Below are 72,089 nucleotides of genomic sequence, written 5' to 3' on the forward strand. Positions count from 1 at the left end.
GACAAATAGATACATACACATTTTCTTTTCCTTAACATTTCTTTACACTGCTTTGTTTTTGCATGCTGTCATATTATGGATTATTTTCAGGCACTTTTCTGGAAAAGGGCCCATTTTCCCTCAGAATGGCTGCCAGAACACCAAGAATTCTCTCTCTTTAACATGGTCCTTTTAACATTTTCCCCAAAGTTTTAAACTGCTTATTCTCTTAGCCTCTTGGTTATAGTTAACTTTTCACTCTTTCTTTTAAATCACTTTTTAGTCCCAAAACGACACCTTTATACCTCCAGTTTCACCATTTTAAGTATTGTTCCAGGGTTTCATGCGCATTACTGGCTTTTCTTACTCCTGACACTATTCCCTTAGGGCTTTCAAAAAACCTGTTTTCAGTTTCTTTTATCTGTTGCTTTGGGCCTGCTTGTCTGGGCCCGATCTGCTTTTTCCAGTGACCCGGTTTGTGAGTGCTATTGCTGGTCACTTCACAATTTTGAAAGAAATTTCAAGGAAAGGGACCAGGAAGGTGGGGCTTTTTGAGGAGCCCTCTCCCCTTGCTGAATTGGTAGTGAACACTAAAGAATCAGTTTTTGAGGCAGACAACAAAGGTAACAGAACAAGGGGCTTTTTGTCCTTTTTACAATGAGATGGGAGTATGAAGGGGTTGGGATCGATCCGGGTTGGAGACGGGGTAAAGGGTTGAGCGGCTCGGCCTGGTGGTGGGAGAGGAAGCTTTTATAAGCTTTTAACTTATATGAAATATAGAGAGAGGGACGAGTTTGATTTTGTCCCACCTATGATTTGCCTCTTGCCACCACTGCATGAAACACTTAACCTCTCCTTTAGCATTTAGTTTAGATGACCGAGTTTGTCCTTTAAGACATTCCACTCAGTCTTGTTCCAGATTTTAAACAGTGGCCACTGAGTTTTGGGATCCCCCTGAGTTAGCTTAGACATTTTTCCAGAAAAATTTACTGGATGTCTGGACCCTTTTTACAGGAGTCTGACCCATCCTAAATACATAACAATAAGCGGCGTTCATTTTAGGGAACTGTCCCAACTTAGACGTCTGGTTACCCATACAGGCGGACTTCACACACCATCACACAAGAAGAAATTTGCCCAATTGCAACACACATAAGGAGCCCACAGGTACTGCCTCAATCCGCCCTTGCTTAACACCAGGGGTTTTACCCAAAGTCGGTGTGCTGCGATTGTGCAGTCCACTCACTCAGACCGCGGGGACAGGAACCCCTTGGTCGGCCGATCCAGACAGAGACGGCACCCCAGACTCAAAACACTCCACAAGAGACAGATAGAACAGAGACAGGACAGTCCTCAGTCCGGACAAAAACACGAAATAATCTGACCAATTCCTGATGTCGGGATCCAGGTCCCTACCAGAACAGAGTGTGAACCAAACAGGTTCGCTCGGCGTAGACTCACTGTGGGTGTTCACCTTTTGCTCTAGTGGAGGACCGCTTGGGCAAATGCCCAGGTGCCGGCTGCCACGGTATCCTAACAAAAACAGTTCAGGAATCACACAGCCCCATAGGACCGGTTGCCATCTCGTGGAACCTTCCAAATTTCAAGTTAGACTTCAGGACTCACGTTGTCAGACCACTCTGTTTATTAGCACAGCGCTCTGCTAATACACCAGATAAGTGACACCATACAAGACACCAAACTTCTTATTTATACAGATAAAAGGGCAGGAGTGTTTGACAAAGGGACAAGAAAGCACCGACAGGAAAAACACCTGCGACACAGCATGCATATTTCACGTCCTTACTGATTGGTATCGATCTAAGGCTAATACTTTTCCAATTGCCCTTAAACGGTGCAATTGTTCTATGCTAATGTCTGTGTTCCTGACACCTGGATTGCAACATTCCAACAATTATACTTAGAGGTGCAGACAACATTTCTTTAATCCATTCTTATTTTTACAATATAATTAATTCTACTTTCACAGCATGCAGACTTATTGTGACAGAGCTACCTCTGTATGACAACTTGAGCTAAATCTGAATTATGGATCTACTAAACAGGATTATAAGTGAACAAGGTTGTGCAAATATAGATTAAATCTGCTCACACAACGTTCATTCTTGTTTTCAAGTTTATAAGTTAGTTGAAACTAACTCTCATGATACACTGTTCATACTCTCATGTTACATTGTTCATACTTAGAATGCATTTTGTTTGTATTTCATTTGACTAAATCTGACTTGTTATGCTTTGATTTATAACACTTAAAATCTTTATAGTTAATAAATTTGTTTTTTTATTCTACCTGAAGCAATGAGTCTGGTTTGAAGCATGTCAGAGACTCCCCTTGGGAGAACAAGCCTGGTACATATCAGTGTCTTTGTTAAATTGACAAACTCATATGAGCTTGCAGCATCCAGTGGGTATAACTGGACACTGCAAGATGGAGATTCCTATGGTTGTGTCTGGGACCGGAGATATTGGCTAGTGTCATTTGGTTGCACAATCCAAGGAGCAGCTTCCATGTCAGAGGCTGTGTGTGAACAGCCCAGGAGCAGGGGTTCTCACAGCAGAGTAGGGTAAGGCTGGTTCCCAGAGTCAAAGATTGGAGTGACCTAGCAGATCACCAGTCCTGATAACACGGGAGGGAAATGTCATAATATAACAGGCATCAAAGAAACTTGATGAAACAATGATAATCAATGGGATACAGTAATACCAAGGTAGAAATATATAGGAATGACAGAGCAGGTTGTGCTGATGGGGAAGGGGAACTATATGTGAAAGAAAGTATAGAATCTAATATAGTTTGATTCATTTATGATGTTTAGTATCTCTGTGGATAGAAATTCCATATCTGAATAATAAGAGGATAGCAGTAGAAATATACTATCAGCCACCTGACCAGGATGGTAATGGTAACTGGAAAATGTGCAGGGAGATTACAAAACAAAACAAACAAAACAAACAAATAACAACAAAAACCCTACAAAAAACCACCCCCTAATAATAATGGGGGAGTTCAACTATCCCTATAGTGACTGGCTACATCACCTTAGGACACCATTAATGACTGCTTCATGGTACATGGGGCAGCTAGTCCTGGAACACACAAAAGGAGAGGCAATTCTTGATTTAGTCCTAAGTGGACCACAGGATCTGGTCCAAGAGCTGAACATAGCTGTACTACTCAGTAATAGCAACCATAATGTAATCAAATTTAACATCCTTGTAGTGGGGGAAATAGCAGAGAAACCCTTTACAGAAGCATTTAAGTTAAAAACAGGAAACTACACAAAAATGAAGAAGCTAGTTAAACCGAAATTAAAAAGAACAGTTCAAAGAGTGAAATGCCTGCAAACTGCATAGAGACTTCTTAAAAACACCACGGTAAAAGCTCAAACTAAATGTATACCCCAAATAAAAAGCAGTAGGAGGACCAGTAAAATGCCTTCTTGGCTAAACAGTAAAATACAAGAGGTGGAGAGGCAAAAAGACATCCTTTGAACATTGGAAGTCAGATCCTCCTGTGCAAAACAGAAAGGAACATAAACTCTGGCAAGTCAAGTACAATTAAGCAGGACAAAAAGACTTTGAAGAACAACTAGAGTGATGCTGTATGATTGAAACATGACCATTTCTATAATTAATATTGCTACTGTTAGACAATTGCAACAAATTGTATACAAAGTATGTCATATAAGGTATCAATGGAAAAGTTATAATCAAATATGATTATTGTGTTTGTATGCAAGTATCATCTTTGTATCTAAATTTATGAATATTGACTATGTATCAGTATTTCAAATGTGTTTGCTCTTCGGGTAACACCCAGAAGGTAACAAGGAGTCCGTGGCACCTTAAAGGCTAACCAATTTATTTGGACATAAGCTTTCATTGGTAAAAAACCTCACTTCTTCAAAGCTTATGCCCAAATAAATCTGTTAGACTTTAAGGTGACACCAGACTCCTTGTTGTTTTTGTGGATGCAGACTAACAGGGCTACTCCCTAATACTTGACCCACAAAGTAGTTTACATCCAGTCTAGCCAGCCATTCTGAATGAACTATTTTAAGTTGATGGCCCTCCAAAGAATACTTAACTCTCACAGTGGGCCATAAAAGAAGATTGTCCCCACCCCATGATTGTCCCCACCCTGTAGACACTTTGGCCAGAAAATGGGTAATGGCTGCTCTTGTGAGTCATCAAAGCATCTAAGGGCATGTGACTTGTTCATATGACCCTGGACTCCATTTTGTGCCTGTACTTTCCCACAAACTCTGCTGGGGGCTTTGTTTGGGACAGTGAAGTTCCCTCCACATGGGGTAAAGTATAAAAGATCCTGGAAGAGTCTCCATTTTGTCTTCATTTCCTGTTTCATTTCACTGGACTGATTTTCTAACAAGGAAGCTCTAAATAAAGACTGATGGCAGCCAAATTGTTTGGGCAATTTCCAGAGAGACTTTTGGAAACTTGCAGTTTATTCTATCACTGCTCCAAATCTGATACAAGAACTTTGCAATGATTGTATGTACTTGATTTCTTTAACCATTTTAACTCTCTACTTATTTTCTCTTAAAAATAAACCTTTAGAGTTTAGATATGAAAGGATTGACAACAACATGATTATTCATAAAATTTGAGTTATATATTGACCTGGCTATGTGGCTGATCTCTTGGGATTAGAGGAGCCTATATATGATGATGCTGGTTTTCAGTAGCCACTAACCATAGAGTCTAGTGTCTGGGTGGTGAAACAAGGACTGTGATGCCTAAAGAGACTGCAGTTTGGACTTCTTGTTAACCAGTGTGTTGAGCAGACTGTTCTGGCTTCTTATACCTAATAATAGAATAACCATCAGTTTAGGGTGAGCCTGCCCTATTTCTCAGCAATTTGTCCTAAATCTGGTATCCTCAGCTGTGACCTTCCAAGGCATGGTGACAACTAGCAAGAGAAAATCTAACAACAATTTTTTGTGTTACTTCAGAAGCAGGAAGCCTGCTAAACAATCAGTGGGGCCACTGAACAAGCAAGGTGCTAATGGAACATTCAAGGAAGATAAGGCCATTGTGAAGAATCTAAATGAATTCTTTGCATAAGTCTTCACTGCAGAGGATGTGAGAGAGATTCATTCTTTTTAGGTGACAAACCTGAGGAACTGTCCCAGACTAAGGTATCACAATATTTGTGGAATAAATTGAAAAACTTAAACAGTAATAAACCACCGGACCAGATCGTATTCACCCAAAAGCTCTGAAGGACCTCAAATGTAAAATTGCAGAACTACTTACTATGTAGTTCCTTTATGTAATCTATCACATAAATCAGCCTCTGTATTAGATGACAGGAGGGTAGTTAATATAATGTTGATGATTAAAAAGATTCCAGAGGCAATCCTGGCAATTACAGGCCAGTAAGCCTAACGTCAGTATGAGATAAATGGAGGACGGAATGATCAGACACATAGGTGAACACAATATGTTGGGAAAGAATCAACACAGCTTTTGTAAAGGGAAATCATGCCACACCAACCTATGTTCTTATGAACTTGTGATTCCAGAGATTCTGTGTATTCCAGATTTTGTCCTGAAATCATAAGCCTTTGAATTCAATGGAAATATTCTCCCTATCCTCCACCACAATTACTTAAATGAAAGAAAAACAATGTCCATGTGGATATAAAGTTATGGACTGTGACAGAGAAAACTGTCTCATTTGCATGAGACTGTGACCATAAACTAGATCATCATTACATTAAAAATTATTCTACTTCTAAAACACTGTGAGATAAATATCTTCAAGTCCTTTTTCATCAGTGAACGAAGAGCCTAAATTACGCTGTCAAATACATTACAAAATGTCATATTATCTCAAATTAGCCAATTTAATTAATCTAACAGCTCACAACTGCATTAATCAGAATTTTAAGCACTTAGTTAGGGAAAGGAAATGTCTCTTTTGGGCAGATCTATATTGATGAACATGATAGCATTGACATGTTCATTATTGTGCCAAAAAGTTTTGAATTCAAAGCCACGCTTCCTCTATTGCCAATGTTTACTATAAAGAATACATGGAAGAGCTCTTTCTCTCTTGCATTCTTGGATGTTATTCTTTGTCCCAAATTGCTCTTAGGCATCATGCCCAATGAGGGTGAATTTCACCCTGCGCATAGGATCAGCAGAAAGTCTATGAACCATGTAAGTTGCTCTTAAGTGATACATAAGTCTGGTGCAGGACCTCTTCATAGGGCTGAGTTTCACATGATATGATGTTTTTCCACCTGTATGGCTCTCTTAGGCCAGAAGCCTCCAGCTCAAGAGACAACCTCTTCTCTCCTTCTCTGCTTTCATATATTAAAAATTAACACTCTGGGGAGGGAGAACGAGGAGGAGATATGTTTCATGATCTAGTTCAGAATCCTGAGGCCACTTTAACTTTCTAGAAAATGTGGAGATTTTAACCTTTCTTGGCCCACTCAGAAATGCCATTGGATTGAGGCCTTTATTGCACTATTTTCTTGGCTGGTGGAGACAGAAGGAAGGGTTAAAATAAAGTGAAGGGGATTGTTTGTGTTTGGAGAATACTGATCAAGACAAAATCACTTGTCTTCTCTCACCTTTGTACGTCTGTGCCCTTCCTTCACCCCAGTGCTGTACTACCTGGAACAGATTATTACTATTATAATTATCAGCAGATATTGACTTTTGCTGAGATGATCTCAAGACTTATTGAAAAAAAAGAAGTAAATATTGACTAAGGTAAAGCTTGGTCAATAAGTACTAGCTGGGAACAATAAATCTTGCTATTCTGATACAAGGAAAGGTCAATATGTCTTGTGACATTTTGTGCATCTTGATCAGCAAAATTCTACTCTCAGCTCTGCCATTCACTCATTGTGTGACTTTGGGTCAGTACCCTTTCCGTGCCTCAGTTTCCTAACATGTACAATGGAGATTGCAATGATTACTTTACAGCTGTTGGGAAAAATCAAAACATTTCAGCAAAATTAGAATTTTACAGTGAAAAAGAGCTCTTTTGCAGAAACTGACTTCCTTTGAAGAATCATTTGAACAGAAAGTTCCTGACCATCTCTAGAAAATACTCTCATCATATTCAGTACAACTACTTAAACTCTGAAGGACTTAGAAATTATCTTAAAGGTTCCACTAGACACCTGAAATGTCATTATCTGCAGTGGAGAGTACATTTGGATAGCACATCAAAAGAAAAATAAAGAGTTGCTGTGAAAGAAGTAGTCCCTTCTTCTGTTATAATCACAGAAGGAGAGTGATTTGAAGCCCTTCCAGATAGGGGCCTGATTCTGATTTTGGTTATACCAGATTTACATTAGCATAAATCAGTGGCCTTTAATGGAGTTACTTCTGATTTAGACTGGAGTAGGTGAGAGAACCATTGTGATTACTGGCATAATTGGTGTTTGCTGATTGTTGGTCTAGTTTCCTTGATTTTCAAGTAGATGTGATGAAAGGTAGCATAAAGCAGTGATCTTTTCTGTGACTACATAAGCTCCCTCCAATGGTACTGTACGTTTATAACTCTGGAAAATAAAGAAAGGACCCAAAACCAACATGAAGTAGAAGATGTAGATAACTTGGATACTCATGTTTAAATCCATGTTTGGTTGACTCATTATGGTTGATTAACATGCAGTTTACTGTCTGGTGATCTTCAGGCTGATTAGAAGTTTGTAATGAAAATGGTGTTTCACTGAAGGGAGGTTTCCCCAGGCGAAGAGAGAAATTCACATCACAATGACATGAGTTTGTGTCTGGGTCTTTAATCTGGCTGCCTGAGCTGCTGCCGTGCCTCATTGGAGCTGCAGTTCTGGGTGCTTCAGGTACCCCTTCTTCACAATGGGCCTAAATACCTGGCCAGATTACCTCCCATGATGCACTGTAGTCTCTCCTTGTTGCACATGCTCTCCCTACCTACATATATATGGCTCAATACTGCTCCCACTGAAGTCAGTATCAAAACTTCCACTAATGTCAAAGGATGGAAGATTGAACAAATAATATGTTGAGTTCTTTGGGATCTTTGAAGATGAAAGACTATCTCATTACTTTAATTAAAATAACATTTTGTGACATAATTACTCAATTTATAATCCTCTTTCCAATATTTTTATTGTTTACTTCATACAGTAAGTCAGCCTAAGAGGTTTACAGTTATAAGCTATCCAGGTGAAGATATAAAACCTACACTCTTATTGTAACAGTTGGTCACTGAAATTGGCTTTAACAAGATCAGATACAAATATGTATGAAATATGACAGTGGCTCTCAAAAGATCTTTTGAAGGTAGCGGGATATATTGAAGGTTTTTTAATTTAAATTCATATAATTGCAATGTTTGGCACTTGTGTAATAAGATCAGCACAAACTATATTATGTTTGGGATTATGGCATCAGAAACCAAAGATACAAAGCAAGAAAACACTCATTTCAGTCTTCTCAGCAGCAACAATACCAGCGACATCTTGATCTTGAGAGCAGGAGTGAGATTTTTTTGTTCATGATAATATGCTGAGGAAATATCTACTTTCCTTTGGTTTCCTGCAATATTAATAGTTAAAACTAATGATGGGCAAACCTGAGAAGATTTAGAGTTTGGGTTTTCTTCAGATGAGTATCCAAACTATCCAGATTTCTTGAGTCTGTAACATTAGTCTGGAAATCTCATGAGAGGAGGTTTTCTTATGAGTTACCTGACACTCCCACTTCTGATCACAGATGGAAATATGGGGTATATTTTGATATCTCTAGTTCCAGGCCTGTCTAACTGATGATGGTGGTAGGAAGCCAAAACTTTGGCTCAATTTGAATTTGGTTCTAGAAGTGGGTGAAGGCCTGTGGGGATTGGTTCTGAAAGAATAACAGTTTGCCTAGCCTTAATTAAAACCATCACTCATGTAGATTATACATTAACTGGATCTTGCAATGACTACATACAAGCTTCCCATTGGCTTCAATAGAAATTTCCCACACAGAATGGAGACAGCTCCTAGGTGCACTTTGAGCACCATTAATGAGAAAAATTGTGTTTTCCCTCTAAAGAAATATACAAAAGTTTGGTCAGTGAACATTATTCAAGACCCCACTTGGATGATGGTCTATTACATTGGAAGCAAAGAATAGATCATGGACATGTTAAGACATATAAGCCCAGTCTGCGGTAACACTTTTAAGGAAGTTAATTGAGAGGCAGTATGGGCTGTAGGTTAGGGTACTGGGACTTGGGAGAGTTGGGTTCTATCTCCAGCATTGTCACTTCCCTGCCACATGAGCTTGGGTAAGTCTCTGGGCCTCTGTTTTCTCCTCCTACCATTTCTCTGTTTATCTATCAGATCTGCTTGCCCCATCTCAAAAAAAGATATATTGGAATTAGAAAAAATATAGAAAAAAGGCAACAAACATGATTGGGGGCATGGAACATCTTCCATATGAAGAGAGATTAATAAGACTGGGACTTTTCAGATTGAAAAGGGATCACTAAGGGGGGATATGATAGAGGTCTATAAAATCATGATTGGTGTGAAGAAAGTAATAAGGAAGTGTTACTTACTTCTTCTCATAACACAAGAAATAGGGATTCACCAAATGAAATGAATAGGCAGCAGGTTTAAAACAAACAAAAGGAAGTATTTCTTCACATACAGTCAACCTATGGAACTCTTTGCGAGAGAGTGTTGGGAAGGCCAAGATTATAATAGGGTTCAAAAAGAACAAGATAAGTTAACGGAGGATAGGTCAATCAATGGCTATTAGCCAGGATGGGCAGGGGTGCAAAACCATGCTCTGAAGTATCCCTAGCCTCTGTTTGCCAGAAGCTGTGAATGGGTGACAGGGGATGGATCATTTGATTACCTGTTCTGTACACTCCCTCTGAAGCACCTGGGATTGGACACTGTTGGAAGACAGGATACTGGGCTGGATGGACCTTTGGTCTGACCCAGTATGACTGTTCTTGTGTTCTTAAATTGTAAACCCTTCAGGGTAGACAGTGGCTTTTAGTATGCATTTGCACCCAGCACAGTGGACCTGTTCTTGGCTGAAGGCCACTGAAAAAAAAAATTGTAAATGCATGGTCTAAAAAAAAATGTTGGCTGCATAATTAGAATAGAATTATTGTACATTTGAACTCTATATGAAACCTATTGGGATGAAAGAGATACTCAAGCAGCTTCTTTTGACTTTAATACAGTTTAGCACATTGCTCTGTTCACTGCTCAGTCATTTAAATGTGATAATAAAATGATGCTGACAAAGGCTTCACTAGCATATTTCCTTTATGTCTTCATTTCATCAAGGATAGAAAGCCATCACCAAGAAAAGACCTGATCTGTCTTGTCACCTCTCACACTATCCGTGTGTTTCTTGTATTTCATATCCAAGTCAGTAGATTTCATTGTAGATACTGATAATTTAACTGAATGCCTTTCAGATTAGATTACATTAGATAGCTTGGAAAATGTTTTTGAATCCCTCAGAATGAAAGAAGTCATAACAGTTTATCATTTTTACCTACTGCATCCCAGGATGTGACAGAATTAGGGACCTGGATAAGAAACAGCTATCTAAAATTCAGTCCAGGAAAGGATGGTGAAGTTAGTAGTCACAGAGAGCAGTATGGGAAGCTAGCAATAGTCATAACTTAAGAAGGATAACTTCCTTCCAGTCATAAAGGTGGTATGCAACCGAGTTTTCCTTCTGGATATCCCACTACTTGTGACAACCAAATATGAAAAATTCCACATTGGAAAGTTACAGAATAACCTAAAAATGGAAGTTTTTTTCCTGCCACCCATCCATTAATACTTTGGTATAGCCTGAAGCATGTTAAGATTAAATAATACTTTGATTTGAGGAAGCTGCCTCATCACCTGTGTTAACCACTAGTCTCGAACTCCGAAAGGGAAATATAAAAATATAAACTCACCACTATGGTTCCTCCTCATGGCCAGGCATGACATAGTGGTTCTTTCCCCATCTGGCACCCCTTGAGGACTGCTGCTCTGGTCTTATGGTCATCTCTTCTTGTGACACCGTGTTCCAGGGGACCAGTGACCCACATAGACAGCATCCACCAAATAAACAGTACAAAGGCCTTCACCAAAAGGGTCTTCAGCCCCAACCCTGGAGCCTGTGATCCTCACACCCTCTTCTCCAGGACTCCATGCCAGTTTCTCCAGTGGGTGATAGAGTAAGGCCCTGGGATCCCCTACACCAGTTTCTTGCCCAGGAACCCTATAATGGGCAGTTCAGTACCACTCCTTGCTACTGTTTCCCTGATCTTCCTTCTCTAAACTTTTTCCTACCCAGCTTCTCTCAGGCCTTCTGCCTTGCAATCTCTCTAGATCAGTGGTTCCCAAACTGCGGTTCATGAACCCCTGGGGGTTCGCGAAATGTTACAGGTGGTTCTCAGGGAAAAATTCCCTAATGGAGGACAGAGCTGTCCCTAGGGATCCTGGGCAGCAACGGGCCAGCAACCCGGAGCCCTTGGACTTCCAAGAGCTAAGCAGATCAAAGCAAGCATATCTATCACACTAAGGAGATTTAAACTTCAAGACTCCTTATAAGAAATTGAAAGGGAGGTGGATATTTTTTGCTGTTTTTAAAATTAAACAGGCAGTTAGTATTGTTTTTAAAATTATTATGACAAACAAGTCTAAGCTTTGTTGTAATGTGTGTTGTTTGCCTGGACTGCTCAAGCCCTGAATGCTTGCGTAGGAGAAACTCCTTGAGTTGGCTTTTTAAATATCTTCATGCTGTTTCATGTCTGATACTCCTTGATGAAACATAGGAGCCTTGTTTTATAACAGGCTTATTCAATGTGATACAAGCTACAAAAGTGAGATCTTGGGGCAAAAATCAGTACTTGGTCCGGCTAGTGAAGGCAGGGGGCTGTACTCAATGACCTTTGAAGGTCCCTTCCAGTTCTAGGAGATAGGTATATCTCCAGTTATTATTATTATTTTTTGTTTGTTTCAGGGCAGAGACTCTCAGCCCTCCCCTGGAATCCCCTAATGAATCCCATCATAAAACTATGAACAAAAACCCGATTCTGCCCTCCTTGGGCTTGACTGTACTTCTCAGTTAAAGGCCACTCAGAGCTCTGTCCCTGGAAGTCCAGTTCCTGCCCTTTTGTCAGGGCTTCCTACCAGAGCCTGCTCCACGCTAATGGCTACTCTGTTACTCCTGGCTGCTTGCCCACCTCCTTTATTCAGGTGATGCTCTCAGGGCTTGCTCTTCCCCAGGATTTCTTTTCTCTAATCCCAGAGAGGGACTGCAAACTCTCTCCCTGCAGCCCTTCCTCCTCTTGGATTTCTCCCTTTATAGAAACCACCCAGCTCCTCCCCCAGCTGGGACTCATCTTTGGGTCTGGTCAACACTCCAAGTGCAACCAGGAATGTTAATAGGCCTCATTAATCAATTTGCCCCCTTTGTAGGGTAAAACCTACCACAGGAAGACTTGGAGATGATGATCCCGGTTGAGCCTGCTGAATAATCACAGTTCATACACAGGCTACTGTAGCCCAGGGTCTGATCTAAAAGTGGGAGGAACCTCAGATTTCACCCCAGGACAGGTGAAAGCAAGAAGCATAATACTTGAGGGGATGCACTCAGAGTGACCAGAACAGGTGACAGACATGCACCTAGCCCTGAACCATGGTGCTGTGGCAGGTCACTTGGGGCTAGATTTTTTAAATGATTTAGGCGTGTAAAGATGAACATAGGCATCTAGTCGGATTTTTAAAAGTGCCTACGTGATTTCAAATCAAACTTCCCACCAAAAAAGTAATTGTCCTTTTTCAGAGAGCTCTCTCCTAAATGCTATTCAATATTGATTCCTGAATTGTCTGTTTCTATGCTCCCCACAACGTTAGCTGCAATCAGTGGGTATTCTAAGTCTGATGGAACCCGGATTGAAATTTATTGGAGTTAGGGACAGAGCATTCTCATAGAGGGTAATACATTCAAAGCACAGGAGCCTCAAAGATTAAGCTGAATCCAAATCTTACAGCTATGAAGAAGCCATGCAAAAGTGATCTTTTCTACCAAGGCTTCGTCTAGAAGAGTGGTTCATGGCATTAAGTCCAATGGCAGACTACTGGTATAGTTTATCTTTAAGCAGGGTCTTAAACCTAGTGTGTTTTGCAGCCAGATACCACAGATGACAAACATATCATCATCTGAATATGGCTTTGGAACACAACTTTATTTGCATGGATGGTAGAATGAACAGATCTGGAAGGACCCAATGGGATTGGAAAGATACTTGTTTTATTTCAATATACAAAAGATCTGAAGGAGCTTATCTACTTTAAACCACTGGATCTAAAAATGATATGAGAAGAATACTGAATAGATTCTGATTTGAAAATATTGCCACATAAACCTTTCTTGAACAAAGCAGACCAGAGTCTTGCTGATTAATTATTTACCCAACAGGCAATTAGTAAATATTTACCATTTAAAACCTAATTAAAGTAGAAGCAAGACTACTGTACAGTTAAATATCCTATCATAGAGGTCATTCCAAAGCTTTTTGGCAAGAGGCACGCATTTATGGGAAAGCCATATTTATAAACACATAGCTGAACACTGGCTATAGCAGATTCTTTTTTATTACTACATGTAAATCATTTAACTCTAATCTTACTAATTGGCTCAAATCAGGCTTATGCTTTTCCGGGAACAAAATGGAATACTGTAATATCTCAGGCCTATGTAGAATTTGATTAGTCACAGACAAGCGCTGGAAGCAGCTCCAGCCTGTTAAGTTTATGTGCTGGTTACACTAAGCAGAATTCCAAACTGTACTGTACTGTACATCTTGACATGATACAGAGCACAGAAACATTTTCTTGTCTTCAGATCAATAGAAATGGGAGACCCTGTTTCTCAGAAAAGAAATGCACCAAATATAAACATATATTTCTTCTCTAATTTTCTCGAGTATGGACTAGAGCTGGGATCAAACCAAAAATCTTTGATTACAGCAGACCCAAATGATTTGAGCTTAAACTTTGAGGCTCATATTTATTTCTGTAACAGGCCCAGACAAAACCTTGATTTCAAAGACTCCTTGAGCTTTAGAGAGTTTTTATTTAAATAATTAGAACTGGTCAGAAAATATTTTCTTGCATTGCAAATTTTGTTGAGATTTTAAAGTTTTTTCCCGATCCTGATTCAGGTTGAAAAGTTGTAATCTTGAAAATTTTCATCTGCCAAAATCGCCCAAGAGTTTCTAATAGGGTCATTTTGTTTCAATAAATTCAAAATGGTATATTTTGATGTTTACCTTTTAAAATTTTTATTTATATTTTTCTAGTATAAATTAAGTTTTAAAATGAAATGTCATTTTGACCTAGAAAACAGATTTTTTTTTCATTTTGAAAATGTCCATACAGGATGTTTTAAAAATTTCTAATCTTTTTTCCATATTCTTTTAAAAAAACAGGAATTTTGTCAAAAGCTACTCTTTTCCACAAACAGTTTCAGTTTCAATGAATGGGCATTTTCTGATGAAAAATGTTCAGGGTTGAGAGAATTTGAATAAATTACTCTATTTTTGACCTCTTTCTAGTTATGTCTCTTCTAAGGCCAGGTCTACACTAATAAGTTAGGCTGACCTAACTACGTTGCTTAAGGTATGAAAAATCCATAAGCCTGCACTAAACCCTGGTGTAGACAATGCTGGGTGGATGGGAAAATTCTTCCACCTTTTGGGGAGCTGGATTAACTACAATGAGGGGAGAACCCTTCCCTTTGCTGTAGTGAGTGTCTACACTGAAGCACTACAACAGCACAACTTCAGTGCTGCAGCAGTGCCATTGCAGTGCTTCTAGTGAAGACATAGCCTAAGTAAGGACATGTACCATCTCTGGAAACCTTTTGGAGTCTTATTGGCACTACCTATATACATCTCAATCACAGTTTAACTATGTCTACCCATGTCATCTCAGCCCCCAATCAGTTGTCTTACATTAAGCTAAAAATGGTCTCAGATCTGTGTGTGCCACACTCCACTTGTGTGGGGAAACAAGGAAGTTAAGTGACTAGCTTAAAGTCACACTTACTGAGGAAGGGATAGAAATCTTGAAATCCTGGTCTCATTGAAGTCGATGGGAGTTTTCTAAGTGAATTCAGTAGAGGCAGGATTTCATTCCAAGGTCTGGTTTCTAAACCTCTGCTCTCCCAATAAATAGGTTTAAAAGATTTTTTTTTTTAAAGATAAAGCAGTTTACTTTATCTGACAAAACAATTTTAAGGTGAAAGGGGAAAGGTTGTTTCTTTCACAGAAGTGTCAGAAGCCATAGAATAGCATACTGTTGTTCAATAACTGTCAATTCTGTTATGTCAACTGGCTTGCTGCATTGCACTGGTACATGGGAAGTGAAAAACAGGTTTCCATAGGAACAGAAGGCATCTGGAAGCATTAATCTCCCATCTTGATAATACATGAACACTGTTGTGTCAGCTCACGAGTCATTAATGCATAATGCATGGGTTGTCCCCATTACTGCAGGTACAATATAGCAGTTACTGAGGGGAAAAAAAACAGGAAAGGATTATTTTTAATAGAAACACCTCAGCAAACAGGAATGTAAGGCATAGTTAAATTGTTGGGGCATAAGTTGTTGCTGAGTCCTTGAGGCATGTCTTGTATTTAACAAAAATGAGCTCTCCTGGGTAATTGCTGAGAACAGTCTGCATTCTCCCGACCATCTCTATTACCTCATAAATATGCTCAGACTTGTGATGTCCGAAGGAGGGGACACATGGAATGATGAGTTACAGACATCAACGGTCCAAGTGAGAACAATGAAGTAGCTTTACTTTACTGCATATATTTCCTCATTTTTAAATGCAGTCACAGATTCTTCAGGAAATAGCCCAAGAATGTGAACCTCCATGTAGGTCCATTTCTTGCTTGGAATGCAGTGTTGTCACTTCGCAGCAAGCACTGGTGGCATTTCCGTATACCATTACACTTAACATAATAGTCCATTTCCATACATTTCATGAGAAGGTGGATCTGTTGTTTATTAGCGGTATTCCAATTAATTGGCTGCTGTCACCACCTCTCCAGTTCGCTAAGTGCTAATGTGTTATTAGCCAAGTCTATGAACATTACATAACCATTGTAAATAGATGTAATGTAAATGATTGTTGCTCATAATGGCTCATAAAGACTGAAAAAAATACTAAAATTGAAAAAAAATCCTTTAATGAAGGAGTCTAATAGACTTTGCATTTGATTGAAGTGTTTTTTCAAATGGCTTGAGTTCTGGACTACATAATTGGCAATTTCAGACAAGAACTGCAATGAGAGTAATAATGGGCTTAAAATTCTGTGATTCAAATGTTAACATCTGGACCAAACCATCACTGGGATTTCCTAATGAGACAGAAGGAAGTCTCAGGATTTCACTACATTTTTTTTTTTGTTCTAAAAGATGAAAAAGGTCACTCTAATGGTCTTTGGCAGCAAAGTGATATTCAAATAGAACTTCAAAAAAAAAAAATAGGAGCCAAATCCTTGGTGAAATCTTCATACTGCAAATTGGGCTGAATTCCACTTTCTAATAACACAGACAAGGCACTTCTGAAGGCCTTTTGGGTTTTTTTTGGTAATCACTTAAAAATGACAAGCTATCATAACTGTTATTGTTATTTTTAGTATGGTAGTATCTACTTGCCCTGAAAACCTAGCAGTCTGAGTAGACAACCTGTACAGAAAAGCATTCCCAGTTTTACAAATAGGGAGCCAAAGGATTAAAAGTGTTTTTACTAAACTTTTTTTCATCAACTTAATCAAATGCCAACTAACTCAATGTGGTTAACATATTTTTAAAGGTTAATTTGGATGTTCCCCTAATGTTGGTTCCTGGATACCAAAGTTTGTGGTTTACCTAGGGTAAATCTAGTTCTGAATCCTAATTTTGCAACCAAGGCCTAACTCCAAAATAAAATTAAAACTAGAAACATTTATCTAAACAGCCAGAACTTTGGGTATTTAGTTAAATAAGACCCATCTCCAAACTACTCCATTTTTGGTTTTTCTTGTCCAATCTTGGCGGAAAAGAGTTTTGTGATAAGAAAACCACCCTCAGTTTTGCCAGACCCATTTGCACAGAGACAGCTCAAATCCCCAAACCATTTATCCAAACTTCCCCTCCTTCCCTAACACCTGCAAACTTTGGGGACTCAGATAAACAGGGTGATTACCTGAACCACCCCAAGTAATATCCCTCTCTAATCAGAATGAGATTTTCATGTAAGACCTGCCGCTAGCATCTCCAAAGTAAAAAACCAAGAAAATGACCTCTTAAACTCATGCTTTGGTGATTAGAACAACCACAACCAAAACCAAACAAAGCCCCCTAATACATATAAACTGAGCTTAATGTAAACTTCCTGGTTTGGTTTAGGCTGCCTCACAACTTAATTTCATGTAAATGTAGGGTTTTCTCTGACCACTTCCTTGAGTTTATCTAACTGGATTTAGGACAAATGAGACATATTTCCTATGGAGCTGTTGCAAAGGGTGAATCACCACTTTCAGATAGGGAATGCCCCTTTGAAAAAAAGAAAACAAAACAAAAAAACTTTCCCACACTGCCAAGTATAGCAAGGCATGCCTGTTTAAAGTATTTCCAGCCACTCAGGAGGATTCAGTAGTCTCAGCACTAAGCGGAAGGTGAAGGACCTGAGGAGATATTTCAGCACAAGACAGGAACCACCTTTGCCTACTCTCCCTGACTCCTTAGAGAGCTTCTAAAATTTCCAAGAAGGAATCTCTCCTTAGAAAGGGTACGTCTACACTGCACGATTATTTCGAAGTAGTTTAAACCGATGTTACAAAACCGATGTTATAAAATCGGTTTTGCGCGTCCACAGTGCGATCAAAAAATCGATTGCTTATGTCCATGGTCCAAGGCTACCATCGATTTCAGGAGCGGTGCACTGTGGGTAGCTGTTCCTCAGCTATCCCATAGTTCCCACTTCCGTGTTGAGAGCACAGTGCCTGATGGGGCAGAAAACATTGCCCCGGGTGGTGCTGGGTACAGCCTCACCCCTCCCTTTGTGAGGCAGCAGACAACCCTTTGGCGCCTTTTCGCGGAGTGCATTGAGCAAACGCCATAGCACAGCAATCATGGACCCTGAGATCACAAACGGTATTCTGACCGTTGTCAACACCTCGCGTACTCTCGTCGTGCTGACTATACTGAACAATGAACTGCAAAGGCAGGAGAGAGAGAGAGGAGGCAGCTATTGCTGAGCGGCGAGGACAGCGATGACGAGATGGAGGCAGAATTCTCCATAACGCTGGCCCCAGCGTTTTGGAGCTACTGCTATTAACGGGGCATCTACTACCCATTGAACGCCGAATTTGGGCACGGGAAACAAGCACAGACTGGTGGGACCGCATTGTTTTGACGGTGTGGGACGATTCGCAGTGGCTGCGAAACTTTCGCATGCGTAAGAGCACTTTCTTAGAACTTTGTGACATGCTTTCCCCTGCCCTGAAACGCCGTAATACAAACATGAGAGCAGCCCTCACAGTGGAGAAGCGGTGGCAATAGCCCTCTGGAAGCTTGCAACGCCAGACAGCTACCGGTCAGTCGGAAATCAATTTGGAGTGGGCAAATCTACTGTGGGGGCTGCAGTGATGCAAGTAGCCAAAGCAATCGTTAAGCTGCTCTGCTACGAAAGGTTGTGACTCTGGGAAACGTGCAGGTGATAGTGGATGGCTTTGCTGCAATGGGTTTTCCGAACTGTGGTGGGGCCATAGATGGAACCCATATCCCTATCTTGGCCCCAGAACACCAGGGCACCCAGTACGTGAACCGCAAGGGGTACTTTTCAATGGTGCTGCAAGCACTGGTGGACCACAAGGGACGTTTCACCCACATCCACGTGGGATGGCCAGGAAAGGGTTCATGACGCTCGCGTCTTCTCAGGAGCACTAGTCTGTTTAAACGGCTGCAGCAAGGGAATTACTTCCCAGACCAGAAAATAACCGTTGGGAATGTTCAAATGCCTATAGTTATCCTGGGGGACCCAGCCTACCCCTTGATGCCATGGCTCATGAAGCCATACACTGGCAGCCTGGACAGTGGTCAGGAGCTGTTCAACTACAGGCTGAGCAAGTGCCGGATGGTGGTAGAATGTGCATTTGGCCGTGTTTAAAAGGTCGCTGGCGATCATTACTTACTCGCTCAGACCTCAGCCAAACCAATGTCCCGCTTGCTATTGCTGCTTGCTGTGTGCTCCACAATCTTTGTGAGACTAAGGGGGAGACATTTATGGCTGGGTGGGAGGCTGAGGCAAATCACCTGGCCGCTGAGTACGAGCAGCCAGAGACCAGGGCGATTAGAAGAGCACACCTGGAGGCGCTGCGCATCAGAGAAGCCTTGAAAACGAGTTTCAGCACGGCCCAGGGTACGGTGTGACTCTGTTTGCTTCCCCTTGATGAACCCTCGCACTTGATGGACTTATTCAGTGTAAGCAACCCACCCTCCCCCTTTTCATTACAGTTTGGCGAAGGAAATAAATTCTGTATCGTTTAAAAATCATTTATTATTCATTAAAAGTAATTATGCATCTGTTAAAAATCATGAGTTTTTCCTTACTAGATTTCCCTGTAAGCAAACCCACCCTCCCCCTTTCGATGTATTCTGTATTACAAAGGAACTATAAAAAAGGCAGAGAATTAGGAAAGGTGTCCCTGACTGCTGTGCTTTGGAAGGAGGGGAAGGGAAAGGCTACTAAGCACATTGTAGCGTAATTACAGCCTTTTCTTGAACTCTGCAGGGGTGGAGAGTAGGGCGGGTGCAGAAAGCCTTCCCCCACGCGTTCTTACACGTCTGGGTGAGGGAGATATGGGACGTGGGCTTGCAGGGAGGTTATACAGGGGCTGCAGTGGCACTCTGCTACTGTGCTGCTCTTCCTGAAGCTCCACCATGCGTTGGAGGATATTTCAGTTTGAGCACGCAGCAGATCCAGCGTTGCTTCTCTCCAACGCTGGTCTTCCTGCCTAGCCCTCTCAGATCGTTCACTGGCATCTTTCTGTACTTTGCTACCACATCCTTCCAATCATTCTGTTTATCCCTCTCATTGCGTGTTACTTCAATAATTTCTGTGAACATTTCATCTCGCGTCTTCTTCTTCCTCCGCCGTATCACAGCACGCCCTCGTGATGGCATAGGGACTTCAGAGAAATGTGCAGCTGCATGGGGAAGGCAAACCAGGGTGATAAGTATGTGGAAAGATACCTTTTACAGAGCAATGACAGTACTCTTTCACATAGAACACTATCCACCTTACAGAGCACATGTGATCTCTATACAAGGTCGCATTTTGTATCGTTTAAATATTCAGTGTCTGTGTGACTGGTGTGGCACACACACAGACGCAGGTACGGCCAACCGTACGTCCATGCAACGATGGTAAGTGAGGCTTTAAAATTTTGACTTCTCCGCCGTTCATATACACAGTGATCTATATGATGCTTGCTCCTGTTAAGAGGAACCTGCAAAGCCCAAACCCCCTCTTTCACATCCACCAACAGCGCATGGCTCCTATCGTATACGATCGCTGCTAGTGATCACCCTACATCACCCCCCGCAGCGCGTTGCTGGTAGCAGGGAAGAATCCTGCTTGCCAGACGCTGAAACTCGTCGCTATCCCTCCTCCCCCCCGCTCTGGCCAGTAGCAAAATCGCCATGTCTGCCCCCTATTTACATTCCTGATGTTCTACAAGTAACAATGGATGATATCTCTCTCCTGACAATAGCACCGCAGGAGGCAGATCGTTTGTTTATGCAATGCCTTCAGTGCAATGCCTTCAATGCCTGCAGTACCAAATGTCTTGCAAAATGCATGGCGTTGAAAAGTTACCTACTATGGGGGACCGGAGAAGGCTGTCTTGGCCAGAAATGTTCTCATATAGCATAAGGGTTTTGGAGTTCCTCCACGATCGATTCATGGAGATTATTTGGAGGATTTTCGCTCCATCCCCAGACATGTTAACGAATTTCCTGTAACAGTAATGGCTGCGACTGCAGCAAAAGCCCTGGTGTCAATGCGATCTAAAAAAACCGTCTTGTTTTAATCCGTGTTTGTACAGAATGAAGGGACACTTACCGGAGGTCGCTTCCATGGCTTCACTGTCTGGGCTTCTCGCTTGGGAGCGCAGGGACTGTAATTCTTGGGTCTCAAAAATCCTGGCTGTTGGGGTTTACGGACTGCTGTGTGCTATCACCACGCTCATCTTCATCCTCAAATTCGTCTCCATCTTCCCCCTCGGCTACATCCTCAGAAACACTTGATATTTCAATCCCAAAGTCTGAATCCACGGACAGGGTGGGCACTGGTAGCGCTGAACCCCAAAATTGCATGTAGTTCAGCATAGAAGCGGCATGTTTTCGGCTCAGAGCCTGACCTTCCGTTTGCTTCTCTGGCTTTCTGGTAACCCTGTCTAAGTTCCTTCACTTTCACTCGGCACTGAAGGGAGTCTCTGCTGTGCCCTTTATCAGCCATAGACTTTGAAATTCTTTCAAAAACTTTTTCATTTCGTCTTTTGGAACGCAGTGCTGTGAGCACTGAGTCCTCACCCCAGATAGCGATCAGATCCAGAACTCCTGTGTGGTCCAAGCTGGCGCTCTTCTTCGATTATCAGGAGACTGCATTGTGACGAGTGCAAATGAGCTCTCTGTGTGGTCACCTGTGTGTGTGCTGACCCTCACGGTGGACAATCAGGAAATGGAATTCAAAAGTTCGCGGGATTCAGGCTTTTTTCCTGTTTACCTGGCCAGTGCATCAGGCGGTGGACTGTGGTAGCTGTCCTCCACACTATCATACGTTCCCACTTCCGTGTTGAGAGCACAGGTGCCTGATGGGGCAGAAAAACATTGCCCGGGTGCTGGGTACACGCCACCCCCTCCTTGAGAGCAGCAGACAACCCTTTGGCGCTTTTCGCAGGAGTGCATTGAGCAAACGCCCATAGCACAGCAATCAGGGACCCTGAGATCACAAACGGTATTCTGACCGTTGTCAACACCTCGCTACTTCGTGTGACTATAAACTGAACAATGAACTGCAAAGGCAGGAGGAGAGAGGAGCAGCTATTGCTGAGCGGCGAGGAAGCGATGACGAGATGGAGCGAAATTCTCCATAAACCTGCCCCGCGTTTGGAGCTACTGCTATTAACGGGCATCACTACCATTGAAGCCGAATTGGGCACGGAAACAAGACAGACTGGTGGGACCCGCATTGTTTTGACGGTGTGGGACGATTCGCAGTGGCTGCGAACTTCGGCAGCGTAAGAGCACTTTCTAGAATTTGGTGACATGCTTTCCCCTGCCCTGAAACGCCGTAATACAGAGAGCTAATGAGAAGCAGCCTCACAGTGGAGAAGCAAGTGGCAATAGCCTCTGGAAGCTTGCAATGCAGACAGCTACCGTCAGTCGAAATCAATTTGGAGGGGCAATTACTGTGGGGCTGCAGTGATGCAAGTAGCCAAAGCAATCGTTAAGCTGCTGCTACGAAAGGTTGTGACTCTGGAAACGTGCAGGTGAAGTGGATGGCTTTGCTGCAATGGGTTTTCGAACTGTGGTGGGCCATAGATGGAACCATATCCCTAATTGCCCCAGAACACCAGGCACCAGTACGTGAAGCGAAGGGGTACTTTTCAATGGTGCTGCAAGCACTGGTGGACACAAGGGACGTTTCACCACATCCACTGTGGATGGCCAGGAAAGGGTCATGACGCTCGCGCTCAAGCAACTAATCTGTTTAAACGGCTGCAGCAAGGGAATTACTTCACCCAGAAAATAACCGTGGGAATGTTCAAATGCCTATAGTTTCCTGGGGACCAGCCTACCCCTTGATGCCATGGCTCATGAAGCCATACACTGCACTGGACAGTGTCAGGAGCTGTTCAACTACAGGTGAGCAAGTGCCGGATGGTGGTAAATGTGCATTTGGCTTTTTAAGGTCGCTGGCGATCATTACTTACTCGCTCAGACCTCAGCCAAACCATGTCCCGCTTGCTATTGCTGTTGCTGTGTGCTCCACAATCTTTGTGAGACTAAGGGGAGACATTATGGCTGGGTGGGAGGCTGAGGCAATCACTTGGCCGCTGAGTACGAGCAGCCAGAGACCAGGGCGATTAGAAGAGCAACACTGAGGCGCTGCGCATCAGAAGCCTTGAAAACGAGTTGCAGCACGGCCAGGGTACGTGTGATCTCTGTTGCTCCCTTGATGAACCCTCGCACTTGATGGACTTATTCAGTGTAAGCAACCACCCCTCCCTTTTCATTACAGGTTGCGAAGGAAATAAATTCTGTATCGTTTAAATATTTATTATTCATTAAAAAGTATATGATCTGTTAATCATGAAGTTTTTCTTACTAGATTTCCCTGTAAGCAAACCACCCTCCCTTTCGGTAATTCTGTATTACAAAGGAACTATAAAAAAGGCAGAGAATTAGGAAGGTGTCCCTGACTGCTGTGCTTTGGAAGGAGGGGAAGGGAAGGCTACTAAGCACATTGTAGCGTAATTACAGCCTTTTCCTTGAACTCTGCAGGGTGGAGGAGTAGGCGGGTGCAGAACAGCCTTCCACCGCGTTCTTACACGTCTGGGTGAGGGAATATGGGACGTGGGCTTGCAGGGAGGTTATACGGGGCTGCAGTGGCACTCTGCTACTGTGCCTCTTCTGAATCCCCATGCGTTGGAGGATTTCAGTTGAGACGCAGCGATCCAGCGTTGCTTCTCTCCACCGGTGGTCTTCCTGCCTAGCCCTCTCAGATCGTTCACTGGCATCTTTCTGTACTTTTGCTACACATCCTTCCAATCATTCTGTTTATCCTCTCATTGCGTGTTACTATCAATTTCTGTGAAATTTCATCTCGCGTCTCTCTTCTCCGCCGTATCACAGCGCCCTCGTGATGGCATAGGGACTTCAGAGAATGTGCAGCTGCATGGGGAAGGCAAACAGGGTGATAAGTATGTGGAAAGATACTTTTACAGAGCAATGACAGTACTCTTTCACATAGAACACTATCCACCTTACAGAGCACATGTGATCTCTATACAAGGTCATTTGTATCATTTAAATATTCAGTGTCTGTGTGACTGGTGTGGCACACACACAAGCGCAGTACGGCAACCTACGTCCATGCAACGATGGTAAGTGAGGCTTTAAAATTTTGACTCACCGCGTTATATACACAGTGATCTATATGATGTCTTGCTCCATTAAGAGGACTGCAAAGCCAAACCCCCTCTTTACACATCCACCAACAGCGCATGGCTCTATCGTATACGATCGCTGCTAGTGATCACCTACATCACCCCGCAGCGCGTTGCTGGTAGCGGGAAGAATCCTGCTTGCCAGACGCTGAAACTCATCGCTATCCCTCTCCATTCCCCCGTCTGGCCAGTGAAAATCGCCATGTCTGCCCCCTATTTACATTCTGATGTTCTACAAGGTAAAATGGATGATATCTTCTCCTGAAATAGCACGCAGAGGCAGATCGGTTTGTTTGCAATGCCTCAGTGCAATGCCTTCAATGCCTGCAGTACCAAATGTCTTGCAAAATGCATGGCTTTGAAAAGTTACCTACTATGGGGGACCGGGAGAAGGCTGTCTTGCCAGAATGTTCTCATATAGCATAAGGGTTGGAGTTCCTCCACGATCGATTCATGAGATTAATTGGAGATTTTCGTCCCATCCCCAGACATGTTAACGAATTTCCTGTAACAGTAATGGCTGCGACTGCAGCAAAAGCCCTGTGTCAATGCAATCTAAAAAAACCGTCTTGTTTTAATCCATGTTTGTACAGAATGAGAGGGACACTTACCGGAGGTCGCTTCCATGCTTCACTGCTGGGCTTCTCGCTTGGGAGCGCAGGACTGAATTCTTGGGTCTCAAAAAGATCTGGCTGTTGGGGTTACGGACTGCTGGTGCTATCACCATGCTCATCTCATCCTAAAATTCGTCTCCATCTTCCCCCTCGGCTACATCCTCAGAACATTGATATTTCACTCCAAATCTGAATCCACGACAGGGTGGGCACTGGTAGCGCTGAACCCAAATTGCATGTAGTTCAGCTAGAAGCGGCATGTTTTCGGCTCAGAGCCTGACTTCCCGTTTGCTTCTCTGGTTCTGGTAACCCTGTCTAATTCCTTCACTTTCACTCGCACTGAAGGAGTCCTGCTGTGCCCTTTATCAGCAATAGACTTTGATTTCTTTCAAAAACTTTTTCATTTCTCTTTTGGAACGCAGTGCTGTGAGCACTGAGTCCTCACCCAGATAGCGATCAGATCAAACTCTGTGTGGTCCAGCTGGCGTCTTCTTCGATTATAGGAGACTGCATTGTGACGAGTGCAAATGAGCTCTGGTGGTCACTGTGTGTGTGCTGACCCTCAGGTGGACAATCAGGAAAATGGAATTCAAAAGTTCGCGGGATAGGCTTTTTCTGTTTACTGGCCAGTGCATCACAGTTTAGTGTCCGATGCTTCATAAGTGCCCCTGTGACAATGATTCTGAAACCCAAATTGGGAGTGGCTCACTTGGGCAGAGTCAATCGCTCCTTCTGGTTCTAAATTGAGTATGGTTATCACTATCGAATTTAGCGCTACTCCTCTCGTTTGGGAGGAGTTCCGAAATCGATTTAAGGAGGCGGTTAACTCGATATTAATGACGACGTCGTGTGAACGGATACAGCGTTAAATCGGTATATCGGCCATTAAACCGATTTAAAGTCGCAGTGTAGACCTGGCCAAAGTGTGCAGCATTGTCCAACACAGTGGTCACTACAATTATAAATGTTTCTATAGAGCATTTCATCTGATGGTCACGAAGGACTTTTAAAGGTTAATGATTTAAGTCACACAAAACGCTGTGTGAGGTAGGTGAATAGTAATTACCATTTTTACAGAAGAAGAAAGGCATACACAATCTGCTCCTGTGTTTGCAAGGCAGTTTCGAATCCTTTGGGAGGGAAGGTGCTATTGTAAATGAAAATTATTATTAACAGACTTTTCATCCTAAGTCCGCCAGATCCTGTTCCTGTTCATGCTACTCTAAATCCAGGGAAATGCCACTTTTTCAAGAGGTTTTTTAGTGTGTTTGCTTTTGTTTTGGATTTACACCAGCCTAAAGGTGAAGAATATCTGGCCCTTTAGTTGTTCCTCTATATTTTCTCCTTCTCCCTGTCAATAGACACTCTGAGGGACCAAACCAGAGACAGGGGCGGCTCTAGGTATTTTGCTGCTCCAAGCACAGCAGGCAGGCTGCCCTCGGCGGCTTGCCTGCAGGGGGTCCCTGGTCCCACGGATTCGGCGGCACGCCTGTGGGAGGTCCTCCAAAGTCACGGGACCAGTGGACACTCCATAGGCATGCCACCAAAGGCAACCTGCCTGCCACCCTCACGGCGACCAGCAGAACGCCCCCCGTGGCTTGCCGCTCCAAGCACACGCTTGGCGTGCTGGTGCCTGGAGCTGCCCCTGACCAGAAAGATCCCGAGACTCCCACTGAAATCAGTGAAAATAGAGCACATTGCAGTATCATAGTCTTAGTCAGGCTATCCAAGGAATTCCGCCCTCTTCTGTTGGAGAGAAGGGGTAGGGAGGGCAGAAACCCGCATCTCATTTTCAGTAATGTTAATGATATAATAAGAACAAAGTTAGTGATGATCATTGCAGTTTATGGGCATCCCTAGTAATCATAAATTGGTAATATAATTTATCCTTTAATACATGTGATTGATGGATGTAGCCTGAGTATAGCTGTTGGCACAGTTATCCATCCAACCCAGGGGAGAGCTTTGGGCACCTGTGACATTTGTCTGATTTTTGTAAGCTCCCCTGGAGCCCATTCAGAGGGTGAACTGATGAGATCACAACACAGGGTGTTTGCTCCCCAAGGGACTGAGGTTGCTGCATCTATAGTGTTCCCAGCGCTAAACAGAACTAAAATCCCAACTTGGGCTCCCCACCCCTACCTAGACACACCTGGTAGCACATTCTATAATGTGTTGACAGTGCATTGGTGAGCTGGCCTTAAGAAAGGGATTAGATAAATAAGTTTTATCTTGTGTACTTATTTTTTTCCACTCCCCATTTTGTGGTGATGAATCACACTGGAGAAGATTTTTAACACATAACAGCACTTCTGTTTAGTACAGGAAGCAAGAGAGGGATGACTTTTCATGAATGCTTATGTTATAGAATCTCAAATATCTGCTAGTTCCCTGTCTTGCAAGGCCTTAGTTGTAAATGCTGATGCAGCTCTTGGCCCTTGTGAATCATCTTCACTCCTGGAGAATTAAATCCCCAGAACTGAGGGAATAACTCTGAACGTTATTGCACTGTCGATGGGCACTGGAGACAGAAGAGACACCACATATTGACCTGCTGTCCTATGGGAATGTTTAGAGAATGAAACCAGCATAGCAACATAAGATTTTCCAGAATTGGGCAGAATGACAGATGCAAATGTGGTGTTACTCTTGCCCAAACAATTGTTTCTGGTCAAATGTAAAACGCATTGGATCAAATCCTGGCCCCACTGAAGTCAATAGCAAAACTCCTATTGACTTCTATGGAGCCAGGACTTCACTCCAGTGAGCAACATGAACATTGCAAGAAATTGAGTGAAATACATTGTGCAAGATATGTCAGGGCAAAGGGGAACTAGTTTATGCACCAATACGTCTGTTAGTCTATAAGGTGCCACAGGACTCTTTGTCGCTAGTTTCTAGAATGCAGATTTCTGAAACTAATGAATGCCTATGAGAAGATTCAAATCTTAGTGAATGCTGTTCTCCACTCCCCTATGTCATACTAATCTGAACTGTGCTGCAGTTTGTCCAACAAGTTAGGTACATACATAATATTGATGCTTATAATGCATAGGTATGGTTTTCTATTAGAATACATTAGAATTAGTATACTATATACAGTTCCTCTTGTAGGTACTATACATGTACATGGAGAAATCAGAAGATAAATCAGTGTTTTTAGGGAACAGTTTTTGTTGGCAAACACAGAGTTGGCAATTAGTACAATTTAGACTTTTGAGTTATCTGTGTGCAAAATTAAAATGGTTTAAGACTTTTTTGTAAGTGGTACTCTATTTTTCCCATCCTCACATAACTCAAACTGGATTTTGCTCAATATTTGGGAAAAAAAATAACTTCTCAGCTGAGACCAAGATTTGAAAATGTGAGTTAAAAAAATGTGAGTTTTCAGGAATTCAAGTTGATAATGAAAGCCCTCCGTTCAGGTTAACGACAGTATCCACTGTTAGGTGACTGTCTTTTTAAAGTTCCCTCATATGTGAAAATAGGCTCATTTAGTTTACTTTTGAAATAAAGTAATGTGCACAGAAAAATTCTCTCTCTTCTTTCAACATTCATTATGTGCTGAAGCTGGCCCACCAGAATTCTACTGACCTCCACAAGGAATTAAAATGCTGGCAGCATAGTTAGTTATGTTGAGCCTAGCCATCCAATGTTGTCTGCTATGGCGTTTTGTAGACTATTGCTTCAAAAGGAACAGGAGGTGGAGTAGGCCTGATTACAAGAGGAAAATAGAAAGTCCAGGCTGTGGAGAAGGAAGAGTCATGAAGCTGGGGAATTAGAAAAATGCTCTTTTGGGCATGATGTTCTGTGATGGCTTTGGAGAATAAAACATGACATGAGTTCTGTAAAATGAGTCATGAAGAGCATTTTGAGTTGAGAACATGTAGTCTAACTAGATCAACACATCAAACCCACTAGAAGAACACAAAGATGTATGGAATCACAGTGTAAAGATGGCATAGGAGGAAGTAGATGGGTGTCAAGCAAATCTGGTAGGAAGAATTATGCATTAGGAATCTTACAGTCTAGATCAGGCTGATGTTTGAATCACCGAGAATAGATAGCATTAGCTGCCCTATATTTTAGTATTCTTTCACGGGCATTTTTCTGTTATGTGTGTAAATGACTGGACGCTTCTTCCAGTTTGATATAGACTATGCTGGTATGAATTAGCTGCAAATTCAGGAACTGTTGAGTGGGGACCTGAGTGGGATTGCGAAAAAATGCAAAAAAGAACCAACACTAGTTTAATCAAAGCCATTTGGGAATCAGCTGAAAAGGATACAAAAGTATGATGCAATGTAAGTTTTAAGATGGTGATTCTTAATTGGACTGATTCCAGCAATGATTTTTATACTTAGTGAATCATGTCATGTCACCAAAGAGTTAAAAATGTGGTTTAAAAGTCTGAGAATAGCTGGTGGGTGTGGAAGGTTTACCTTTATTGGCAGCATGTATGTTTTGTCAGTGGAAAATGGCAAATCTTTAGATAAACACAACGACGACAATCCATTACTTAGATGAATCATACTGTATATTTTGTGTCACTGACAAGGGAACACCCAGAGCCTTGGTTCGTTAGGCATTAACTAGAAGTTAAATGCATAATAAACTACAAATTCCATTTCTATTTAGTTCTAAATAGATCTCAGACCAACTTTTAATCTTTTATTTTTGTACAGTGGCGGTAAACATATGAATTGCCATACTGGAGCAGAGCAGTGGGCCATCCAGTGCACTAGCTTGTCTGTGATAGTGGCCAGTTCCAGATGCTTCAGAGGAAGGTACAAAAAAACCCATGCAAAAAACCCTCAGAACATTCCCTCCTAACCCCCACAATTAGAAGCTGACTTATGCCCTGAAACCTGAGTTTACATCCCTTTATGATTATGAAACTTTTGTTTAAAAATCTTTACTATTATAATTCTAAATATTGCTATGCATATAAATCCAATACTTTTGAGAGATCAACATTCAGATATGGATTTTGAATATAGTGTTTCAGGCATGTTGGACTCAAAATATTTATATGGCCCAGACTAAAGACAGCTCCTTTGAGAAATTCAGATTCAGATCCAGATTTTAACTCCTCTAAAGTTCAGGAGCTATCTGGACACATCTCTAAGGTAAACACTTTATATTCTGTGCCTTTCTAATTTTTCTTCTCATCCATTTCTCAGCATCTTTTTTTCCAATGGTCAAAAAGTACTTGGGAGTTTTGCTCCTGCCATACAGGGGGACAATGAACCATTTTTATTTTGGTGTTTGAGTATAAAGTTACCTCACTGATATGCAGTCTGTTTCTTTCTGCTCTCTAATGGTGATTGGAAAATTTTTCTCTCACATGACCAAGTTTTGTCTCCGCAGAATACTGCTGTAACATGCCAGCCCCCATTTACTGTAATAAGAGTAGTCACGTCACTGAGGGTGACAAAGTCAAAGGCCTTAAAAAAATCAAATACATTCAAGTTTTACTTCATCACCACAATCAGATTAGATGGAAGAGGCTTTGTAGTGTTCATTTTTACAAGTGTCCCCACAACATTTCTACCTCTTAAGACAAACTTTTGCTTAGTTTGATCGCCATGGGGGAATCTGAAATAGTCTTGTGTTTGACAAGCAGAAGTTGATAATGTGATTTTAAAAATAAAGTATATTTGAAATTTAGTCATTTAATTAAAGCCCAGGATGTATTTTACAGAGTGCAGATGCAGGAAGTATTCTCTGAGGGTACGTCTACACTACAAGATTATTCCGATTTTGCATAAACCAGTTTTGTAAAACAGATTGTATAAAGTCGAGTGCACGTGGCCACACAAAGCACAATAATTCAGTGGTGTGCATCCATGTACCGAGGCTAGCGATGATTTCTGGAGCGTTGCACTGTGGTAGCTATCCCGTAGCTATCCCATATTTCCCGCAGTCTCCCCCGCCAATTGGAATTCTGGGTTGAGATCTCAATGCATGATGGTGAAAAAACAGTGTCGGAGGTGATTCTGGGTAAATGTCATCACTCATTCCTTCCTCCGTGAAAGCAACGGCAGACAATCATTTAGCGCCCTTTTTCCCTGCATTGCCCTGGCAGACACCATAGCATGGCAACCATGGAGCCCGTTTTGCCTTTTGTCACTGTCACCCTATGTGTACTGGATGCTGCTGACAGAGGTGGTACTGCAGCGCTACACAGCAGCATTCATTTGCCTTTGCAAGCTAGCAGAGATGGTTACCAGTTGTTCTGCCGTTGCTAGTGCCATTGTAAGATTGGCGATGAGTTGAATGTTATCGTCGTTCTGTACCTCTCTTCTTTCTGAGTGGCTCTAGCTGGACATTCACTGGGTCGGATGGGAGCTCACAGACAAATGGAATGACGCGGGTCCATTCCCTCCTTTATGTTGTGTATCTAAAAAAAAAATAAAAGAGTCAAGTCCTGCTAGGATATGGGGAAGTGTACTAGGACAGTTACAGACGGAGCACGTGTTCCATGTCAGATCTGCAGAATGATGAGCTCGCATCCTGAGGGTGCCCCTGCCAACAACCCCCCCTTTGCTTCCTTCCCCAACCTCCTGGGCTACGCGTTGCAGGATCCTCCCATTTGATGTGATGAGAATCACGAATGAGGATAGATTATTGACTTTTTAGTGAGATTAAATGAGGAGGAGGCGCTCAGCTGCTTATGATGTCAGGCGACATTAACGTGGGGAGGGGAGGAGCCGCATCCCTTGCTATGTTGTACAGGCAGGTACAGCGTCTTTTCTTTAGGACATGAAGTTGTTTTTTGGGGGGGGGTCGATGGTGAGCTCGCCTCCAGTTGTTTGATGATGACGGTACCCCCGCAAGGGGCTTCTGTAACATCTGCTGATACTGGGCTCATTTCCTATTTTTTACCCAGGTTCCCCTGGCCGACTCACCTGAGGCAGCAGGGCTCCGGCGATGATGCCAAGGCGGTACAGTCTTTGCGCTTCGTGTCATCTGCACGGGAGGAGGGGAGGATGCTGGGTCCAGTCCGCGGCACCGGTTACAGCAGCATGCCGTCGACATATGGTGACATTTGAAAAAAGTCAAGAAACAATTTTTTTCCTTTTCTTTCATGGGCGAGGGGGGGTTGGTTAAATGTGCGAATCTACCTGACACCTCTGCACTGGGTTTGGACCCTACTGGCACTGGGAGCTCACAAGGAATGCAAATACTTTTACGGCGCTGCAGGCTGTGGATAGCTGATTCAGTCCCCACTCTTTCCTCCATGCAGTTCGTCTGATTCTTTGATTTTCCGTTCGCTTGTCCACAGCACTGTGTTGGACTCAGTGTAAACATAGCCCTGGCGATTTTTTTCAATGCTGGCCATTTCATTTCTGTAACAGAGCTCGAATAGAAGCAATTTGTCTCCGCCATTACGCGATCAATCCGTATTCTCGTATGGTCCATTTGGGATCTTTACGTTGGATTTTGGGACTGCTACGCACCGTGCTGATCAGAGCTCTTGCTGGCGGCAAAGGGAACTGATTCAAAGTTCCGGGCTTTTCCTGTCTACCTGGCCAGTGCATCCGAGTTCAGATTGCTTTCCAGAGCGGTCACAGTGGTGCACTGTGGGATACTGCCTGGAGGCCAATACCGTCGATTTGCGGCCACACTAACCCTAATCCGATATGCTAATACCGATTTCAGCACTACTTCTCTCATCAAGGAGGAGTACAGAAACCGGTTTAAAGAGCCCTTTATATCGATATAAAGGGCCTTGTTGTGTGGACGGGTGCAGGGTTAAATCGGTTTAACACTACTAAAATCGGTTTAAACACATAGAGTAGACCAGGCCTGAATTAACTACAGTAGATTGGCTGAACTTAATACTATGCAAATTTCAGAACCAACAAGTAAACAAATACAGATGTAACCAGATAACTCTGATATCTAAGGTAAAGAACAGTTTTGGAACTCTAAAAGGTTCAAGAACTCTACCCCTCCCTCCTAAAATATTAATGTTTGATGGTTAACAGAACCTAATATTATGAATTATGATTTTTTTCTGTAATTTCAATTTTAATAGTTTTTTTTGGTTTGGATTTAAACATTCCCTATTAGTGCTTCCACCCCTTTGTAGCCCCTGCTAGTGCATACAAGTGAAAGTGAAATTGATTTGAAACAAAGTGAAACTGACTAATGGAGATTTTCTTTAAATGGCATAAAATGCAAACAGTAAACAAACAGTGCAAATCCTCAATACAGTATTGCCAACACCAAGTATTCAAAAATTAGGAGTTTCCCAAAGGAAACAAACAATTGAAATTTCAATTTTGTAGAAACTGCACTTTCTATAAAAAAAAAGTTGATGGAAAATTCCTGACTAGCTCTAATCATTGCAGGACTCTAGGAACTGGGTCTTTAAGAAAAACATTAAATGGCATAAGAACCATGATAAAATCATGAGCTTTGGCAACAGTTTGAATAGTAAACTGAATTTTATATAATCTTTCAATTTTAGCAAACTAAGAGAGTTACAATCAAGATAAAGACAGGTACTTTTTTCTTCTATGTTTTTTCTTTTTAAACCACTGCAGCACACAATTGTAAATGTATCTCACTTTCTCATACCTGATTAACCAGGATAAATGGCATTCTCATTCCCCTAATATTTTACTTTCCAATTCACATTAGCATTTATTTGAATACACTTCTTAAAATGGCCACTGCCTTCTGAGGACCCAGACATGTGACTTGCCTTACAATCTCCTGCAAGCCATTTGGAATTGTGGATCCTCTTTATGCTGTACAAAGCACTCAGCACCTCATACAACTGGGACCTATGGCACCAGAAGAAGAAAAGAAGCCTGATTTGTCAAGAGCTCATGATAGTTACAGTGAAGCCCTCTCATAGGTCCAAATCCTGAGAGGTGCTGAACAACAGCAGTTCCCATTGACTAGTCAATGTGAGCCACATGAGTTCAGCACCTTTTAGGATTTAACCTATAATGAGGTCATTTTTCCTCAAGGAACAGCGTATATTTACCCTATGTGGATGTTACCTGGAATTGCAATCTGGACATTAAAATACAGTGGGGTTTTCTACCATCAACCTTACCGTCAACAGAGTTCCATTACATCTGAGTGCACCTGTACATAGGTTCCACAATAACTAGTTTGCATAACCCAGGATTTCAACTCAGTCAATTTACAAATCCTGTAATGTAAACATCCCACAGAGATGATGCTATTATTCATCTCTGAATCACTTAAAAATGAGAAAGAACAAATGGCACTATTATGTTTACTTTGCAGATTCATGTATAGCTATCTTCAGTATCTTGGGCGTAACCCTACGACAAGTATTACTGAGGTATTGTTCACTGGGTGGAAGCTGTGTGTGCCTATATGTGTGAATCAGCACAATGGCTTATAGGAAGACCTTGCTCATAAGGTAAGGCTCTGTGAGGTTGGGAAATATATCTGCCTTTGTTCCCAAATTGCTAAATGAGATCAAGTCTGCAAAAAAACGCAACCCCCACCCCAAAACAAAACAAAAGAGGATAAAAAATAGGTGTGCTAGAAATTCCACTTGAATGAAGTGCTTTGATGCTTATTTGTCTGTTCTTGCCAGCATGTAAGGAGGAATAGAACTGATCGTTGCTACAAGCGAAACTCTTGTTTTGTGGTGAGACAGAGACAATCTACTAGCTGAGGTGGAGGAAAGTAGGAATAGCAATGCTGAATAATGAATAATTACTAACAAGTGAATGTATTGACAAGTGTAAGGTTCTTTTCTTCTCGTGGAATGTCTTCAATCAGATTGCAGATTCCTTGAACTTATTCATTATTTGAATGTATACAATACTTTTTTTTGTAATTTTATTAAAAACTTTGTCATGAACACATCATTGACAGTTTTAATGTTGAATATTTGAGCTCTTGGATAGAGGGTTTTAAGAAGCCATTGAATCACTCAGAGAAAAGTTGCATTGTAGGGAAAGGCAGCAGATAAACAGGAGTAAGGAATTTTAAAACATTTTAAATTTCTTCCTTTCTAGGCCACATAGGCCTTGCCTTAGGCATTGTTCCTAGAATAATTAGGCTATTGTAAAATTGCACAGATGAGTGCACACAGGTTAATTTAATTTTCTATTGTCACTTTCACAATCATCGCATGTGAATGCGTGGTTCTAATTTTAAAGATCACGGACAGATCCAGAGGTCTTACATTGAGTATTGGGAACCTGGTTACTCTGCTGGGTTAAGCAGTGTCCCTTTCCAAACATCCTGACCTCCTTCACTGGTCACCAGTACTCCAGGAAGAGAAATTTCCCTAGTAGAGAAAGGATAAATTTAGGGCACAATTGACTTTCAGTGAGTGTTAAGCATTTGATGACTATTTGTGCCTTTGAAAAATCTGCCCCCTAAATGCCAAATGACATTTTAAAGCTTCATGCATATGTAACCCATGTGTGCTTGGTGTGGCGTTCTTTAGTGGCACCTAGCCCAGCTAGAGACTGATAAGTCTTTACGCAGGGATAGGAATTACTTTTTGTTAAGGTCCAAATTTCTTGCTCAAGATATAGTCGAGGTTCACACTCCAGAGAAAATAAAAATAAACCCAACAACAACATCAATATTATTAACAATAATAAGTAAATAAAAAGATTTTGGGGTCCATTCAAAAGTGTCTGGCAGTCCAGATGTGGCCCGCAGTACACCTGTTGACTATTTCTGCCTTGGGCACAGGAGAAAAATTAGTGGGTGCTCTGCACCAACCAGCAGCCAAGCTCCCACCTCTTGACTCAACCCCAAGCGCCTCCCGCTCACCATGAACAGCTGTTTCGCAGTGTGCAGGTCGGCTCCAGGAGAGGGGAGGAGCAGGGACAGGGCTCACTTGGAGGAAGGGGCAGAAAGAGGCAGGGAAGAGGAGGGGTGGAGCATGGGCAGGAAGAGGCAGGGCAGTGACTTGGGGGAAGGATGGAGTGGGGGCAGGGCAGAGCAGGGTTGGAAAAGGAGGGGTGGGGGCTTTGGGAAACAGTGGAGTAGGGTTGGGGTCTGGGTGTGGGGAGGTCAAGCACCCCCCCGTGGCCTTGAGTAATAGCAACATGGCTTTTAGTTCACGCAGTAGAGGCTCATACACTAAGCTTCGGGTGTCCCAGTTTCAGTCCTGATGACTGGGGTCTGTCAGCTTTTCACATACAGGCCTCTAGTTCTAAAATTAGAGTGGAAGGAAATTTTTTAAATGTGCTAAATTTCAGCACTTTTAGCAAAAGAAGTTTAGTGTGAAATTTGTGTGAAAGCCTTCAGTATTTTCTAACTTGCTCTACCTAAAATCAGTGCCAGCACAGATTTGTCACAGCAGCGTGGGACTCCTTACTTCAAATCTGTGAATGAAGAAGTTTGAAGTTACTTGTGGTGAATATTTGTGTAAGTAAAATATCAAATGTTCATAGGAAATTCACATGAAAGAGGTAGGAAGATGCTTGAATCAAATTCATTTTTCTCTATCAAAGACTCACAGAACAGTTGTGAGTTTTGGTTTGGCTTGGTTTTTCACTTTGCTCTACATTATAATTAGCAACCAAACTGTTTTCTGTGTGCACCACCTTTAAAATCCTAGCTCTAGTCCACATTCAGGAAAGAGGCACTACACAAATTACATAGAGTTTAATATCTGCAGCCCAGTTCTGCTTCAGTTGAAACCACTTATCTGGGAGCAGGATAGGGTCCTTATCCATATCAATGTGCTTTGCTTGCATCTAAAAGATTATTTTCTGGTTGCTATCCCCATGCTGAGTCTGCAATCTAAAAATCTAACTGTTTTTGATGTACATAGCCATTAGCTGTTAATAAGCTACAAGACTGTCTTTTCATCTGTGACGATTGGGTGTCCGATGTCACTGACAGCCTGGTCAGTGGGTGGCTGAAGGACTGGCTAGAACAACATGAATAGCATGTTGTGATTGGTGCTCTCTCTGTGAGGGCTGATGGACCGATTGATATTTTCATTGAGGTTGACATGCTGCAAGGAACAGGGGTGATTTCACTAGCAGTATTCTGATGGGTCAGCATCCTTGTCCTGATATTCATAGGAAAATCCTCTTCCCACCTCCCAAAAAAGCCATTTAGGTTTGATCACATAAGAAAACACCTTTGCCTCTATATGAAACCAAAATTGTTTGTCAAGTGCAGAAGTTGATGAACTGGTGTAAGTGTCCTTCAGAGTAATACAATTTATTTCAATAGTTTCTGAAATCATCTCACAGAAACAGCAGCAGAAAATTGATTAAAATATGAGGATCAATGAGAACAACCTCTAATGGAAACTGTGGGCCTGATTTTTCTCATACTGATGATAGTGGCACCCTTGTGGTTTCAGGGGAGATCAGGATCCCATCTACTGTATGCATGATACTACTTTAGGTGGTTTTGCCCTCTTTGCCCACATTCAAACACTTTTTGCAGCATTTTATGAGAGCTGTGATTGCAGCATCTCTTTTTAAACACAACCTAACACTAGCCAGTCCTTCACATCACAGCTACCTGTCTCTGGCAATATGAGGAAGGACATTCTCCTTGAATGCTTCTGATGAAACCAGTGCCCAAAATAAATGAATCAGTAGAGTGGTCACTTTAGGTTTTGTTAAACAATAAATCACTGCAGGACAGAGAGTGTTTGGTTTGTGTGAGTGAGTCAGGGCAGGGAGCATCAGGATACTTCCTGTCAGGTGTACGGCCCTGAAGCTGCACCTGCTCAGTCTCCTGAAGGCCTAATGAGTCAGCTAGGCTGCTTGACTGACTGAGGAAGCTAGCAAGCAAGTTCTTAAGCCCAGCAGCAGCAGTAGCAGCTTGCTGGCTGCTCAGTGCACATGCCCACAGATTCTATGCCTCTCTTTGCACCCCTCATTCCAAGCGCTGCTCCTGCTTTGCTCCTTCACTGCCCAATCCTAGACCCTGCCCTGCATCCAGCCTTGTGTCAGTCCTGTGCCAGCCTTGCTCCTGCCTCAGAACCAGCCCTACTTCTCTGCTTTCCCTGACTCCTGGTAATCCAGTTCTAGTCCTTGACTCTGATTCCTAGTTCCGACTCTATCTTGATTCTTGGTTCTGGCATTCGGACTCTTGACTTTGGTTTTGACCTTCAGCCCTGGTTCCTGGTTCTTACCCAGCCTTGCCCCTTGGGTTTGGCATTTGGATTCCAACTACTAGGCATAATTGCCTATGACCTGGTTCCCTGATACTTCCTCCTATTTTCATCCCAGTTCAGGGTCACAGTCCGTGTTTTCAGGGAATTCAAGGCACTCCCAACACTAGTGCTCAGACCTGGGTTAAGGCAACCTGCAGGCTTAGACAGGATATAAGATTGAGTCCATATAGCTACACGCCCATGCCAAGGTCCCACTTTCCACCTAGAGTTGCAATGGGAGGCATATATCACCTCACTCCCAGAGAGAGAGGCGCAAAAGGATGGCACTCCCTAGAGAAAAACGTTTTGGAGTCAACACACTATTGAGATGCCTGGGGAACTTTACATCTCTCAGAGCTATTGTTGGAGACTGCCTGCAGACTCAGGCAACTGTCACTGCATTGGTTCACATTTTCAATCTTGTTTTCATAACAGCTAGAAATGGACTTTTTTTGTTAACGGAGGCTGAGATTCTGACCTCATCATGTGACACCAGGAGTTGGAGCCCTAGACACAGGCCTATAATGCCCATTCCATAATCCAGTCCTGCCAGTTCCTATAATGGTACTAGTCTTCTCAATAAGGGTAGTACAGGACCATTGCCAAGTTCCCCTCCACACCAGCCAGTAGAAGGCCCTACGCATAGTCTGTACCATATCAAAGTGTGGAGCAGGTGGTGCTGTGACTCACACTTCTCCAGAGCAGTGCTACGTGTTCTGCTGAGGGGGAGGCAGGAGCAAGGAGCACAGAGCAGTATGGCTGCACAGAATTTAATGATTTACTAGTGATAACTCAGAAGTGACACAGATTATCCTAACTACTTCCAGCAAGGTTAGAGTAGGACCTACAGTATTAATTCTCTGATGGCAAGATTCTAATAGCCTTACTTTTGTGGTGAGTACTCCCACCGAAACAAATGAGGCTACAAGCAGAGTAAGGGCTAGTCTACACTGCAACGCTAAAGCACTGCCGTGGCAGCACTTTAACATGGCTTGTGTGGTCATGGCAGAGCACTAGGAAAGTAGTGCTCTAAAAAACCCACCTCCACGAGGGGCATAGCTACCAGGTGCGTAGTTACCTGGTGCACTGTCTACACTGGCACTTTACAGCACTGAAACTTGCTGCATTCAGGGGGGTGTTTTTTCATCCCCCAGAGCGAGACAGTCACAGCACTGTAAACTGCCAGTGTAGACAAGCCCTAAGATATTAGTCCACTCCACACACGTAAAGGTGGTGTGGGAATTGAATTTGACCCGTTGCCCCTTGTTGTACAGTTTCCTTCTTTAGACCTCAGAAACACCCTTCCAGAATTGAAACCATTTGTCCTTGAATAAAATACTGTGTTCAAAGGCTGTATGTTAATCTCATCATCGTTCAGGTAGTTAATTATCAAGGTTACAAAACCTGTTCACGCCAGTCCTGAAACAAAAAGGAAGCATTCAGTGAACATTTGCTAACATACCTTAATAGCCCCACATCACACTGTCAAATCACATTAACTGACTGCCTCCCACAGGCAACTTCCCTGGCTTTCCAGCACATAATACACACAGTCACCAAACTCCTCTTGCATATTCAGACATAAACCTTAACTCTGACCTCAGCAAAATTACTATGTGCATTCCTGGGTAAGTGTGCAATAGGGTAGAAGTATGACATCATTGTTAAGGTTTTGTGTTAGAATGTGACTTAGAGGAATTGTAGGAAGAATCCGTTTCATATTTTTGTGCATTGTAGGAAGAATCAGTTTCATATTTTTGCTGAGGAGGATAAATAATAATATCCTGTGACTCCGTCCTTCATGTTCCCATATAAAATGGAAGCTGTTAAAGAAAAATCTCATTTTCAGAATCCAATGTACTCCCTATTCCAATGCATACAAATCATTGCTAAACCAAACAAATTAATTTTATTAATGTTTCCATCACCTCTTCCTGCTCAAGCCTTAAACATTGATTCTGACATTCATTCGCCATTTCAAGCTCAGATGTAAAGTCCTTACCCAGTCTATATTTCTATTTTAAAAGATTCAATATACTCAAATTAAATATATTTAACAACGCACCATGACAGCTGAAATCCTGAGTAGCAATTTTCCCTTTGGAGATGGGAAACTATATTTTCCAAACTAAGAAGATAGTGTATTTACTTTAGAAAGCTCCGTGGGGTGTAAGCAGTGGAAAGAGAGTTGCCAATAAGTGTAGGATTTGGCAAGCATGACAGAAAAATAACCATTGTATTAAAAATAGCATGTTTGACAGCAAGGATCTTCAGTTCTTTGTGAAATTCCACCCTGTTACCAGAAGCAGAAAACAATGGAAGTTTTATTAAACTTGTTTATACATGTGCGCGGGTGCACACACACACACGCACACACTTCATTACTGGTACAAGAATAGCAGCTTTTATACACTATACTAGAATTGCACTATTGCCCTTAACACTTTGGATAAAATCCTTGCCCCACTGAAGTTAATGGGTATTTTCCATTGACTTCAATGAGGGTCAGGATTTCACCCTTAAACCATTCCACTCTGGCTCCAGTACATGATAGATACCTAGAAGCCATAATGTATTTCCAGGTACAGTAAAGCCATAAATCCATATTTAATTAGAAGTGGATGAAATGCTTCAGATGATAAGATCTCTGTTCTAAAAATGAAATAAAAACTGGTCCTTTGGCTTTGTTCTCTGACTCCGGGCCATAATTTAATTAAAACTGCGTATCATATGCTAAAAAAAAAAATCTCATTGACAAGTCTTAGTTAAAGAATGCAAATATCCTTGTGGTACCTGAACCTGTGCTTTCTATTTCACTGTTATATTATTTCATATTCTCTTTCCCCTCCTCCTTACTCTCTTGTTTCTCATTAAGAAAGTGAATTCCTTGCAGATTTAATACTGTAATGCTGAGGTCTGAGTACCAGCATCCTTCTATCTTAATGGATATCTTACTTGACAGCTCTGTGAATTTTAGCTCTCTTCTTTAACAGCATACATTTGTGGGAAAAAGGTGGCACTGAATTTAAGTGCAGGGAGCTCAGGCAGGGTTGAAATGGAAACCGAGGTAAAATAACACTGATTTTTTTTTCTTATTGCATTAGAGAGAGAAGTAGGGTTTGAACCATTAAAAAGAAAATGGAATATCAATGATGTAACTGGAAAACATGTATCACCTGTATCAAACCCCTGATTTTGAATACTCATGTTTTGTTATACCAGTTTGTTAACCACTTTGTTAGTAAAGTAGAAGCTCTTCACAATTAGATCTTGCTTTTCCTCCCAAAGGATTTGAATGTTTCACAAACTGTGGGCAAATGTCTTCTCTTGAATCCATTATACAAATCTCTCATAAAACTGAAGAGCTGTGAATCTGAGAGGTAGACACACAGGCACAAACAAATGTGTTCGGAGGTCATCATTAGAAACCATCAGTATTTACTAAGCGTGTCAGAGAAACAGCAGAATTTCCTTACACGAATAGAAAGTAATGATGGTATCTCTGAGAGCTCTTCTTCTCGTCACAGGACATACTGGAGTATCTACAGATAACAGTGACTATTTGTAACTATAAGCTATTTATGGCCACCACTGCGTATGTGTGTGTGAGTGGGTGTATGTGTGCGCAGTAGCAGAGGTGTATAGAGAAGCTGGTACATAGCTGCCTGCACTATGTAAGTGCGTGTTCTTTTGTGAGCACTAAAATTCCATCTCAAATTTTAAGAGAATACTTTGTACATAAAATAGAGGTTGTTAACTTGTGTTTTCACGGTGTTTGCCAGTTGTATGGAACTGTTACACATGAAGTCAATTCACATAGGTGTACCAAATAGCTACATATTTCATTCCAAACCTGAACTGATTCACAAATATGGGGCCTAAGTGTTTACTTGCCTTTGTGCAGCTGAATGGAAGTAAACTACAGAACATCTTTTACACAGGTATCTTCAAAGCAGTGTCCACATAGTATATACCTAAATAAAGATATTTACTTTCAGAGAGCTAATTTTTCCTTTCCAATCAGCACAATTAAACTTCTCAGGGTTACTGGACCAGACCCAAAGCCCACTGGAGTCAATGGGAGTATTTTCATTGACACAGTGGGCTTCAAATCAAGGGCACTGTGAGCTCCCTATATGTGCAAAATCTCTACTGATGTTAGTAGATGCATCATGCATGTAAGGAGAGCCCCTCAAAATTGAAGAGATCCACTGTCCAGGTTAGAGAGGAGCATTTAGTCTATAATTTGAGGCGTAAAGTTAGCCAGAGAACAACATGATGTTAAGACAGAGTGGTAAATTCTGTGTGCCTATATCTGTATGCTGACCAGTTAGAGTTGCATGTACTATACATATCTGAAATCAGAATTGGTGCTTTCAAGGCATAATCTTGCTTCAGTGAAATCAATGATAAAAATCCCCCAGCCTCATCTTGCTCTTGTTTACATTTCTGTGAATCAGAAGAACCTTCATTGAAATAAATAGAATTATACGGATGTGAAACAAGTGGAAGTGAGAGCAGAATCAGTCTGTGTTAACTGCAGCGTGAGTAGCATCATGGCTTTGGTAAGCATATGGATCTGTACGCACAAATATAGTGAAAGCTCAACATTTGGGTGGGATGACATCAGGAAAGGAATGTAGCAACTAAGGGCTAGATTTGTAAAGGTATTTAGGTGGTTAAAGTTGCAGATAGGTATGTAGTAGGATTTTTAAAAGCACAAAAGGAGTTAAGGTGCCCAGGCGTAGTTCCATTACCTTCATGAAAAAGCCAATCAACCACAGATCTAGCCCTTTGTGTTTAAGAAGTTGCTGTTTTCATCAGCAAAAATGTCATTTTATCAATTAACTGTATGCTGGTAATTGTAGTTTTATTCTTTTCTGGCAATAAAACCCATCAGGAAGCAAATAAAACACATTTTTGATAAAAATAATTAAAACACAGTAACCATCTTACAAATCTTTCTGCCAGAATGATTTAAATAATTCTACTTCAGAAAAAATCCCCAGCTCTTCATTTTTCTATGGTATGTGATTCTGTTTTGCCACTGCTGTCAGTACATTCTAGCTCAGTGATATTTCCCCATGTTTTATTTTTAGTTTTATAGAATTGTCAGCAATTAGTTACTCATGAGTCTCTCTATTTTCTGCTGCTGTTAGTTTCCTTTCATGTGATGCAGCCTCCTCACCTGTATTTGATGTATATTAGTCTTCTTTACAACTGAGGCTGCAATGTCTGTTATTGACTTGACATTCTTTTTTTCTGGGCCAGTATTTTCTTCTTCAGAATTTGATTAAGAGATGACGTTAGTTTGCAGTTTCCACTTAACAGTCTCTAGGAGCGTGCCAGTGAGCACAAAATATAAGGCCCAATACTCACTGAGATGGTGAGTCCCGTCCCCTCTCCCCCCCACCACCCCACCCGCCTTCGATAGAGTCACTGAGAGATGAGGGCATCCCGTTCTTCGGAGAAAGCACTTAGCCCCCCACAGGGCTAGAGCCATAGCTTGCATAGATACATTCTCAGGCAGCAACCACATAAAAACATAACACTTCTATAAAGGATTGAGACCCATTTTATAGCACCCTCCTCCTATCCGATCAAGTTTGTTCTTGCTGAGCCAGCTCACTCCCTGGGGTGATTCTGTCTGAAGCGCTCGCCCAGAAGTTTCCAGCTGGGCTAGTTGTTTTTGTTTTAAGCCTTCTTAACAAAACAAATGAAAACCTCTACCTCAAAGCCTGTGCAGGCTGAGTAGTCTCTGCCCAAAGCCTGCCCCTCACACCGGTAACTTCAGCAGCCCAAAATTTCCTGGCTCTTACCTCAGAGCCTCAGTAAGTCCATTCTGTCCATTTGGTTTCTGGAGCAATTCCTCTAGCTCCGGCAACAGTCCATTGGGAGCACAGACCCCAGCACCTCATCTTTTTGGAAGGTGTCACAGTCCCTCCCCCCATTTCCTGCCGCCAGAGATGGTGGGTATCAAAGGCCAGGGGAGGCTGAGCCTCCCCAAACAGCCTTGCGTGGCCAAGCACACGCTCCATCCCTAGGCCCCTTCCTGCTTCCCAGTTCTCTGCAGTTCTTCCCCACATAGCCTGGGCCCCAGGCTGGGGCTAGTGGTGGCTGGCCTGCAGCCAGGGACTCTGGATGGCTGGAGCCAGTGCATGCGCCACCTGGCCAGCGCTGGGGGCCATGTCACCCGCCTGCCCAGCACTCTGGGGCTGGGGGTCTCTGGACTCCGGCAGGGGAAGGGGGACAGAAAGGGCACAGCCTCAGGCACAAGGGACAAGATGGGGACTAGCCTCCCTGAGCCCGCGGTTCACCTGCTGCCCATGCCTGCTACCCTCTTTTATAAAGATCAGCTAATTAAGTTCCAGATCTTTTCTCAGGTGCAGTGGGTGGGGGGAATTAGCCAGCCAGCTGCAGACCATGATCCCAGAGGAATGGTATCCCTTATACCTTCACAATTTCCAACATTGAGCTGGCTAGGGCATTAGCTAGAGACTTGGTAAACCAGGGTTCAGTTCCCTGATTCACCACAGACTTCTTGTGTGACCTTGGGCAGGTCATTTAACTTCTCTGTGCCTCAGTTCTCCATCTGTAAAATGGGGATAATAGCACCTACCTAACTCTTAGGAGGAGGAAGTTGTGAGGCTAAATACATTAAAGGTTAGAGGTGCTGGGATACTTCAGTAACGGGATCATGTAAGTGCCTCAGACAGATTTTGGATCAAACTTCTTTAAGCAATAGCACTGGCTATGTAAGCTTGCCTTGATTTCTGTGGTTCATGAATATATCATTTATTTTCACTTCCTGTTCTACCTCCAGATAAATGGATGCCACCTTGAATTAGGATGGTCCCAAAATTCAGCTGCCAAAAAACCTCCAAACTTAGTTTCATTTACATTTTGTCTTTAAAGCTTTTTACAAACATTAGCTATTTCATCCTCACAATATCCTCCGAAGCTGGGGGATACTGAAGTAAATTATGCTCTTATATACCACCCCCTAAAAACATGTTGACTTCAGTAGGAACAGAATTTGGCCCCATATCTGCATTTTACAAATTGGGAAACTTATGCCAGGATGGTATAGTGAGTGACAGTCTGAGGTTGCAGAAAGAATCACTGTCCGGTAAGGAGGACCAAATTAAGCAGTTCTTGGACGTTTGTTCAGACCACATACCTCTATCTAGAGATTCTTTTATGCACAGGCACCGGCTTTCTCCTCACCCCAGGGGTGGTCAACCCTGCTCTGCCCCAGGTCTCACCCTCACTCCACCCCTTCCCTCAAGCTCCAACTCTCGCCCTGCTTCTTCCCACCTACTTCCACCCCCTACTCTGAGCATGCCCCGTCCCTGCTCCTCCCCCAGTACCTCCTACATGCCACAGAACAGCTGATCATGGGAGGGGGGAGGCGCTGGGAGGGAGGTGGAGGAGTTGATTGGCAGGGCCTCTGGTGTGTGGGAGGAGCTGGAGGGGGAGAGAGGGGAGCTGCAGGACCACCCACGGAGTCAGCGCCTCTGCTTCTATGACTGACATTGATCAGCACTCATTAATAAATTATGTGAATCTGTAGCGATACATTTACTTGCAACATATCAGCCACTTAATGTCTCTGTGTGACAGACTTCCACTTGAGGTGTGGTTAACTAGGGAGACTGTCATGGTACAATTCCCCACTCTGAACCTTAGCGTCCAAAAGATGGGGTACCAGCATGAATTCCTCTAAGCTTGATTACCAGCTTAGAACCTGTAGCGCTGCCACCAACCAGGAATTCCAGTGCCTGACAGCCCTGGTCCCTCTAAATTGCCCTGGAACCCCAAGACCCATAATCCTCTGATCTAGACCCAAGGAAAGTTAAACCCTTTCCCCACCGTGCCTCTCCCAGACTTCCCGCTCCCTGGTAACCCTGGAATGATCACTGCGATTCACACTTCCCGAAACACAAAAGAGAGGAAAAGTCTTCCCTTCCTTCTCTTCTCCCTCTCCATACTCTCCCGAGAAGACAGAGCCTGACATGGAAGTAAATTACCTCCTCTCTCCCCCCCTACCCTCCTTTCCTCCCCACCGAATTCCCTGGTGAATCCAGTCCCCCGTCCCCTGGGTGTCTCCACCAGAATTTAAAAAAAAAACCAATCAGGTTCTTAAAACAAGAACTTTAAATAAGAGGAACAACAGTAAAAACATTTTGGTAATTAAAATGGAAAAGGTACAGGGTCTTTCAGTTAATACGACACTGGGAATACGCTCCCAGCCTAAGTATCAAGTACAAATTAAAATCCTTTCAGCAAAAATATCAATTTGAAACTCCTTCCATGCCAAATGCACATTTGCAAATAAAGAAAACAAAACATAAGCCTAACTTGCTTAATCTAATCGAGTACTCCTATTTGGAACCCTATAGAGCCTGTATCAGGGAGATTGGAGAGCAAACCTGGTGCTACGTCTGGTCCCCCCTGACCCCCAGAGTGAACAACAACCAAAAACTAACACACATCACAGAAAACTTTCCCTCCCTCAAGATTTGAAAGTATCCTGTCCCCTGATTGGTTCTCCGGTCAGGTGACAGCCAGGCTTACTGAACTTGTTAACCCTTTATAGTCAAAGAGATATAAAGTACTTCTGTGCTATTAACTTTTCTTATCTGTTTATGACAGAGACAAAACTGGAACTCAGGTTCTGTGGGAGGCTGTTTGCATCTATCGTTTGTACTTGTTTTCTTTAATAAATGCGTCCTAAGATGGATTGTGGGCCTATTTATCATGTCAGACATCACTTTTGAGATGGTATTTAATAGGAATAATGTAAAGACATGGCAGTTCCCCAGTATTAGAGATATATATATATTTGGGTATTCAGTGGCTAACACTTATCCTTATTCTGTCTTGACTCATTGATTTACACTTATTTTTCTTTATTATAATTTCAAATTGGTGTAGTATGCTGAAAATAATCCTTTGTTTTGGATTCATTTGCAATGTTTAGTACTTTGTATGTTTCAATTAACTGCCTTCTTAAACCATGCGGGTTTTTGGCCTGTCCTCACAGCTCTTTTATGGCTTTTACTATTTATCAAATCTCCTTCTCTCACCACATTTTTTAGAAACCCATTTTTTATGATCTTGTAAGCAGGACAGAACACAATATTATAAGTGAAGTCTGGCCAGAGATTTCATTGCTACTTCCTTATATTTATATTCTACATTTATAACACTATATTGACTTTTAAATTTATCTTTAAAATTGTCAAGGCATTAAGGGACAGAACTCCACTACTATATCAAGTCCCTTAAAATGTTCTCTTGCTCTGCTTCAATTCTATGCTCTCTACCATTTTTTTAAATCATTTCTGATTGGTCTGGATTTTTCATGTTGTCTGAAATAATATTTCTTTTCCACTTACCTATCTACTTTACAAGGAATTCAACAGATTCATTATGGGGTTTCCCCACCTTTTCCTCTCAAGCATTAATTACGAATGTTGGAATAGAAAGACTAGAGTCTGATCTGTTATGCATATGTTATGTTCCATATCGAGAACCTAATAACTCAAGTGCACACTTGGGTGAGCAGATGACTAATGGTCTTGGGGGGTTAAGTCACTGGACTGGAACTCTAGAGATCTGCCTTCAGTTTATGGCTCTGTCACGAACTTCTTGTGTGACCTTGAGCAAGTCATTTAATCTCTCCATGCATCCATACCTCTTCTGTAAAATAGGGATAGCACTTCCTTTCTCCTAGCCTTTCCTCAGTTTGTATGCTGGTCAGAGTAGGAACTGGCAGTTTAGAAGTGGTTATAGCATTTCTGGTCCTCCACAGTTGCCAGAGACAAGAATGTATTGTAGGGGGCGCTTAATGAAGAAGGCAACTTCACAGTCAGGAAGTTCTCTAGTTACTGCTTAAAGCATGGCTCTTTGTGTTTGTCCTCATGCTATGTGACTTTAAAACTGAGTGAATTGCTCTCTCTCTAAAGAAGGAATAATGAAAATAAGAGAGTCACCAGATTGCCAGGGTCATGAGCAGTGCGGAAAGTGGAAAATCAGGGAGCAGACATGTTGTCTTGGGAGCCCATATTGCAAATGATCTTGTTAGAAAAGTCTGATTTTGACAATTCAGGCAGCTGGCTTTACTGGATCTGGAGATTTGTGTCATTCTGGATGGTTTAACTTTCTGGTTTCATAGAGAAAGCACAAGAATACCGGGTAAATGCCCTAATGTTTACCATGAGTAATGCTGCTGATGTTAACCATTGTGCCCAACACCTTACTGATGAGGAAAGAAAGAATATATCAAAGTGAAAGAGGCTTTTGGTTCTCATTTCACAGGAAGACAAACTATTATATATGTAAGGGCCAAATTTCATAGGAGGTACCAGGAACAAGGGAAAACAACTGAGGCTTTTATTACTGCAGTTCATAGTCTTGCTGACCATTGCATATATGGAATGCTAAAAGAACTGATGAGACGGGATAGCTCAGGGATCGGCAACCTCTGGCATGAGGCTTGCCAGGGTAAGCACCCTGGTGGGCCGGGCTAGTTTGTTTACCTGCTGTGTCTGCAGGTTTGATCGATTGTGGCTCCCACTAGCTGCAGTTCGCCGCTCCAGGCCAATGGGAGCTGTGGGAAGTTGTGCGGGCCAAGGGAGGTGCTGGCCACTGTTTCCCGCCACCCCCATTGGCCTGGAATGGCGAAATGCAGCCAGTGGGAGCCGCGATCAGCTGAACCTGCAGACGTGGCTGGTAAACAAAGTGGCCCGGCCCGCCAGGGTGCTTACCCTGGCAAGGCGCGTGCCAAAGGTTGCCGATCCTTGGGATAGCTGTTGGTATAAGAGACACCAATTTATCAGCACAGTTTTAGTTAGACACAGATCTTACACTAGCAAAAACTAACAAAAGTGAGAACACAAGCAACCGTAAAGAAACAGCAATATAACTTATGTGTTAGTAGCATAGGGGTGACAATATCGATACAGTAAAGAAAAAAGACACAAATGTGAAAGGAGCAGGCAGACCAAGTTTACAATGTCAGAACAGTGGCAACTAGAAAGTGGGAGCCAAATAACCTTAATAAAAGCGAAGGCTGGAAAAGCTGTGAAAGATATGGCAAGACACCAACCCACAGCTGGGAACAATGTCCAGCAAAAGAGGCAGAATGTAGGACATGTCACAAAATGGGCCATTTTGCAATAGCATGCAGATCACTGTGAACAGTGGAAACAATCCAGGAGGGAGTGTTATCATCTGATGACAATGAGTTCACACTTCAAGGGACTATATGCTCCATGGAACAGACAACACCTTGGTATACAAGCATTAATCTGAATGTTCAAAACCTTAAATTTAAAACTGATATGAAGGCTGTAGTAACTGCAATGCCAAAGGGTAAAAAATATTAAAATCAAGCCCTGGATGGATATCTGTGGAGACTAAATAAGATTCTACAGGGGCCTAGTAACACTATGTTGGATATTTGTGGTCAGTTACTTTGGAAATTAGAGAAAAGGTGGAAAGTTATTCAACCGTTAATACATGTAATACAAGGACTGACAACTCCTCTACTAAGATTGCCAACAATGCAATGTCTACACTTTGAGAAAAGGGAATACATTAATGGGAAAACAAAACTATACAGGAGATTTATCCACGTCTTCATGTCTTTGCTCTCACATGCTGCATTTCTGTACATTTTGCTAGGAAAAGTCAAAGAAGAATTAAAGAGAATGGAAGATATGGGATTTATTTCCCAGATAGAAGAACCCACTTACTGGTATGCAGGGTTGGTTGCAGTATCAAAGCCCAGTGGCAAAATTTGGATTTGTGTTGACCTTATACAACTTAGGCCTGGTCTACACTATAAAGTTAGGTTGACGTAAGCCACCTTGCATCGATCTAATTGTGCGCATGCCTAATTTAAATTTGTCTCCCACCAATATAAGTGCCCTGTTGCACTGCCACAGTAACGCCATCTCCCCAAGTGGCGTTGAGCTGTGATTCATATGTGTATGTCAACGCAGCATGAGTATAGATACTGCATTGCCTAATTCGACCCTAATAGTCCTCCAGCGCTGTCCCAGAACGATTGACACTGACTGCTCTGGTTAGGTTTGTTAACTCCACTGCCTGGGCGTCGTGTAGACCAGAAGCTTCCTGTCACAGGATCCACTCATTGCGAGTGGCACCTGCTGCTGGCCATTGTGGAAATTAGCTCTGCCAGCCTGTGTTCGCCCTCTGTTGTTGTCTCCTCCCATCTCGTCTCACTCTGCTGCCTCGCTCACTCCCAGGTATGCAGCTTCCTCTCTGTGGCTTGGCCACTGGCCAGGTCACTAAAGTCCTCCCTTTCTGGGGAATTCACAGTCTTTCCAGACTTGTTGTCTGGCTGGTGCCTCCAACATTCTTGCCACTCCCCAGTGCTGGTAGGGGAACCCAGGTCCACCTCTACACTGGATTCCAGTCCACGGACCCTATAACAAGAAAACACAGTCCCTGCACAATACTACCTGTTGCTGCAGTTTAACTGGGGTTCTTCCTACATATCTAGCTGGGTTTGCAGGCCTCTAATGCCCTCGACTCAGAGAGTGACTGCAGCCTATTTTCCTGCAGCCTTTCCCAGCAGCAGCAGCCTCCCTCTCTGCAGCCAGCTACCTGGCTTTATAAAGGCCCCTCCAGTTCCTGCACAAGTGAGCCTGTTCCTCTAATTAGGCTTTCTTCTCAGCTTCTAGTCTATTAAGTTAATTGTCCCATTTGTTCTCCATTAACTCCTTCCACTCCTGTGTGGGGTGAACACTCCCTCCCCCACTTAAAGCCCCCAAGGATTTTTGAAATGCCTTTTCCTGATTATACTGCTGAGCAAGTACTCCTACCAATTTACCATTCTTGTGTGTGACTGTCCAGGTGACCATGCCAGATACATGCTTCAGATGCGCTCCTGCCTGGAGTAGAGAGGAGATATCAGATCTCCTGGGCCTGTGAGGAGAAGAGACTGTCTGGACACAACTCCAAACCAGCCATAGAAATGTTGACATCTACAAGCAGATTGACCAGGGATGCAGGAGAAAGGCTATGACAGGGACCAGAAGCAGTGCTGTGTGACAGCTAAGGAACTGAGGTAAACATATCAGAAGGTCAGGGAGGCCAAGCTGCAAACCTGTTGCTTTTACAAATAGCAGTGTGCCGTATTTGGCAGAGACACCACCTCGACCTCTCCCACCACCCTACATACATCTGAGGAGCCCAAGTCACAGGCCCCTGCCATGAACAAAGAGGAGGAAGAGGAGATGGAAAAGGAAGAGGAGGAGGTGCATGGGGAATGGGCGACCAGGGTGTTCAGTTGTGCTATGAGCCAGGACAAGTTTTTGACTCCACAACAATCCAGCCAGTCCCTGCAGTTGAGCACAGGCGAGACTAAAGCAGGAGAAGGAGCCTTGGGTAAGTATAAATAAAATTCCCATTATGGTTGTAACTCCTCCAGCTTGTCAGAATAAAGCTATAAAATTTTAATTAATTTCTTATACTAGAAGAGGTAGTGATACAACAAAGAGAGATAGAGGCGCCTCTCTACAGGTCCCCTTAGCCACATGGCCTCAGGGCCTGCATGCCTACTCATACCCCTCCACATTGGGGGAAAGCATGGACAACCACAGCTTCACATACACTGACCTTGAGAGCCATGATTGATGTATGTGTAGCTAAAATGGACATCAAGTTCCTTTTCCTTGTTTATTTATTGAGGGTTCCCAAGTCTTCTGAACTTAAAAAAAATTGATTATTATGTTTTTCAAATTTTTGGTTAGGTGCTGTTTTCATTACTGAAGAGAACTCTTATTTTGAAAATTATTCATCTTTATTAGTTTACAACACATGGTTTTAATTCCTGCCGGTAGTGAATGTAGTGGTCATGTACACTCATAACCCTTAGGATCAGTGACAAACTGAGTGGAATAATCACAAATGTACAGCAAGCACCACAAAATTAATAGGTGCATTGACAGTGTTATATTCATACATGTACAGCAAGTACCACACAATTCCTATAGGCCCCAAAATAGCAGGTCAAACAGAGCACAGTTCTGCATATTGGCAGATGATTAATGGCCCTTCAGCTTGCATGACAGCTGACTCAGCAGTGGATTTTCCCACTCAGAAATGATTTCCCACTGACCAGTAGTAATTCAGCTGTGCAAGTTTCCACAGAGTGATCACCACTTACTTCTCCACTGTCAGTGTAGCTCTCAGTTTTGTGTCCCTGTGTTGGAGGCTGGGGAAAGCTCAGCATACAGATCCAGGAACAGAGGTGAAAGTAAGTTGGATTGGTACGGCGTACCGGCAAGCCGTGCCGGACTGCACCGCTTTCCGTGGCTGGAATTTAAAGGCCTCTGGGCTCCCCACCGCAGCGGGGATTTCAGAGACCTTCCTTTAAATACCGCCTGCGGCTCGGCGGCTGGGCTGGGGCCGGGATTTAAAGGGCTTAAAGCTCCCCGCCAGTGTGGGGATCTCAGAGCCCTTTAAATCCCGCCTGTGGCTCGGCAGCTGGGCTGGGGCCAGGATTTAAAGGGCTCAGAGCTCTCTGCCATGGCAGGTAGCCCAGAGCCCTTTAAATCCTGCCCGCAGCTCTGGCAGCCAGGCTGGAGCTGGGATTTAAAGGGCTCGGGGCACCCTGCAGCGGTGGGAGCTCTGGGTCCTTTAAATCCATGCCTGAGCTTGGCTGCCAGGCTGGGACTGGGATTTAAAAGGCCCAGAGCTCCACAGCAGCTGAGCCCCAGGCCCCTTAATTTGCCCCTGAACCCCAGGGGCTCCCAGCCACCTCTGCAGCTGGGAGACCCTGGTTGATTTAAAGGCCCTGGGTCTCCCAGCCACAGCCGGTGCCCCAGGGCCTTTAAATCTCAAGAGGCCTCACCTCTTCCGGTTGAGGCCACACCTCTTCAGGATGAGGCCACGCCCCGCTCAGGACTCCGGCTTGTTTCTGAAGGCCAGAAGTGGTGCTCCACCATCTGCAGCTGCTCTGTGAATGCCATCAGCAATCATGAATTGGTTCAGACTATGTCCCACAGCAATCTGTCCTCCAAGAAATTATTACATTCCCCGTGGTTCTTCTATAAACAATGCAAAGAATGTATCCTGTGCTTGCATCACACATGACAGTTGTGCAGAGCTGTGCAGGCTCCATGCTTCTGTCAGAGATGGTGGACAGTGACAAGTGCAGCGAGGGTTCATTAGAAACTGAAAGTAGGTGCAAAAATTGTGGGATAAATATAATATTATGGGATGAAGAATATTGGCTTATGGGAAGTTGACCCCTTTTTCCCAGTCACCCTGCACAACTCATTTCTGTCGCACCATGCATTGCCAAAACTACCCAAAAGACAGTGCAGAGAATGGTGGTGGATTGCTCACTGGGGTACCTATCAATGTTCCCTCAAATTTTTTCCATCCATGTGCAGAATAAATTTTGTTATGTACACCAAGGTAATGTGCAGATGTGCGCCATCAGTAGAAACAAAAAAACCTAGATATAATATATATTTTTTAAAAGTTACCATAGGGATAATTACACCAGCCAGGACAGGTTAGGCATTTTACAACTCACTACTCAAAGAATTAAATTTACGTGTGAGAGAGAAATAATTATGAAATGTATAGACCAGTCAAAAAACTAAAATAACACACTTTGAAAGAATAAAATTACAGAGAATATATGTGCATGGCAGGAACTACCAAGAAGTAACAACAAAAAACAATAACACTAGTATGTGTTGGGAGGTGAGTGTGAAAGACTGAGTGTGTGTGTGACACAGAGACAGCGTGTGTGTATGTGAGACATAGAGACAGTGTGTGTGTAGACACCCAAACTCTGTATGTGTGTAGACACCCAGATTTGTGTGTGTGTGTAGAGACACAGACTCTCTCTCTTTCTCTGTGTAGAGATACACAGACTGTATGTGTGTGTGTAAAAGAGAAAGGAGAGACAGACAGAAAGAGATTGTGTGTGTTAGGTGCCGGGGAAGTCTCTGAGAGACCGTGCACTGTCTCTTTAAGATAAAGGCACTTACTGCCTAGAACAGCATTCAGACCTCACATCCTCTCCTGTTCGGAGTCCTCTGTCCCATTTCCCCTGTTGGGGTACAGAGGTGAGGGGAGGGGACACCCTGAAATCACAACCTCCCTCCTTCCTGCCTCTCCCCAGTTCTGCACAGCCAGCAGGAGGGTCCCAGTAGTCACAGGGGCTCCAAGGCAGAGGGCAGGAGTAACATGAAGCAGCAGGATGAGAGGCACTTGAATACAGCTGTCAGCTGGATGTGAGTGGTTCTGTTAATCAACTGCATGGCACTTCAGTCACTCCCAGGCAGCCACCCCAGGGCGCAGCTTAGAGGGAACACAGGTACCTACCCATGCTGCACCGCACTGTGCATCCACACAAGCACTCTTGGTGAGTATGTGCAGTGTCAACAGAAGGAGCCAAGTATACACGCACACAGGCAATGTACTAACTGCAGCGGCTGTATGCTGGTGTAATTTTTGTCAGCAAACTTTGTAGTGTAGACATACCCTTAATAAAATCATGTGCAGAGAAAGATAAATGATTCTTGCCATTGACCAGATATTAGCTCAGCTTTCAAAGGTCAAATTGTTCTCCAAGTTAAATGCTATAGTAGGCTTCTGGTAAATCTCCATATGCCTTTAACTACATTCATCACCTTGTTTGGAAGGTAAAGTTTCTGTTTAACATATCTTCAGCACCAGAACATTTCCAAAAGTGAGTCTCTCAGATTGTGTCAGGTTTGCCTGGCTTCCTATGCCAGGCAAGATGGTGTGTTGGTATATGGCAGAAATAAAGTGAACATGATGATGTGCTGCATGCAGTTTTGAGGCACTTCTAAGAAGCCAGACTCACTTTGAATGAGAAATGTGAATTTGGAAAAGAGCAGATAAAATGTCTAGGACACATAACTAGCTAACAGGGAATTCAGCCAGATTCAAACAAAGCAACAGCATTACTTGCCTTACCTGAACTCCAAGACATGTCTTCTGTAAGAAGATTCCTGAGCATGACAAATCATTTTAGGAAGTTCTTACCAAATTTAGCTCATCTAGTAAAATCCTTAACTGCTTAAGAGTCTCACGATGTGGATCTGGGGGAACACACACCAAAACTTATTAAATAAGTACTGACATCTCCACCTGATCTGGCACAATATTCAGTGAACTATCCAACAATAGTAACAACAGACACATCTTCTGGTGGTTTAGGAGCAGTGTTCACACTAAAGCAGTCAAAAGGAGACCAAAGAATTGTTGCGTTCTATCAAAAAGTCTCATAGAAACCATGTATCAGTATGCTCAAGTGGAAAAGGAAGCTCCAGTAGGGGATGCTTACTTTGTTTATCAAGCTGCATTACTGTGCTCTCTAAATGGAAACTCACTGTATTTATAAAGAGGCAGACATATATTTTAGCTCTATAGAAATTAGAGCCAATGAATGAAAGATACTGACTGCCAATATGAACTGGTGGAGGGGAAAACTGAGAAATTCAATACTGCAGAACAAAACATAAAGTGATAAGAAAACAGGTAGGGCAGGGGCCCATCAGGCTGGCAGGCCACGAGGCATTTTGTTTATGTTGACTGTCTGCAGGCACTGCCGCCCGCAGCTCCCAGTGACTGTGGTTCGTTGTTCTCGGCCAATGGGAGCTGTGGGAAGTGGCAGCCAGCCTGCATTGCTTCCCGCAGCTCCCATTGCTCAGGAACGGCGAACTGTGGCCACTGGGAGCTGCAGGCGGCCATGCAAATGTAAACAAACAAACTGTTGTATATGGACTGAGATAATTTGCATCTAGATTCCTATCTGCTGAGGATCTGGCCCTACGATTATTAACTATATTGTGATTTAGGTGCCATGTTAGAAGCTGGTGAGGCTGGCAGAGTGTTTAAATCAAGTTTAAATACTTTTCCAAAATACATTTTTGAGAGCGAAGAAGAATTCTCACAGGGATGCAGAGGTCCAAGGATACTACTTTCTCCAGGCTTCCATATGTTCACTGTTGAGATGTGATGTGATCACCAATCCTTCTGGCCTAGGAGAAATGTGTGGAACTCCCTTTGAGACCTGTCGTCATGTTTGTTGCTTTTACATGTTACGGTCTTTATATTATTTTAACTGTACTGATGCATGAAGATTCAAAAAATCTTGTTAATTCATCTCTCTGCTGTTGCATGAGAGACTGCAAAAAAGCTCTTGGTCAAAAGACTTCAGATCTGATTTTAGAAAACTGATGTACAAGTTATTTCATTGATATATCACCCATATTCTTATTATTATGGAGTTAGAGAAATGTCCTGATTTACGGAAATTAAATAAAGATAGAGAGCTCTTTGGAATTCCTGTGTCCGATGCCAACAAGTGAATTTAGTTACTGTGGCTGCAAAAAAAAATATCCACTAAAAAAATGTATATGACAAGAGTAAAGGAATTAAGAGAAATGGAATGAGTTACTGACTGTATTAGATTAACAGCTCATCTATTTGAGGAACGATGGGACAAGTGGTTAAAAATAAATCATTTATATAACTTTTATAAAAAGCAATATATAAACTTACTGTAATCCATAACTTAGTGCCTTGACTCTGCTGTATTCCCTTATCTTGTATATCTGTCACTCTCTCAGTTAGTGCTTATGTAAAGAAATAACTTGTGCTGCCAGCAATTTATTTCTTTTTAGTAAAAAAAAAATAGTAAACAAAATCTCAGTTTGCAACAAGATACTTTAATTAGCAATAGTAAAACTGAAGATCATTCCAAAAAATTCAAATAAATGTGTTTTTCTGCTCAAAGAGCAAATATGGCACAAAGAAACATTTTCCAAAAATTCTAGCATGTTCAGCTTTATCAAATAGTGTCATATTTAAGACTCAAAAAAGTCAAAATTGTTTATTAAGAATTCATAGACCCTTACAACACAATGGACCAAAACCTCATCGTTGGCATTATTAAATCAACCGGAGTCAGTGGATTTAGGCTTGAGATGAATTTGGCCCATCAATATTTCGCCTTCTCACTCCCCTAATCATATTAGACTTATTATTTCTGTTTAGATTCAGTAGAGCAGCGGTTCTCAAACTGGGGGTCAGGAGCTGTCAGCCTCCATCCCAAACCCTGTTTTATCTCCAACATTTATAATCATGTTAAATATATTAAAAAGTGGTTTTAATTTATTGGGGGGGCAGGAGGAGGGTTGCACTCAGAGACTTGCTGTGTGAAAGGGGTCACCAGTACTAAAGTTTGAGAACCCCTGCATTAGAGCCTAGTGCTAGGTGCTGTAGAGGATAAAGAGACACTTCTTGCCCCCATAAACTTACAATCTAAATAGAAAAGATGAAGGAAGGCTGTAGTATTATCCCAATTCACAAAAGGGAGCTGAGAAATAGGGTACATCTACGCAGCAAAAACACCCATGGAAGTGAGTCTTAGAGCCCAGGTCAATTGAATCAGGCTTGCGGGGCTTGTACTACAGGATTAAAAACAGTCATGTAGACATTCAGGCTCGGACTGGAGCCTGCGCCACAAGACCAGGTCAGGAGAAAGTTTCACAGCCCAGGCTCCTCACTCTTCCTCCTCACGTAGTCTCAGAGCCCAGGCTCAGTCCAGTCCATGCCCCAAAGTCTACATGGCTAATCCTGTGGCCCTAGACCCATGAGCCTGAGTCCATAGACCCCAGCTCTGAAACTCACTGCCACTGTGGTGTTATTGTGGGGTTGTTGTTATTGGGTGGAGGGGTTGTAATTTTTTGTTTGTTTGGTTGATGATGTTGTTGTTTTTTCCTGCGCAGATGTACCCAGAGAGGCCTCAACCATATAAAAACCCTATTCAAGACATGTAAGCAGGTACTCTTAAAACCCACTGAAATTTAAGGGCCAGACAGGTTAAGATCCCAATTTAGCTAGATTTGCATTTATGTCACTTTAACTATGTCAGCTACTCATTTATATACTTAAATACTTTGTAGAACTAGGGCCTACCTAACTTGCCCAAGGCACAGAGGAAATCTGTGGCAGATCCAGAAATTGGTTCCAGCTTTTCTGAATCCCACTTTTGTGTCTCAACCAGAAGATCATCCTTCCTCCTGAACCATCCTGCCTCACACATGGACTCGCTCATTCTGCTAAGCCAAGTGAAGTAGTTAAATCCTATTTTTATATCCCAGTCTCTTCGCACTTGTACGGTACAGATCTGGAATTGTTCTACGTAATGTATGTTCAAGTGGATTGATGGGTGTGTGCTCTGCACAGCCAGTACTAGAGAAGCACACTATTTTCTGGATGGCAGAATGCTAATTTTGTGTAACTTAATCAAGAGACTTGTGTTGCGACCAGTCTCATTAAAATTATATCAAAATCAGAGATGGAGCACATGACACGTAACTAAATACAGATTGAGGCCATTAGTCTTTTACTTTTCACTTGCCTGGTAAGACAGTTATTGTTCTGTCTGTATGTATCTGTGTTTAAATTAAATGTGATGCTTTGTTACATAACAATATTTATAATAACTTGTTTGACAGAGAGGGCTTTGGGGATTTTTTCAAAAGTTGTGTGAGAGCTTGGGCATAATTAGTAAGAGTAGCTGTACAATCCTTATTTCAGAATTAAAATAACAACAAAACAAAACAAGAGTTAAACAATGAACTCTGCACAAAGTTAGGCCTTGCTCAACTGCCAGGTGGCAGAAGGGATGAAAAGTTCATTCTGAAAATAAGTTTGTCTTCAAAGATCCTCTGCACTTGGAAAAGTTTTAAGAAATAGTTATAATAATCACAGCAGGGTAAGTGGTTTCTTTTACACTTTTGAGAAAGTTTTCTGCCTACAGGCACAAAGGCAAGAAACTCTGAGACAGAACTATTTGCTCTGGGTTCAGTGGTACAGTCTTTACTCAGTTTAACTGTTGCCTCAGGCAAAACTCCCACTGACTTGAGTGTGATAAGAGCCACCTGCTTTGTGAAGAAGCATATCAATGGACTATGATTAAGGAATAGGCCAGATTTTTATGGTTAAGTTTTTCAGTTTTTGCAAAGTTCTGAATTAACCCACCCAAGGTTTTGCACTTTACTAAAAGCGATGAGAAAAACCATCAAATTGGTAGACTGGCCAAGTTTCATTTATTTGGAGTAAGGTTCCAAGACTGAGCCTGTGCCAACTGAAGTCAACAGTAATTTTTCCATTGACTTCAGTGTGCTTTGGACTGGACCCTATGCAAAGTGCTGAGTACTTCTTGGGAGGTTTTGAGTGCCATCCACTGGGTTTAAGACTCTCTTCAAGGATTAGAAGTGGCTGGTTTTTTTGTTTTGTTTTGTTTTTGTCTTTTGGTGAACAAACTATTTGCTGAAAAATGTACTTTCAGGTCTGTCATAAACAGATAAGAAAAGTTAATAGCACAGAAGTACTTTATATCTCTTTGACTATAAAGGGTTAACAAGTTCAGTAAGCCTGGCTGTCACCTGACCGGCGACCAACTCAAGGGACAGGAACTTTCAACTCTTGGGAGGAAAGCTTTCGTGTGTGCTGTTAGTTTTTTGGTTGTTGTTGCAACTCAGGGCTCAGGCGACAGACGTCGCAACCAGGTTTTCGTCTCCAATCTCCCTGATACAGGCTCTTATAGATTACCAAATAGTGAGTTAGAGTAGATAAAGCAAGTTAGGCTCATGTTTGGTTTTTCTTTATTTTGCACAATGCTGCATTTGCTGGAAGGAGTCAAATTGTGTAATTTTTGGAAAGGGGATTTTAATTTTGACCTCGAATCTTAGGCTGGGAGGGTATTCCAGTGTTATACTGAAAGACCCTGTACCTATTCCATTAAATTTTACAAAAAATAGTTTTTACTGTTTTTCTTCTTTAATTAAAAGTTTTTGTGTTTTAAGAACCTGTTGTTTTTTTTTTAATTCGTGGTGTGAGACCCCAGGGACGGGACTGGATTCACCAGGGAATTGTGGGGAAGGAGGGAAGAGGGAGAGAGAGGCCTATTCTCTCTCATGTCAGGATTAACTGGTCTCTCTGCAGGAGAGTCCTGGGGGGGGAAAGAGAAGGAGGGGAAGGTGCAATTTTCCTCTCTGTTGTGTGTTTCAAGGAGTTGAATCCGCAGTGACTTCCAGGCTTAACCCAGGGAGGGGAAGTCTGGAGAGGCAACGGTGGGGGAAAAGGGTTTACTTTCCTTGTGTTAGATCAGAGGGTCTGGGTCTTGGGGTCCCCAGGCAAGGTTTTGAGGGGACCAGAGTGTACCAGACACTGGAATTCCTGGTTGGTGGCAGCGCTACAGGTTCTAGGCTGGTAATTAGCTTAGAGGAATTCATGCTGGTACCCCATCTTTTGGATGCTAAGGTTCAGAGTGGGGGTTTGTACTATGACAAGGTTGATCTACACTCTTCATGAATTTATGTCAAGTCCACCAAATAGTTTTGACTGAACTAACAAAAATGAAGACATTTCAGTAATGTCAAAATGAAATGTTTTGTTTTGACTCAACTCAAAAGAAATGTTTTGGTTTCAGGCATTGGGAAAAAACAAAGGAATTGAGGGCTAGATTCACAAAATGGGCAGAGAAGGAAGCTCCCATATAAGTTTTAGCCAATAGGTTTGGGCACTCACCTGGTATGCAGGAGACCTTGTTCAGTTCCTTTTTCTACCTGATCCGGAGAAGGAATTTGAATGGGGGTCTCTCACATTACAGGAGAGCACTCTAGCCACTGGGCTACATTCTTACTGTCTCTCCCTAGTCCAATGATTAGCCATTGTCATAATCACTGACTACTTTTAACTGATGCACTGGGGACTTAACACACATTGGACTATTTAGAGCTAAGAGCACAAGCTACTACAGCTTGAGCTAAAGTTCCACAGCTGGCGCTGTAACAGAATGATATCCTTTGCAGATCATCAGGGAGGGGGACCTATACCACACGTTCCCCTTATGGATCAGCAACAGGAAACAATGGGTAGGAATAAATGGTCAATTTTCACAGTGAAGAAGAGTAAATAGAGGGGTCCCCTAAGGATCAGTATTGGGATCAGTGCTGTTCAACATATTCATAAGTGATCTGGGAAAAAGAGTAAACAGGGGATGCAGTAAAGTTTGCAGATAATACAAAATTACTCAAGATAGTTAAGAGCAGATTGCTAAGAGTTGCAAAGGGAACTTACAAAACTGGGTAACTGGGCAATAAAAGGTAGATGAAATGATATGTTGATAAATGCAAAGTAATGCACATTGGAGAATGTAATCCCATCTATACATAAGAAATGATGGGGTCTAAATTAGCTATTACCAGCCAAGAAATAGATCTTGGAGTCATCATGGAAAGTTCTCTGGAAATATATGCTCAATGTGCAGTGGCAGTCAAAAAAGCTAACAGAATGCTGGTGCCATTGGGAAAGGGGTAGATAATAAACAGAAAATATCATAGTGCTGCTGTATAAATCCATGGTATGCCCACACCTTGAATACTGTGTGCAGTTCTGGTTGCCCCATCTCCAAAAAAGATATTTTTGAATTGGAAAAATTACAGAGACAGGCAACAAAAAATTATTAGGGGAATGGAATGGCTTCCATATGAGGAGAAATTAAAAAGACTGGGATTGATCAGCTTGGAAAAGAGATGACTGAGGGGGGATATGATAGAGGTCTATAAAATCATTAATGAGGTGGAGAAAGTAAATAAGGTAATGTTATTGACTCCTCATAATACAAGAGCTTGGGGTCACCCAATGAAATGACTAGGCAGCAGGTTTAAAACAAACATAAGGATATACTTCTTCCTTCATACAATGCACAGTCAACCTGTGGAACTCATTGTCAGAAGATGTTGCAAAGACCAAAAGTATACAACATCCATTAGAAGCTGGAACTAGAAAACAGGTGTGGATCACATAAATTGCCCTGTTCTGTTCACTTCCTGTGCAGCATCTGGCACATGCCACTGTCAGAAGATAGGATACTAGGCTAGATAGACCATTGGCCTGACCCAATATGGCCATTCTGTGACAAAGTTCCTCCTCTACCTTGGTGGTCCTGCGCTGATTGGCAGATTTACTTGCCTCACAGATTCACCCTATGGGTCAGGAAACAGCTCAGAGACCTTTCCCTCTGGTAGAAGCCACAGTCCAGATCAATTCCTCCTGTGTTTGATCAAGAGTTGGGAGGTTTGGTGGGAACCCGGGCCCGCCCTCTACTCTGGGTTCTATCCCAGGGCCCTGTAGATTGAAGCTGTCTATAGTGCCTCTTGTAACAGCTGCATGTCAGCTACAACTCCCTGGGCTACTTCCCCATGACCTCCTCCAAAACACTTTCTTTATCCTCACCACAGGACCTTCCTCTTGGTGTCTGATAATGCTTGTGCTCCTCAGTTCTCCAGCAACTCACTCACAGCTCCTTGCACTTTTTGCTCCCAGCTCCTCACACACACACACCACAAACTGAAGTGAGCTCCTTTTTAAACCCAGATGCCCTGCTTAGCCTGCCTTAATTGATTCTAGCAGCTTCTTGATTGACTGCAGGTATTCTAATCACCCTGTCTGCCTTAATTGTTTCCAGAAAGTTCCTGATTGTTCTGGAAAGGGCACTTACTTAACCTGGGGCTAATATATCTGTCTTCCAATCACTCTCCTATAGCCATCTGGCCTGACCCTGTCACAGGTCTTATAGGATTGCCTTAGGAAAATTCTCTTTCATGAAAAGTTCTCTTTTAAATTTACTCCACTATATCTTTAAATAGCATTAATGCTCAGAAACTTTTCCTGTGACATACTGTTAAAGAAAACTAGGGATAAGAAGTTTCCACTTCAGTGGGGTATTGCCTGTGTTCCTTACTACAGTATCATGGTCTAATTTCCTTCTCAAGGATTATTCTTATTTACAAATACCCAGGTTCTTCTTGTTTTTTAATTGTTTTCAAGTTGTTTTTATGGAGAAAAAAAACATACTGGTTTAAGGTAACTGAAGGAAATGATTGTATTTCTGTCTAACACAGAATATGACTCCAAAAGAGACTCTGATTCAAAGCAGTCAATAGGAGTCCAATGACAAAGTTATTAATGTGCATAAGTGTTTGCAAGATCAGGGCCTGGAAAAGGATGCCATTAACCCGATAATCATATACAACTTTACATATATCCGATACAGTGGGGTTTAGCCCACGAAAGCTTATGCTTAAATAAATTTGTTAGTCTGTAAGGTGTCACAAGTACTCCTCCTTTTTTTGGCTGATACAGACTAACCTGGCTACCACTCTGAACCTTTACAATAGCAACTCAGTGTGCTCCTGACGTAATAGAGCAAAGCAATTTCTGTAAGGAATTGATTCACTTTCAGATTGCAAGATAACTTTTCTGAACCACCAGAATAATATTTTTAAAAAGTTAAAAAATAGATAAAAATAAAAATTGTCACATTTGCCCTTTAAAGAGTCTATTGTCTAAAAGGATATTTACCAGACCAAATCCTATAAAATGAACTACATAGATTAGTTCAGATCATTGCCTTTAATTAAACAGATCCTGAACTATCCTCTCAATGAATTAACAAGGAATAGTTTTCACATCTCATTTACACTTTTGCTAAGCTGGAAGCTGTGGCAACTGTATGCTGGCTATGTTTCCAGAAGGAACAGTACCTAAGAAACCAGGTGCCAGACTTCGCATAGCAAATAAATAAATAAATAAATAAAATAAAAATCTGAGTTTCAGTCTGAAACCACAATCTCTTAATTGACATATGATCTAGAATGTCCTCCTGAATCCCTCTGAAGGGCTAGCTTTCCTAAGAAAACATTATCCTGACCTTTCTCTTACTGTTGCTAGGGAAGGACATGTTTCCTGGCTTCTGGAGGAGGGCCACAAGTTGTATTTAAATAGAGTGTTGAACAACCATAATATGTGCAGTATACTATTATTTCTTTGTGGGAGGTTTATTATAGGCTTCTTGTATATAATCTAAATTAGATGTCTGAGGAAAAATAATGCTTTTAAGTTTAGAAATTTTATTCTCTCTTTAAAATTCCCTGATTTGCCAGATAGACTTTGAAGTCCTTCAAAAGCTGTAAATGTTATCTATATTCCTTAATCAAACCATCCTTTCAAACAGCTGCAACAGAATGTCTCTCTTTTATGCTACAGAAACTTGGATGCAATTATTTTACAGAGATGGACATATTATAAACAACACTATCATTTCTAGACTTTCAAATTTCATTATCTTAAGCATAATCAGCATTGACTCTGCTCCAGTCTGGCTCTGATATGGTATTTAGAATTAACATGGGTGGGTGATCTTTTATTCAATTGCATTTCATTAGTAAGTAAATTTAGCAAGTAAGGTAGCATAGGTTGGGGGACTACAATTTTTCAAGCCCTTACTAATGCTTATTGTCTTAGCAGAGCAGCCTTCTTTGAAAAATGGGATGTGCCATTTCATCCTACTCTGCAGTGTGTGGTTGGAGTATGATTGTGCTGGTCCTGTGAAGATAACTGAATGATCTGTTGGTGGGATTTTGTCTTATGTGTATAGTATTATAGAAACTGACACTGCATATCTGAGTCATCATAACCATTTGTCAACCATTCTTGGATTCTTTGAGATTAAAGGTACTTTATAAATGTACGTTTTTATTTCTCGGTGTATTTGAATGCGTAGTGTGAAAAGACAATAACCTTCACCAGTTAAAATTGCAGGTCTTTCATTGCCTATTGTAGGGCTTGATCCTGCTGCTATTGAAATCAATGGGCATTCTGACATTGTTTTCCCTATGGGAACAGGGTAAACTCCAGACAGCACTTCTATGTTGTGATTCCTTTCTTATGCTCATAAATGAGAGTTGCTGATGCCATATAAATCAGTACAGCTATCTATGAAGCTCTATATGAGCCAAGATTCTCTCAGTTTGCATCCTTCTACCCTTGCTTGTTGACCATCATACATAGTTCAACTTTCCTCAGCACATCTGCAAAGTCCCCCCAACACTCTTCCTTGCAGTCCCTCTCAAAGACCGATTTCTGTTCTGCTTCCTGCAGTGAATCATCATCTTGACATGCATATCAGGGCTTGGCTACTCTCGAAACTCCAAAGCGCTGCTGCAGAAGCGCTCCCGCGGCAGCGCTTTGAAGTGCGAGTGTGGTCACGGGGCCAGCGCTGGGAGAGAGCTCTCTCGGCGCTGCAGGTACTCCAACTCCCCAAGGGGATTAGCTTACAGCGCTGAGGCACTGTTTACACTGGCGCTTTACAGTGCAGTAACTTGCTGCACTCAGGGGGGTGTTTTTTCACACCCCTGCACGAGAAAGTTGCAGCGCTGTACAGCGTCAGTCTAGCCAAGGCCTTAGGTAAAAAGAACACAGTTTCCATGCCCCCTAACCTCTCAGGATGGTGAAGTTATACTCTGCTATGCCAGTCCTCTACTGACAGAAGGATTGTCAAGAACTCTGTACCAGTAGTGTAACTTAGAGCTGCTCAGAATCATCTCTAAGGGTATTGGGGATGGAGCTGGGCCTCAGAATCAGGGAACTATAATGTGGATTCCCCTGCCGCTGTCTCCTGCAAGAGAGAGTTTGGTCCATTAGCTATAGATGGTTCAGACAGAAACTCAATACCTGTGGGCCAGATTGTGATACCTGCCCTCACATCAACTACTTATGATGTATTAATAGTATAAGTTACTAGTCAGCATGAGTTTGGGTATCATATTTTCCCGTAAGTGATTTATGCAAAACTGAATGGTAACTTTGAATGCTCGCATATTGCTAATTATGAGAGCGTTATGCAGATGATTGGAAATGTAAGTAAGGTTTTGAGATATATACATTGGTTTGATATTTGATCCTTACATTGCTTTCTTCAGTGTTTAACGTAGTTCCGCTCTTTACATTGCTTCTTCTAAAATGGTATCGCAATGGTTAATATTCTGCAATTACTTCCAAATCAAATTGGCTTAGTTTTAAAGTAAATAAGTTATTAATTTTGATCTGCCAGCTTGCACACTTACCTGGGAATCAGGAAGAAAAGCTGGATTCTTTCTGGTTCATACCTAACAAACGATGAAGATTCTGCATCAATGTTGTTAATAATTTTGTTGATATTGCATGAGACAGAATAAAATCTAGCTCACCCTCCCATCGCTGTTATTGGCTCAGGAGTAAAAAGCAGTGAACATTTAGTTTATCATTAAAGAAAACTGATCTGACTTTTACTGCATAGTGGGAATAGATCTGTTGAATAACAGTATGCACTGTTACCTAGTCACAGTAACTTATAAGAGTATTTAATGTTCCAAAAGTTTTTTAAGTACAGTACCTCATATAAATCTATATGAATAATGAATTTTTTGGATCGGTGTTGATTCTGAAAAAAAAATCAGTTTAATTTTGGGTTGAACTGAAAATGATATTTTTTCTAAATATTTAGCAAATTGAAAAGTAAAAAAAAAAAAAAAAAAAATCCAGGCATTTTGACAAAAGCAAAGGAAATCTAGATTCACAAGAGAGTTGGGGGAAGGAGAGAAGGGAGAAATCTGTAGCTCAGGTAAATCACCTCAGATGTGGGAGACACTACCTGATATGGAGAGAGATTTGAACAAATCTACCACACTGCAGGAATATGTCCTTGCAACTGGACTATGAAATGTTCTGAGGATGAGAAGAGGCGCTCTCCCAATCTCTTCTATTGAAGCTGTTCCACTTTTTATAATTAATTAAATAGTCATTGGAGCAGCCAGGGGTTTGAATTTGGGTCTCTCACATTCTAGGTAAGTGCCCTAATCACCAAGCCATTCTCACTCTCTTCCCCCATGACTATTAATTACCATTATGAATGACAATGAATAGTCTGGGCCAGGGAAAGAGTGTGAGAGCCATTCTCTAGTCTGGTGACTGGGGCACTCACCTATAATTAAGGCTCTGATTTTGTCATGGATATTTTTAGTAAAAATCACAGATAGGTCACAGACAATAAACAAAAATTCATGGAAGCCTGTGAGCTGTCAGTGATTTTTACTAAAAATATCCCTGAGAAATGGGGAGAGAGAGGAGGGTTGAACACCCAGAGCAACTGGGGGCTTTGGGGTTCCCTTACCACTCCCAATGGCTGAGCAGCTGTGGAGGGGCCCCCCAACCCCCTCCCCAGTGGCTGAGCAGCTGTAGGGGGCAGGCCCACCACCGCTAGGCAGATGTGGAGTCCCCCTGCTGCCCACTGAGACTGGGCAGCTGTGAGGTCTGCATGCAAACCTCAGCAGTTGGGAGCTCCGGGGATAGACCCTCATCACACAGGTGATAGACCCTCAGGGAAGTCTCTGGAAGTCACTGATTCTGTGACTTCCAGGACATAATTGTAGCCTTATCAATAATATAGGATACTCAAGTTCACAACCCTGTTCCAAGGCTATATAGGAGTCTTCCTCACCAGGCCATTTGATGAATCTAGTCCTTCTTTACTTTTATCAAAATGCCCAAAATCAAAATGAAAAAATCCAATTTGGGTCAAAACAAAACATTTTGATTTTTTCAAGTCGGTCAAAACTATTTGCCAGTTTTTATACATACTGCAAATAGTTTGGAGTTCATCAAAACTTCAGTTTTTGTGAATATACCAGTTCTACTTATAACATTGCTAGAAGTAGCTAAGTAGAGACTGAAGCTATTTGTATTTTTGTCTTTCACATGGTACAAATAGGGAATGGGGAAAAACGGAATAACATTGACAAGTTGTATTCAACTGGCTGTTACAAGGTTTCATGCAACAAGTATCCAATTGACATCACTCACTCCAATGTACGGTCTGAAGCAACCAGACTAAAAAAATCTTCAGATAAAAGTAGGAAAGCATCTGGGGGACTGGAGTAAGTGAAGCAAAACATATCAATCTGTGGAAGGTGCCTGACTGCTTCCAATTGTACTGTCATGATCTTCTGATTCTATCCTCCAGAGAGGAAGGATTGCAATTATACTCTATCAACAGGTACAAAAATATCAGTAAAAATACATCTGGAGTATAGTTAAAGATTTGTCAGTTTTATACAAAGTCTCCTTTGGGACCCTTTTATGCCTGTGGTGGAATCAAAGAAAATTCAACAGCAGTTATTTTCTGTGGTTCAAGAATACTTTAAAGGATCTGTGTTTTTAAAGATTTATGGTCCCAAGTAGATATAGATGAGTTTGCATGCTCTAGGCTGGAAAATTAGGAACATCCCAATCGCTAACAATAATTGTGAGGCATGGGAGTGAATTAAATAATTAAAAGCAACAACTATTTTATGGACATGATTCTTACCTCAGTTACTCTGGATTTAAAGGTTTCAGAGTGGTAGCCATGTTAGCCTGTATCAGCAAAAAGAATGAGGAGTACTTGTGGCACCTTAGAGACTAACAAATTTGTTTGGGCATAAGCTTTCATGGGCTAAAACCCATTTCATCAGATGCATGGAGTGGAAAATACAGTAGGAAGATATATATATATATATATATATATATATATATATACACAGAGAACATGAAAAAATAAGGGTTGCCAGACCAATTCTAACGAGACTAATCAATTAAGGTGGGCTATTATGAGCAGGAGATAAACTTTGTTAGTGATAATAAGGATGGCCTATTTCAAACAGTTGACAAGAAGGTGTGAGTAACAGTAGGGGGAAAATGAACATGGGGAAATTACTCATCCACTCCCAGTCTTTATTCAAGCCTAATTTAATGGTGTCTAGTTTGCAAATTAATTCCAGTTCTGCAGTTTCTCATTGGAGTCTGTTTTTGAAGTTTTAGGTCAGTAATTGAGTGTCCAGGGAGGTTGAAATGTTCTCCGACTGGTTTTTTAATGTTATAATTCTTGATGTCTGATTTGTGTCCATTTATTCTTTTGTGTAGAGATGTCCAGTTTGGCCAATGTACATGGCAGAGGGGCAATGCCGGCACATAATGGCGTATATCACATTGGTAGATGTGCAGGTGAACGAGCCCCTGATGGTGTGGTTGATGTGATTAGGTCCTATGATGGTGTCCCTGGAATAGATATGTGGACAGAGTTGGCAACGGGCTTTGTTGCAAGGATAGGTTCTTGGGTTAGTGTTTTTGTTGTGTGGTGTGTGGTTGCTGGTGAGTATTTGCTTCAGGTTGGGGGCTGACTGTAAGCGAGGACTGGCCTGTCTCCCAAGATCCATGAGAGTGAGGGATCGTCCTTCAGGATAGGTTGTAGGTCCTTGATAATGCACTGGAGAGGTTTTAGTTGAGGGCTGAAGGTGATGGCTAGTGGTTTCTGTTACTTTGTTGAGTCTGTCCTGTAGTAGGTTTATTCTGGGTATTCTTCTGGCTCTATCAATCTGTTTCTTCACTTCAGCGAGTGGGTATTGTAGTTTTAAGGACACTTGATAGAGTTCTTGTAGGTGTTTGCCTTTGTCTGAGGGATTGGAGCAAATGTGGTCGTATCTTAGGGCTTGGCTGTAGACAATGGATTGTGTGATGTGGTTTGGATGAAATCTGGAGACACGTAGGTAAGTATAGCGGTCAGTAGGCTTCCTGTATAGGGTAGTGTTTATGTGACCATTGCTTATTAGCACTGTAGTGTCCAGGAAGTGGATCTCTTATGTGGACTGGTCCAGGCTGAGGTTGATGGTGGGATGGAAATTATTGAAATCAAGGTGGAATTCCTCAAGGGCTTCTTTTCCCATGAGTCCAGATGATGAAGATGTCATCAATGTAGCGCAAGTAGAGCAGGAGCTTTAGGGGATGGGAGCTGAGGAACTGTTGTCCTAAGTCAGCCATAAAAATGTTGGCATACTGTGTGACCATGTGTGTACCCGTAGCAGTGCCGCTGACATGAAGGTATACATTGTCCCCAAATGTGAAATAGCTGTGAGTGAGGACAAAGTCACAAAGTTTGCTGTAACATTATCAGGAATACTGTTCCTGATGGCTTGTGTCTTTGTGTGGACTGTTAGTGTAGAGGCCTTCTACATCCATAGTGACCAGGATGGTGTTTTCTGGAAGATAACCAATGGATTGTAGTTTCCTCAGGAAGTCAGAGGTGTCTTGAAGATAGCTAGGAGTGCTGGTAGCGTAGGGCCTGAGGAGAGAGTCTACATAGCCAGACATTCCTGCTGTCAGGGTGCCAATGCCTGAGATGATGGGGCGTCCAGGATTTCCAGGTTTATGGATTTTGGGTAGCAGAATACTCCTGGTTGGGACTCTAGGGGTGTGTCTGTGCAGATTTGTTCCTGTGCTTTTTCAGGGAGTTTCTTGATACTTCCTGTGCTTTTTCAGATACTTTCTAGCACTTTCTAAGAGGACGTCAGCCCTATCTTCTCAAGAGACACAAGTGAAGTTGATTGGTATCCTGGTAATGATAAGGAGACAGTCCTAACTTATCCCCTCAAAATAGGTACCATCAGATTCTCTGAGGAGAGGACCCCTGCGAGGAAAGTGAGCTGAAAGAATCAGTTATTACAATAATACTTTATTTGAAAGCTAGCACAGCCATGAATTGGACACACTATAAGAAATTGATTAAAATGACTTTGTTTATTGCTTGATTATTTTTTCTTAGTATAGAACATTCCAGATAAAACCATCCAAATAACCCTTTCAGCTTTCACTGTCATCACCTGAAAATGTGACTCCTTCAAGGAGTTTTTTGTTTTTGTAGCTGCTTGAGATGAAAGTAGTGTAGTCATATCAACAGATAAAAATCCCATGATGAATCTCTGTTGCCATTTGGACCAGAGGGAGTGCTTTTCTTCCCAAGCTCTTATTGATTGTTTGTGAACTCATTGATAAAACAGGCCTTGTGCCCTGCTTTGAAAGGCAGCCAGCTCTGCATGCCGTCTGGTTTAAAAATGAATCCAATATACTAAATGTCCTATTTGTGATAGGAACCCTATGAAAAGCTGTGCTTTTAAAATAACTACTAATACTTGGTGCATCATTCTATTAAGCAGGTATTATTCAAGTAGAGCAGGACTGCCATTGATTTTATTATTTTTAAGTATATCAAACATATCGCATATATTCAGTGGTGGGATGTCGAGTTAAAAAGCAAGTGCTTTGTGCAGGAGGAATTAAATGTACAAGCATGAGTGTAACTAGCAATAAAAGTTTAATACAGCTGGCTTGCATAGGAATGAAATTTTATCTGATTTTGTACATTGAGGAATTAAAAGCCTCAATATCAGTGGGGCTGTAACGCTACTAAAATAATAGGTTCCCCCATGCTTACAAGCACTGCTTGATCTTAACTATGCTTGGTGACTCAGTGGCCTTATTACAAGCTGTGTGGTCATCTGAAAGTTAGTGAAGAACTCAGCCAAATTCTACTCTGAGTTACATCCAGACAGCTGCATTGAACTTGGAGGAGAATTCTGCCAGCTGTTTTCAGTAAATGATGGAAACAGGTCAGCATTAGTGTGCACACCATAATCAGTTATATGACAGGGGTATAGATGATGAAAGGACTAATTTTTCTGACTGAGAAAGCATAATTCTTCTCCTCGAAGGCAAGGGAGTGGAAGAAGGTGCGAAAGAAAGAGCGAAATCTACTAACAAAATGAAAAAGGCAAAGGGCTACGTCCTCCTCTGGTACACATTAGCACAGCTCCATTGACTTCAATAGAATTAAACCAGTTTATACCAGCTGAGGATCTAGACCTATATGTTTAGAATATATGTTGAGGTGGGCATTGTGTTTTTAGCTCTTTGCACATGAACATGAAGAAATCATATGGGCAAAGAACCATGTTTACTAATTACACACAAATGTGCAAGGCCTAGTTACATACTCACTGCTGCTCTGACTGGTTTCTGGCAGCTTCCAAAAATAAAACATTGCATGCACCAGTAGACGACTCACAAACTATTTAAAGGGATACTACACTATTCCTAGGCACTACAGTGGCTCATTAAAGATTAACTTTGAGGTGCTGTAGGTAGGCCAGTTATTACCTCTGAGACTGGTTGCATGGGTAGCTCACAGGTATGATGGGTACTTTTTACTCACCTCATCACTTGTGTGGGAGGGGAAACTTGCATCTCATTACTGAAAGAAAGTTTA

Source organism: Chelonoidis abingdonii, chromosome 2 (genome assembly GCF_003597395.2).
Source record: "Chelonoidis abingdonii isolate Lonesome George chromosome 2, CheloAbing_2.0, whole genome shotgun sequence".
In the NCBI taxonomy this organism is placed as follows: Eukaryota; Metazoa; Chordata; order Testudines; family Testudinidae; genus Chelonoidis; species Chelonoidis abingdonii.